General features: G+C 39.1%; 5 protein-coding genes across 14 annotated transcripts in view; 2 read left to right on the forward strand and 3 right to left on the reverse strand.

Moving 5' to 3' along the window:
* LOC113461040 (protein LIFEGUARD 4-like) overlaps positions 1–6770 on the forward strand; it is a 15359-nt gene extending 8589 nt beyond the window's left edge. For 2 of the 6 annotated variants that reach the window (XR_005507874.1, XR_005507876.1), the window contains exon 2: positions 6137–6770. Coding sequence is in view for 1 of the 6 variants with exons in the window: in XM_039117984.1 (XP_038973912.1) it covers positions 4071–4326; positions 6137–6147 (267 nt within the window). In the remaining 5 variants the exon portion in view is untranslated. Of the gene's footprint in view, positions 1–890; positions 1290–2707; positions 4327–6136 lie in introns of those variants that run through there. The other 4 variants (XR_005507875.1, XR_005507877.1, XM_039117984.1 and 1 more) reach the window with 3 other exon arrangements.
* An 18408-nt stretch (positions 6771–25178) lies between these two features.
* Positions 25179–28311, reverse strand: LOC103723659 (cytochrome b6-f complex iron-sulfur subunit, chloroplastic). Of its 2 annotated transcripts, none has more exons than XM_008814634.4 (5): positions 28117–28311; positions 27616–27857; positions 27186–27303; positions 26342–26524; positions 25179–25661 (listed from the first exon to the last, which is right to left on the reverse strand). In XM_008814634.4, exons 1-5 carry the CDS (start codon positions 28300–28302, stop codon positions 25560–25562), a joined length of 831 nt encoding a protein of 276 aa, XP_008812856.2. In that variant the 5' UTR covers positions 28303–28311; the 3' UTR covers positions 25179–25559. The 2 variants fall into 2 exon arrangements, with proteins under 2 accessions (XP_008812856.2, XP_008812857.2); XM_008814635.4 differs by having other exon boundaries at positions 25328–25661; positions 27616–27860; positions 28117–28230.
* Positions 26454–33028, reverse strand: LOC103723658 (pentatricopeptide repeat-containing protein At1g28690, mitochondrial). Of its 3 annotated transcripts, none has more exons than XM_039117985.1 (6): positions 30801–33028; positions 29808–29894; positions 28117–28348; positions 27616–27857; positions 27186–27303; positions 26454–26524 (listed from the first exon to the last, which is right to left on the reverse strand). In XM_039117985.1, the coding sequence occupies exon 1, from the start codon at positions 32930–32932 to the stop codon at positions 31340–31342; it is 1593 nt and encodes a 530-aa protein (XP_038973913.1). In that variant the 5' UTR covers positions 32933–33028; the 3' UTR covers positions 26454–26524; positions 27186–27303; positions 27616–27857; positions 28117–28348; positions 29808–29894; positions 30801–31339. The 3 variants fall into 3 exon arrangements, with proteins under 3 accessions (XP_038973913.1, XP_038973914.1, XP_026655993.2); XM_039117986.1 differs by having other exon boundaries at positions 27616–27860; XM_026800192.2 differs by lacking the exon at positions 29808–29894.
* An 8267-nt stretch (positions 33029–41295) lies between these two features.
* Positions 41296–43437, forward strand: LOC103723660 (cyclin-D6-1). Of its 2 annotated transcripts, none has more exons than XM_039117988.1 (6): positions 41296–41642; positions 41744–41830; positions 41916–42011; positions 42114–42315; positions 42419–42540; positions 42637–43437. In XM_039117988.1, the coding sequence occupies exons 1-6, from the start codon at positions 41463–41465 to the stop codon at positions 42853–42855; spliced, it is 906 nt and encodes a 301-aa protein (XP_038973916.1). In that variant the 5' UTR covers positions 41296–41462; the 3' UTR covers positions 42856–43437. The 2 variants fall into 2 exon arrangements, with proteins under 2 accessions (XP_038973916.1, XP_008812858.1); XM_008814636.4 differs by having other exon boundaries at positions 41298–41642; positions 42419–42549.
* Positions 43438–71634: 28197 nt separating this feature from the next.
* Positions 71635–72089, reverse strand: part of LOC120105471 — a 1129-nt gene continuing 674 nt past the window's right edge. The window contains exons 1-2 of the mRNA XM_039117969.1: positions 71759–72089; positions 71635–71676 (exon numbers count right to left, since the gene is read on the reverse strand). The exon at positions 71759–72089 is cut by the window's right edge and continues 674 nt beyond it. Coding sequence (XP_038973897.1) covers positions 71635–71676; positions 71759–72089 — 373 coding nt within the window. The remainder of the gene's footprint in view (positions 71677–71758) is intronic.

Raw genomic sequence — 72089 nt, forward strand, 5'->3', positions numbered from 1 at the left:
GTTCTACACACAAGCATGCCAATTTCTCCAAAGAAAAACCAACCCTGAACAGTATAAAGTGTACTGACTTGGTCAGCCAATCAATAATCACTCACATGGCATCATTACCTCGACGGATTTTAGGCAAGCCAGTACAAAATCTATGGTGATGTGCTCCCACTTCTATTGGGGAATGAGAGAGATTGTAGTGGTCTAGCGGGTCACTGATACTCAACCTTTCACCTACTGACACACTAAATACTGAGCAACATACTGAGCTATATCTTTTTTTTTCCACCAATTTTTTTTCTTAGATCCCAATACATCTTAGTGCCTCTCGGGTGCACTGTAGAGAGTTATGAGCCTCATTAAGAATCTCTTTCTTCAATTATAGATCTCTTTGGCGCGCACACTGTGTTATCGAACCTTAAAGAACCATCCTCATGTATCCGAAATTCCGACTGGGCACCTGACTCTACAGCTTCTCTGAACTTCTGTCACTTTGAGCCCTCTTTCAGAGATAATTTAATCCTCTCAATTAGAGTAGGTTGTAATATGAGAGTGGCAAGTTGAACCTTATGTGGAATTTTGTTTAGCAGTCTTGGACTGGGTCATGATCTTGGTTAGTCTAAAGTTGGAAAGATAATTACTATGAAACTTGGAATTGAGATAATAAGAAACGGATGATAAGACACATGAAACCAATGCTGAGTAAAAGGTTTTACTTGTTGGTATTTGTATGATATATCCCTTTTGCTTAGCCGGATATTTGATGTATGTATATGTGGATATTTGTTGGTTTAATTGAGTTATATTAATGTTTGAAAAGATGTTTCATAATTTATATTTTTATTTTGGTGTCGCTTATTGCTATTTTCAAACTATATTACTATATTGGTGTGAATGTGCAGAAATTCTTACTGGGCTGTAAAGCTCAGAACCCCTCTCTCTTTTTTTCAGAGCTGCAGGTTGCATAGTACTTGGCTATGGTTGAGATCACAGGTGGAAGGGATGAATAGATAGAGCATCTTTGTTACTGGTTGGATGAATGAAATTTGTAGTTTTGAACAAATTTTTTACTTGTTATAAAACAAGATCATTTTTGTTCACGGATATTGAGGTTGTAATAAGTTTTTCAGGCCTAGCATATTCTCTAAGGCTCTGCCCTAAGGAGCGTGCGGCCATATCACGTGGCCGACCTAGGTGGCGGGTTTGGGGCGTGACAATTTAAGCTTCAAACTTATTTCTTCAGTATCACTTGAATCTATATTTTACGTTGTTTAGCAATATAGAAATGATTTTTCCCCCAACAATGTGGTTGCAACTGGTTCTCTGAGAAGCAGTTTCTTATTTGGCGTTTGTGCACCAATTGAATTTTGTTCATCTTCTCTCTTCTAATGATTTATCTGTTGAATCCTTTGGCAATGTATAAATCTAGAGTTTCTGCATGTATGTACATGCTTGCTAGAAGGTTATGGTGGATGATATTTAGATATGATGGTATCTCTTTTGCATGAGATGGAAGTGCAGTACTTTGCACTATGATGATTTTGTGATGTGTCGTTTTTTTTAAATAACCTTATAAGTGTTAGTCTTGAAAACATATGTTTTCCTTTAGTTCTAATTTTTCTGGTAGGTTGGCTATTGTCATTCTGTGCCACAAGATGCATTTAATGGTGTTGAGAGATTTTTTTTAGTGTTTGATAGGGTAAAATGCTTGGGTTATACAAATTGCATTTATGTATGCATGCATATAAATTTGGTAATGTTTGGTCGTTTGCGACATTGAAGTCTTCGGATCCATAAGTTCTTTCACTTGTTAGTGGAGTACATGTATATGCAGGTTTCTTACAGTCATTGTTGTTGAGTTAATTAAATTTGTACTCTCATGGTGATTCCTTTATGATGCCAATCTCTCTCTCTCTCTCTGTTTTTTGCGGGATTTTCTCCAAGTAGCTTCTTATATATATGTTCCTGTGTATATTGTTGGAGTCCTTTGTATGGAATTGGTGTCTTTTGTTTCATGCTTTTTTTTTAATAGAATGTGATGCATGTCTCATTAGATATGACAAAGGTTGCAGTGGATTTCTATCTTCAAGATATAGTGGGGAAGAATCCCTGCTGGTTTGCTTTTAGAAACAAACGTGTCTTGTGAGAATTATTGGTGGTATGATTTTTTGCCAAATTTCTGGACAAGGATTTAAGCATTTGGTACGTTTTTTTCCCTACTCTTTCTTGATGGTTCATCTTAGAAGTTTGTTGTTTTTGAAACATTTTAGTTGCTGCATAGCTATTTTTGCTAATGATATTATACAATATTCATGTGAATTTGACTATTGTGTTCGGCATTTCAGGTTTTGTACGGTGTTGATGGTTCCAAATGTTGATGTTTTTTACTCCTTACCTAATTAAAATCACAGCGAAGAAATAACCTTTCAGCTGGGTACTTCCTTGAGAATATTAGTTGTCGATGGGAGTTATATAATGGTTCTCTTTTTTTTTAGTGTGCGTGTGTATATGTGGCTAAGGACTGTTTCTGGTTTGATTTCATAACTTTGTTATAGCCATGCTTCCTCTAAATTAAAATAGGTTCCTTGTGGTTAAATTGTTTGTTGCAGGATGACTTGAGATAAAGTGAAGCTAATGATCATGTGAGCATCTGCTCTTTTATTTCCTTTTAATACAAGTGATTTTTTTTTTTTGGGTGAAGGGGGGGGGGGGGGGGACTTTGAGATGGCTCTCGAGAAGCATCAGTATATTTGCTTTTGGTTTAGAAACAACCTACGAGACTTATTTGGTCATTTCTTATAGGGCTTTCTGAGATGTAGCTGAAACAAATCAGCAGAATTAATTTTCTTGTCTCATAAATCGATGTTTTTTTTGTTTCAGTTTGTTATCACAAGGCACGTTTAATAAGAATTGGATAGATGGAAGCTATAACATATTTCATTAGAATTGGCTAACATGCTGCTTGATCTTTCTTTTTCTTTCTAGGGTAACCTCTAAGATTGGTAGAGTTAAAAGTCTACGATTTTATATTTTTCTGGCTTATATTGATTTTTTTTTTTTTGCATGGTTTTTGGAATTCTTGCAGATACAGAATTCCAGAGTTGTTTCACTAAGTGGTTTTTTTGCAGAGACTTCAGTTGGATGCATATCTAGTCTCTTTCATATAATCTTTGAGATGGCTCTCGAGAAGCATCAGTATATTTGCTTTTGGTTTAGAAACAACCTACGAGACTTATTTGGTCATTTCTTATAGGGCTTTCTGAGATGTAGCTGAAACAAATCAGCAGAATTAATTTTCTTGTCTCATAAATCGATGTTTTTTTTGTTTCAGTTTGTTATCACAAGGCACGTTTAATAAGAATTGGATAGATGGAAGCTATAACATATTTCATTAGAATTGGCTAACATGCTGCTTGATCTTTCTTTTTCTTTCTAGGGTAACCTCTAAGATTGGTAGAGTTAAAAGTCTACGATTTTATATTTTTCTGGCTTATATTGATTTTTTTTTTTTGCATGGTTTTTGGAATTCTTGCAGATACAGAATTCCAGAGTTGTTTCACTAAGTGGTTTTTTTGCAGAGACTTCAGTTGGATGCATATCTAGTCTCTTTCATATAATCTTTTGTTACATTTCTTTTGATCTATCATTTGCATTGATCAGTGATATGGAAATACTTTTGTGCTCTTGGACTTACAATTCCAATTCCTGAGAGGTTATTTCTTGTTGATCTTTCACACTTAAATTTTCATCATCTTCTGGACCCTACTCAGTGCCGGCTCGAGCCTTAGGCGACTGAGGCGGTCGCCTAAGGCCCCCGGCTCGAAGAAGGCCCCGCTACGTCGTTGCCCAGTGCTCATCCCACCGCTGCACCACAGTTTTTACATCTGTAGGCAGTAGGCGGCGACGACGAGGCCTGGCTATTCCCTCCCTCTCCACAATAAAACCCAATGCCTAACCCTAAGCCTCCGCAACGAACGAACGAAGAGAGAAATCCTAGTTCCAATTGCAAACCCTAGCTCTTGCTGCGTTCTTCTCTGGTTCTCTTGGGTTGTGGAGAGTTCGGTGATCGTCGGAGGGGAGGGATGTGGAACCACCCGCCATATTGGAAGGACGGGGACGTGGAATCCGGTCCCCAGGCGTTGTACCCGACGATGCTGGAGAGCCCGGAGCTCCGGTGGGCGTTCATCCGGAAGATCTACGCCATCCTGACCTTCCAGATGCTGCTCACCGTCGCAGTCGCCGCCGCCGTCGTCTCTGTTCGCCCCATCTCCCACTTCTTTGTCTCCTCCGGCACCGGCCTCGGCTTCTACATCTTTCTTATCATTCTCCCATTCATCGGTACTCCCCTTCTTTTCCTTTTCTTCTTTCCTTAATTTCTTGAAGTTTGGAGAATTTTATGTTAGATTTTTCTTGAAACTTTCTGTTGTAAACCTGTAGGAGGATATCTAGCTTATCTTGGGTTGATGACTTCGAAGCTTTTTTTAGGGTACAAAAGTTTGATTAATAATTTTGTATCTAAAATAGCTCGACGGATTATTTTTAAATAAATTTTTTAAGTACTTTATACTTATTAAAATTTTTTTTATTATTATTATTATTATTTAAAAGGTCTATCTTAGTGAATTCGCCTTAGGCCCCCAAATACATTGGGCCGCCTCTGACCCTACTGATATACACTTATTACAATAAATGATTTTCTTCTGTGAAATTACATTTATTTTTTTTTTAATACACTTTATATTATTTATACATGTTTAAGTTGGACTTGGAGTTTTAAAATATGTGTTTAAATACAGGACATTTATATGTTCTGCTGTTTTTCCTATCATTTTGTTCATACCAGTGTAACAACTAAGTTGTTGAGAGGAGAGTAGTTTTTATTTGAATGTATTGTGTAGAGTTATAGTTCTGTTGTTTGCTCTGCCTACCTGATTAATTTATGTTATCTTTTAAGATAGTTGTCTTTGTATTTTCTAGCCAATGACCTAAAAAAAAATCTGCAGTTTGCATCTAACTGGAGTCTGTCTATGTGATTAACTTTGTTTAATGCAGTTTTTTTGATGTAGTTTCTATTGTTATATCACTAGATTAATGTATGAGAGGTGGTCTATTATTGGGCCCATTACTCCAATACATGTTGCGTAGCTTACTCCAAATATCTGCTATTATCTGTGTTCCAAATTTCCATTAGGTCTTATTAGATTTTGTATTCTGCATCAATATTTGTTTTTCACTATCTATATCTAAGTTCAGAAGGCAGATTTGGACCAATGCAGAGAATTTTTAAGTTTTGCCACTGTACGAATCTCTTGCTACCTATCATGATTTTCATTTGCTCCAACAGTTATTGCTGTTGCGTAGCTTATATTTTGTTGAAGTTTGTGGCTGATAAGTTTCGAAGAACTTGCGGCTTTGGTTTACTAATTTAATATATACATACAAACATATGTATATCTATAAATAATGTTTATTATGTCATTGAAGTTTCTTCTAATTTATCAATTTGTGATAAAATTATGTCATGATATTTTTGTCTCCTATGGGTATTTATCTGTTTTTTATTATTGAAAATGGCAACTATTACTACATTGGAAGGTTTAGTGCTTTTTAAATTTGGAAAGGAGGAAGATTTTAAAAAAATGTTAAAACATGGAAAACTACTAGAGATAATTTGAATATGTATAAGGGTATAACCTGTAGCCTATATTGTTTTACAAAATGGCAACTTTAAGTTCCACTTGTTAGATGTTTTGTCCAAAAGAATCCTCAGTTTTTGGTAAGGGATGATGATTTTAGGATTTATAATGCATGCAGCAGAAGCAGGAGAGTTAAGAAGGAAAATGAGTACATAAGAGAAATGATAGATATGGACAAAATCCTCTCTTTCATATTAATTGTAAGAGCTCTTGCATGATGAAACTTTATAAATATGAAACTATTTTAGAAAGGTTAGCTTTTGTAATTTTGAACTTTGAACTTTGTGATGCATGTTAACTGATCGAAAAAAGAAAATGATTGGTGGTTGAAATATTCTTATCTGATGATATGTTACTCAGATTGTGCTATGCATGTAAGTTATTTAACAAGTAATTTGATGGGCTGATCTAACTGAATTTATATCCATAACTCTGTTTTTCTTTCACTCCAGGACAAGTGTAATCATGATCTAATAGGCCTACCTCTGCTCTGTCATTGACTGGTTTAATTCAGGATTGGTCGCTGCCTCGCCCATCTCCTTATGCAGTCATTTCTTGGATCCTCTCTCTCTCTCTCTCAGACACACATATGAAAGCACATAGAGATGATGACGACCACCCCTTGTTGTATGATGAAATTATATTGCAATGCGAACTCCTGGGATTGGATCACAAATTTCACTTGTGTATAGAAAACACATTTTTTTGAGCTAAAGTTTTGATAATTCACACAAACTACATGCAAATTTGGAGGCTGGGAGATGGTTCGATCGACAAGCTCATCCAGTCTAACCATTCAAGGATGAGCAATGCAAGTGTTTTGAGCTGACCTTTGGGATTTGAAACCTTGAGGCTTTGCTAGAATAAAGTTCCCCAGAGGCTGGGTGAGGTGAGAGGGGCTTCTTCTTTGGCTTTAAATTTGCATTGCTTATTTTTTGGCTTTTAAATTTGCATGCTAGCGTGTTGGTTGGTGATTGAGGGTCTTCTTTGGCTTGGTATCTTGAACCCCTTGCTGACCAAGTAGGAAATCTCGTTAGCGTTTGGTGTTTGGCGCTGAGATCAAGTTAATGGTATGAATTGAAAATATGTAGATGTTGGTTACTAAGTATTGAAATGCAAGATCTAGTCTAGCTCAGTCCTGGAGCACGAGGTTCTTAACCTTGTTTTGCATACGAAGTGTACTGGTGTTGGACGCTAGTGTATTGGTTGTTGATGGAAGTTGATTTTGTAGGTAGGCCCCTCTCTTGCTGGTCCATTTGGGATGCATAGAGAGCAACATTCATTGTTGTTCGATGTGGAACAAACAAAATTAAAAGTGACATTGTAAATTTTTCAAGTAGTTGAATGGTTATGGTCAATGCCATGATAAGCAACTGCCATGCATGCTCTGGGCTGTTGAAGTGGCGTCTAGTGTCATGGATGGCTGGGGCATGCCAATTGATATGGATAAGTTTGAAGTATTTCCTATCATGTGACTGTTAGCTGTTATATTGCTTCTTTATGGATGTGTTTGAGAAATGTCACTATTGGATAGTCTATCCACAACATCAATCTGAGAAATGTCACTATGGATGTGTTTGAAGTACTTTTTTTCATTCCATGTGTGTGATCCGGAATTGATCTCAATCTGAATTTTTTTGGGTTGGGACAGGGTTATAATAAAAAAATATAAAATCCGGATCACACGTGGAGTTCTAAAATAAAAGAGTTAAATTTGGACCAAAGAAAATTCTAGCTTTATTATAAAACATGAATATCTCTTTATCTCGACCCTGCATGCTGGTCCCTTTAGTTGTCTATTTCGGATACAGAATTGATGATTCCAGACATTTCATTTTCTTCTTCTTTGGTGTGGGCCTATTACCTGAACTTTGCATCTTAATCTTCTTCGACATATATATTTGGCCTAATAAATTCTTGCTAAACCTATTTCTCTTTTTTCTTTCTCACTTTTTTGTCATGTAGACGATCTTATTCATAGTCAATCATAGCATTAATTTATAATCTAAAAGTCAGGGATCTCACTCAACTATCTATTTGCCCCAACATCTCCTATATCATACGAATAAAACCAGTTCAAAAAAGGGGGATGATGATACTATTTATTTGAAACAAATTAATTAATAATGAAAGCCACCATTATATGAGACTAAACTCTAATCAAGGCTTCAGACAATAAACCGTACAAGGTAGACCAATTTAACACAACCACCTCTCTTTCCCACTTCACCTTGGTTCAATGAATATATCAGATTCGAGCGGGGTAATAGGTCAGAAGATCTAAATTTGATCCATATAACAATCTAAGTCAGGTTGGATCGGATCGGTTAGAACTCAATAAACCCAAATCCGACCCAAAATATGGAACGAATCCAACTTTGGAATCCGACCCTACCACACAAGCTTTTAAATAAGATTCGGAATTATCAAAGCTTTAGCTCAAAAGGATGTATTTTCTATACACATGGAATTTGTTATCCAATCCAAAGAGTTCGCATTGCAATATAATTTCATTATACAATAAGGGGTGGTTATCATCATCTGTGTGTGTGAGAGAGAGAGGATCTAAGAAATGACTGCATAAGGAGATGGGAGAGGCAGTGACAGATCCTGAATTAAACCAATCAAGGATGGAACAGAGGATAGGCCTATTCGATCATATGTACACTTGTCCTGGAGTGAAAGAAAATAGAGTTATGGAAGTAAATTCAGATGGACCAACCCATTAAATTACTTGTTAAATAACTTACATGCATGGCACAATCTGAGTAACATATCATCAAATAAGAATATTCCAACCACCAATAATTTTTTTTCTCGATCAGTTAGCATGCATGACAAAGTTCAAAGTTCAAAATTACAAAAGCTAACCTTCCTGAAATAGTTTCAAATTTATAAAGTTTTATCATGCAAGAGCTCTTACAATTAATATGAAAGAGAGGAATTTGTCCATATCTATCATTTCTCTTATAAACTTATTTTCCTTCTTAACTCTCCTGCTTCTGATGCATGCATTATAAATCCTAAAATCATCATCCCTTACTAAAAACTGAGTGTTCTTTTGGACAAACCATCTAACAGGTGGAACTTAAAGTTGCCATTTTGTAAAACAATATAGGCTACAGGTTATATGCTTATATATATTCAAATTATCTCTAGTAGTTTTTCATTTTTTAACATTTTTTAAAAATCTTCCTCCTTTCCAAATTTAAAAAGACGGAGCACTAAACCTTCCTATGTAGTAATAGTTGCCATTTCCAATAATAAAAAACAGATAAATAGCCATAGGAGACAAAAATATCATGACATAATTTTATCACAAATTGATAAATTAGAAGAAACTTCAATGACATAATAAACATTATTTATATATATACAAAATATAAGCTATGCAACAGAAATAACTGTGGGAGCAAATGAAAATCATGATAGGTAGCAAGAGATTCGTACTGTGGCAAAACATAAAAATTCTCTGCATTTGTCCAAATCTGCCTTCGGAACTTAGATATAGATAGTGAAAAACAAATATTGATGCATAATACAGAATCTAAAAAGATCTAATGGAAACTTGGAACACAGATAATAGCAGATATTTGGAGGAAGCTACGCAATATGTATTGGAGTAATGGGCCCAATAATAGACCACTTCTCATACATTAATCTATTGATATAACAATAGAAACCCCATCAAAAAACTGCATTAAACAAAGTTAATCACATAGACTCCCGTTAGATGCAATTTGCAGATTTTTTTTTTAGGTCATTAGCTAGAAAATACAAAGACAACTATCTAAAAAGATTGCATAAACTAATCAGGCAGGCAGAGCAAACAACAGAAATATAACTCTACACAATACATTCAAATAAAAACTACTCCCCTCTCAACAACTTAGTTGTTACACTGGTATGAACAAAATGATAGGAAAAACAGCAGAACATATAAATGTCCTGTATTCAAACACATATTTTAAAACTCCAAGTCCAACTCAAACATGTATAAATAATATAAATTGTATTAAAAAAAATTAATGTTATTTCATAGAAGAAAATCATTTATTGTATATTAGTAGGGTCCAGAAGATGATAAAAATATGAGTTGAAAGATCAACAAGAAATAACATCTCAGGAAATTGAATTGCAAGTCCAAAAGCACAAAAATATTTTTATATCACTGATCAATGCGAAAGACAGATCAAAAAGAATCTAACGAGAGATTATTTGAAAGAGGCTAGATACTCATCCAACTGAAGTCTCTGCAAAAAATCCACTTAGTTAAGCAATTATAGAGTTCTGTATCTGCAAGAATTCAAAAAACCATGCAAAAAAAAATCAAAATAAGCCAAAAAATATAAAATTGTAGACTTTACACTAGAAAGAAAAGGAAAGATCAAGTAGCATGTTACCCAATTCTATTGAAATATATTATAGCTTCCATCTGTCCAATTCAAATTATACGTACCTTGTGATAACAAACTAAAACCAAAAAGGAAACATCGATTTATGAGACAAGAAAATTAATTCTGTTGATTTCTCTCAACTACATCTCAGAAAGCCCTATAAGAAATGACCAAACAAGTCCAATAGGTTGTTTTCTAAACCAAAAGCAACTATACTAATGCTTCTCAAGAGCCATCTCAAAGTTCCCTCCAAGAAAATATAAAATATCATTTGTATTAAAAGAAAATAAAAGAGTAGATGCTCACAAGATCATTAACTTCACTTGATCTCAAGTCATCCTGAAACAAACATTTTAGCCACAAGGAACCAATTAGAATTTAGAGGAAGCATGGCTATAACAAAGTTATGAAATTAAACCAGAAACAATGCTTAGCCACTGTCACGCCCCGAACCCGGGGCCCGGGGCGCAAGCAGACGCCGCGCACCTACAGGGCGGACCCCGCAGGCACGCAAGGCAGATAAATCAGATCAACTATTAATAACTAATTAAAAATAAATTCCAGTTTTCAGATCAAATGTCCATATATACATAAGTCAAAAGAGAAAGTCTATATCCACTAGCTAACTACATCATGATCACTCCGTCCCGTAATCCCCATAATCATATATCATCACCTGTAAAAAATGTAAATAGTAGGAGTGAGCTAACAGCTCAGTAGGCGACATCATGCAATAAAGTCATCATATAACATGTCATAATGCATATAAAAGCAGCTAAACACATAAATCCAAAAATCCACACAATAATCTGTAAACCCAATCCGAGACTCAAAATAACTCAACCGCATGACTACGGCCACATCACCCAGTGGCATGGTTACACCGAAGTGCCAATACAACTCTCCGAAGAGCCGCTCCACTGAGCCAACGCACCACTGTGCCGCACCCCCTGGTGCCAAACTCACGCTCCACCGAGCCGCTCCGAAGAGCAAAACGCACCCCTGTGCCGCCACTATTCTATCACCGGTGGTCGCGGTGTCGGAACTAGTTCCTCAGTACAAGTCGACAGGGCCAACGTATCATCCCATTGGCGGGGTCTAGACTATAGTCACGCGGATTTTGAAAATCAATAAATCAACTTTATATATCAAAATCATAATCATACTCCCCACAGTAAAGCGCATAACAGTTTATGAAATTAAATACTTAATTTTAATTCTAATACATAATGCCAATAGTAAATCATAACATCCATATATGCAAGATACATGTTAAAATTCTACTTTAAAGCAATAGGTCACCTACCTGGGATCGCTTAAAAATCCCTGCCACAGATTCACGAACCCCTGGTTAAACATAAATATTAATTATTTAATTAACTAAGAAACATAATTTAAACAATTTTTCAAACCCTTAAACTCCTAAGTTCATGGACCCAAGAATGGGCCCCTAAGATCAAACATAGACCCTAAAATCAGAACCCTTTAAACCCAAGTCAATTGTGGCCCAACACAGATTAGGCCCAATTGAACCAAACCAGATAACAGGTTCAGATCAGATTTCGGGCCCAACCCAAACCAGCCCACAGATCCAATCAGGCCCAACTCAGCCCACAAACAGGTCCCTAGCCCAACCCAAACCAGGTCTGACCAGACCAGATTAGATCAAATCTTGGCGAACCAGATTATACTCACATCAGGCTAACCCAAATTCCTGACTCAGGTTCAGACCCTAACCAAAACCTATTCACTCAAACTCGGATCAAACCCTATTTACGGCATAGATGAAACCGGTTCACAGTTTGAACCCGGTCCAAGTCCGGTTCACAATTTAGGCACGGAATTCGATGCAAGGAGAAACACCCAGGCGGAAGAAGAAGAAAGAGAAGAAGAAGAAGAAGAAGAAGAAGAAGGAAAGGAAGAAGGGGGGAAAAACTGGTGGTTCCGGTCGGCCCTCGGCGGCCGACCGTGGCCCTCGGCGGCGGCGCTCGGCCAGCCGCCGTCGGCTACCCCACCTTCACAGGCGGCGCCGGACGAGAAGAAGAAGAGAAGAAGGAGAGGAAGAAAGGGAGGAAGAAAGGGAGGAAAGAGAGAGGCCGGGGCTGGAAGGCCCGGCCCCCCGTTCATGCACCTCCGGCCGAACCTGTTTCGGCCGGATTGACCCCGGCCGGCCACCGTCGGCCGGCCGAATCCCACAAATTTTTCTCCAAAACAGGGGAAATGAAAACCGATTAACATGCCCACATTCCTTTCCCTTAAATCCATAAAAATAGAAATAAGGTTGTCTTTCTCACCTCTAGTCGTCGACGTGTGGTTCCCCGGCGGCGTTGGCGGCTCCGGCGGCGGCGGTGCTCCGGCAATCCTCTCACGAAGGGGGAAAAAGAGGGAATGAAGGGTTAGATTTTTAGAGGGATGGGAAGGGATAGGGTCCCTCTGAGGGTTTCCCAACCCTCTTTTTAACGAGAAGAGGGAGAGAGAGAATAGGGGGCGGGGCTTTCGCTGGCCGTTCGGCTGGCGTGGTCGTCGTGGGGATGACCACGATGAACCCACTGAAGTCGGCAAGGAGTGCCGACTTCAGTTCGTTGGGCCCTAGGACGGGCCCAATTCGGGTCTTCACACTCTAACCAACTAAAAAGAAATTTCGTCCTCGAAATTAAAACATACCTCAATCCAAGAACAAGGCAGGAAACTTCTCTCTCATCTCCTCCTCCAGCTCCCAAGTAGCTTCTCTCTTACTGTGATTGCTCCACTGCACCTTTACATAAAGAATCGTGCGCCTCCTCAAAACTTGGTCCTTCCTATTTACCACACGTAGTAAGTTCTTTTGATCTCCTTCAAAAGAATTCCAAACTCCCAACCTTGGATTAAACTGTCATAATTATATCCCAAAGAAATTAATTTCTCTTAATTCTACCCAGAGATCATAATTGGCTTAATAGAAATAGGAGAATCTTTAGTATCAAATCCTTAATATTCTATAATCATTTTTCTTTTCTTAACTTTGCCTGTAATTAAATGATCAACCTTTATCCTAGGAAAACCGCAAACCTGTTCAAATAGGTATATTAACAATGTCAGAGCTAGAGTCGAAGAACTATGTTAAATCATTCCAGGCCCAAGCTTAATCACAGAGCTATCAATACGTTAACGCTAAATTTGAGATGCCCCAAAATTGTTCTTAAAATTATCAAAAATAGGAGAGCCCACAACTACTTCCAGTAGACAAAGAATCAACAACATTCCCCTCTACTAGAAACTAACTCAAGTGTTCCATAATAATACCCTTCAGATCAAGGTATTATCATTATTATTATTTTTTTTTTTTTCTAATCGGTTTCAAAATAACTCAAACCACTACACTTCCGCTGCGCACCTGATTTAATTAATTTAATTCTCTAAAGTCACAAAATAATTTCTGACTAAAGTATCACTTTGCATTGAGACTAAGAAACTCCAAATTTCAAATTTCCAAGTAGAACTAGAGCAAAACCTCTAGATCTTTTTGTCCTCAATTTATATAGAGTATAGTTATCATAACTAACCCCCAATCCTTTAGTCAAGTTTAAGGTCACTACGTGATCTCCACAACCTTCTTAGAATCCAAAAATATCTAGGTTTAATTTAAAGGGGGTAATTCTTGTATTCCCTTAGCAATTTAATTAGAAAATCTACATTGATTTTCCTTCCAACAGAATTTACTTCAAATTCAATAGGTTAGATCTGTTGAGCCAATACCACTATGAGTAGGAATTAACTCTATCGATCTCCAGATCTTTCTTCACCAAGATTCTTAACATCCATCAACAATGCTATATATGATAATTCATGTAAGCATCTCATGACCGAAGTCTCTACTCAATATGACATCTATTAGTGGCTTCATCAACAATGACAAAAGATCCCTGCTCAAATCTTAAATCTAGGCTCGAGTTTTAGATTAACACATCCAATAATCTCCAACAATTATAAGAAAATTCAGGAGCCCAATCCAAACATGCGAATTCAAATAATTAGAATTCTCCACCAATTTGCTTACTAGCCCTAAAAATTTAACCCACCAATAGAAATACATCTATTTAAAATATCCAAACATGTCAATACCAAATATAATTTCATATACAGATTTAACCTCGAAGAACAATTTGCTTTAATATTATGAAAAATCGTTCTTAGCTCACTCCAATGCTATAATAGATCCATGCACAAACTCCACTCTAATAATTACCAACAAAACCAAAAGTACTATTACATCTGCACCCATATCATGTTTGAACTTTCAGATCACTTACACAACATCTAAACATGATATAACTAATATGCCAAGGCTAACCTTCCTATACATGCCTTAGGTCTACCCTCTCTTATCATGATCAAAGACAATTTATACTTTCCTTCCACACTCATCGAAAACCAAATCCGATGCATACATTTTATCACAATGCCCAGTGATCTCACACCTTAAGCACTGAATTTAATTATCATGTCCCAAATGATCATAACCTTAAGCTATGATATATTTCTGTCACGATCCCTAGTGATCTTAAACATATGCTCAGATTCCAACTGGTCACATTTTCCAATAAGCTTAAACCTCAAACTTTAATGCCACTAAGGCCACAGTCCCTAGTGGTCTTAAACCTTAGATTATAATATCATTCTTGTTACAATCTCAAGTGATTATAAACCAAATCTCTGATAGTTTTTCTATCATAATTCTCCACTGATACTCACCTGAACATAAACCCTAAGATACCTTAACCTTAAGCTCTGATACCAATAAATCTGTCACGCCCCGAACCCGAGGCCCGGGGCGCGAGCAGACGCCGCGCACCTACAGGGCGGACCCCGCAGGCACGCAAGGCAGATAAATCAGATCAACTATTAATAACTAATTAAAAATAAATTCCAGTTTTCAGATCAAATGTCCATATATACATAAGTCAAAAGAGAAAGTCTATATCCACTAGCTAACTACATCATGATCACTCCGTCCCGTAATCCCCATAATCATATATCATCACCTGTAAAAAATGTAAATAGTAGGAGTGAGCTAACAGCTCAGTAGGCGACATCATGCAATAAAGTCATCATATAACATGTCATAATGCATATAAAAGCAGCTAAACACATAAATCCAAAAATCCACACAATAATCTGTAAACCCAATCCGAGACTCAAAATAACTCAACCGCATGACTACGGCCACATCACCCAGTGGCATGGTTACACCGAAGTGCCAATACAACTCTCCGAAGAGCCGCTCCACTGAGCCAACGCACCACTGTGCCGCACCCCCTGGTGCCAAACTCACGCTCCACCGAGCCGCTCCGAAGAGCAAAACGCACCCCTGTGCCGCCACTATTCTATCACCGGTGGTCGCGGTGTCGGAACTAGTTCCTCAGTACAAGTCGACAGGGCCAACGTATCATCCCATTGGCGGGGTCTAGACTATAGTCACGCGGATTTTGAAAATCAATAAATCAACTTTATATATCAAAATCATAATCATACTCCCCACAGTAAAGCGCATAACAGTTTATGAAATTAAATACTTAATTTTAATTCTAATACATAATGCCAATAGTAAATCATAACATCCATATATGCAAGATACATGTTAAAATTCTACTTTAAAGTAATAGGTCACCTACCTGGGATCGCTTAAAAATCCCTGCCACAGATTCACGAACCCCAGGTTAAACATAAATATTAATTATTTAATTAACTAAGAAACATAATTTAAAAAATTTTTCAAACCCTTAAACTCCTAAGTTCATGGACCCAAGAATGGGCCCCTAAGATCAAACATAGACCCTAAAATCAGAACCCTTTAAACCCAAGTCAATTGTGGCCCAACACAGATTAGGCCCAATTGAACCAAACCAGATAACAGGTTCAGATCAGATTTCGGGCCCAACCCAAACCAGCCCACAGATCCAATCAGGCCCAACTCAGCCCACAAACAGGTCCCTAGCCCAACCCAAACTAGGTCTGACCAGACCAGATTAGATCAAATCTTGGCGAACCAGATTATACTCACATCAGGCTAACCCAAATTCCTGACTCAGGTTCAGACCCTAACCAAAACCTATTCACTCAAACTCGGATCAAACCCTATTTACGGCATAGATGAAACCGGTTCACAGTTTGAACCCGGTCCAAGTCCGGTTCACAATTTAGGCACGGAATTCGATGCAAGGAGAAACACCCAGGCGGAAGAAGAAGAAAGAGAAGAAGAAGAAGAAGAAGAAGAAGAAGGAAAGGAAGAAGGGGGGAAAAACTGGTGGTTCCGGTCGGCCCTCGGCGGCCGACCGTGGCCCTCGGCGGCGGCGCTCGGCCAGCCGCCGTCGGCTACCCCACCTTCACAGGCGGCGCCGGACGAGAAGAAGAAGAGAAGAAGGAGAGGAAGAAAGGGAGGAAGAAAGGAAGGAAAGAGAGAGGCCGGGGCTGGAAGGCCCGGCCCCCCGTTCATGCACCTCCGGCCGAACCTGTTTCGGCCGGATTGACCCCGGCCGGCCACCGTCGGCCGGCCGAATCCCACAAATTTTTCTCCAAAATAGGGGAAATGAAAACCGATTAACATGCCCACATTCCTTTCCCTTAAATCCATAAAAATAGAAATAAGGTTGTCTTTCTCACCTCCAGTCGTCGACGTGTGGTTCCCCGGCGGCGTTGGCGGCTCCGGCGGCGGCGGTGCTCCGGCAATCCTCTCACGAAGGGGGAAAAAGAGGGAATGAAGGGTTAGATTTTTAGAGGGATGGGAAGGGATAGGGTCCCTCTGAGGGTTTCCCAACCCTCTTTTTAACGAGAAGAGGGAGAGAGAGAATAGGGGGCGGGGCTTTCGCTGGCCGTTCGGCTGGCGTGGTCGTCGTGGAGATGACCATGATGAACCCACTGAAGTCGGCAAGGAGTGCCGACTTCAGTTCGTTGGGCCCTAGGACGGGCCCAATTCGGGTCTTCACAGCCACATACACACACAAAAAAAAAATAGAGAATCATAATATAACTCCCATCGACAACTAATATTTTGAAGAAAGTATCCAGCTGAATGGTTATTTCTTCGTTGTCATTTTAATTTGGTAAAGGAGTAAAAAACATCAACATTTGGAACCATCAACACCTTAGAAAACCTGAAATCCCGAACACAATAGTCAAATTCACATGAATATTGTATAATATCATTAGCAAAAATAGGTATGCAGCAACCAAAATGTTCCAAAAACAACAAACTTCTAAGATGAACCATCAAGAAAGAGTAGGAGAAAAAAAACGTACCAAATGCTTAAAACCTTGTCCAGAAATATGGGAAAAAATCATACCACCAATAATTCTCACAAGACACATTTGTTTCTAAAAGCAAACCAGCAGGAATTCTTCACCACTATATCTTGAAGATAGAAATCCACTGCAACCTTTGTCATATCTAATGAGACATGCATCACATTCTATCAAAAAAAAAAAGGCACGCAACAAAAGACACGAATACCTTACAAAGGACTCCAACAATATACAAAGGAACATATATGTAAGGAGCTACTTGGAGAAATTCTTGCAAAAAAGGGAGAGAGGGAGTGAGAGATAAGCATCATAAAGGAATCGCCATGTGAGTACAAATTTAATTAACTCAACAACAATGACCGTAAGAAACCTACATATACATGTACTCCACTAACAAGTGAAAGAACTTATGGATCGAAAGACATCACTATCACGAGCGACCAAACATTACCAAATTTATATGCATACATACATAATGTTGTTTGTATAACCCAAGCATTTTACCCTATCAAACACTAAAAAAAAATATCTCAACACCATCAAATGCATCTTGTAGCACAGAATGACAACAACCAACCTACCTAAAAAAATAGAACTAAAGGAAAACATGTATTTTCAAGATTAACACTCATAAGGTTATTTTTTTAGAAAAGAACATGACACATCACAAAATCATCATACCGTAAAGTACTGCACTTCCATGCATGCAAAAAAGATACCATCATATCTAAATATCATCCACCATAACCTTCTAGCAAGCAGGTACATACATGCAGAAATCCCAGATTCATACATTGCCAAAGGATTAAATAGATAAATCATTAGAAGAGAGAAGATGAACAAAGTTCAATTGGTGCACAAGCACCAAATAAGAAACCGCTTCTTAAAGAACCAGTTGCAACCACATTGTTAGGGAAAAAGTATTTCTATATTGCTAAACAACGTAAAATATAGATTCAAGTACTACTGAAGAAATAAGTTTGAAGCTTAAATTGTCATGCCCCAAACCCACCACCCGGGTCAGCCACATGATACGAGCGTACACTTCTTAGGGCAGGGCCCTAGAGAATATGCTAGGTCTGAAAAACTTATTACAACCTCAATATCCGTGAACAAAAATGAACTCGTTTCATAACAAGTAAAAAATTTGTTTAAGATTATAAATTTCATTCATCCAACCGGTAACAAGGATGCTCTATCTATTCATCCGTTTACCTGTGATCTCAACCATAGCCAAGTACTATGTAACTTGCAACTTTGAAAAAAGAGAAAAAGGAGTTCTGAGCTTTATAGCCTAGTAAGAATCTCTTCACATTCATACGAATATAATAATATAGTTTGAAAATAGTAATAAGTGACACTAAAATAAAAATATAAATTATGAAACTTCTTTTCAAACATTCATATAACTCAATTAAACCAACAAATATTCGCGCATGCATACATCAAATATCTGGCTTATCAAAGGGGATATATCACACAAATACCAACAAGTAAAATCTTTTATTCAGCATCGGTTTCATGTGTCTTATCATCCGTTTCTTATTATCTTAATTTCAAGTTTCATAGCAACTATCTTTCCAGCTTTGGACTAACCAAGATTATGACCTAGTCCAAAGATGCTAAACAAAATCTCATGTAAGGTTCAGCTTGTCACCCTCACATTACAACCTACTCTGATTGAGAGGATTGAATTGTCTCTGAAAGAGGGCTCAGAGTGACAGAAGATCATAGAAGCTGTAGAGTCGAGTGCCCAGTCGGTATTTCGGATACATGAGGATGGTTCTTTAAAGTTTGGTAGTAGAGTGTGTACCAAAGGATCTAGTTTTGAAGAAAAAGATTCTTCATGAGGCTCATAACTCTGTACAGTGCACCCAAGAGGCACTAAGATGTATTGGGATATAAGAAAAAAAATGGTGGAAAAAAGAGATATAGCTTAGTATGCTGCTCGTGTTTAGTGTGTTAGCAGATGAAAGGCTAAGCATCGGTCACCCGCTAGACCACTACAGTCTCTTTTCATTCGCCAATGGAAGTTGGAGCACATCATCATGGATTTTGTGACCAGTTTGTCTAAAACCCCTCGAGGTAAATGATGTCATGTGGGTTATTATTGATTGGTTGACCAAGTCAACACACTTTTTACCATTCGGGGTTGATTTCTTTTTGGAGAAATTGACAGGTTTGTTTATAATACAAATTGTGAGGCTATATGCGGTCCCAGTAACCATCGTGTTAGATAGAGACGATAGATTTGTGTCACAATTTTGGAAGGGCCTTCATAAAATTCTTGGTACCAAATTGAACTTTAGTACAGCTTTTCATCTGCAAATTGGACAGTTGGAGTGGATGATTTAAATCTTAGAAGATATGCTAAGGGCCTATGTCCTACAATAATAAGCAAGCATTGAAATGGCCTCTTTTGAGGCATTATATGGTAGGAAATGCTGCTCTCCTATTTGTTGGATGATGTAGGCGAGATAAAAGTTTTTGGTATAGAGTTAGTGCAGCAAACTGTAGATAAAGTACAAGTAATAAGAGAACAACTTCGCATAGCTCAGAGCTGACAAAAAAGTTATGAGGATAATAGAAAGAGAGAGAGCTGGAATTTTAAGTTGGTGAGCATGTTTTCTTCAAATTATCGTCCACTAAAGGTGTAATAAGATTTGGGGTTCGCAGTAAATTGAGACCTAGATATGTTGGCCATTTGAGGCCTTGGACAGGGTCGGAGGGGTGGCATATCGATTAGCATTACCATCAATTTTACCGAGGGTGTGTGGTGTATTCCATATATTGATGCTGAGAAAATATGTTCTGGACCCAAGTCATATAGTAGAGTAAGGGTCGGAGGAACCGGTACCGGGCACCTTACTGATTTTTTGGCAGAACAAGTTGGTACTGGCCATGTCAGGCCCATACCCAGGGAGAAAACCTGCTGAAGCCGGAGAAGGAGAAGAGAAAGAAAGAGCGAGCGGGGGAGGGAGGGAGAAGGTGCGGCCCCGGGGGAGGGGGGAGGTCGTGACCGCAGCGGGGTCCTCTATTTCTAAAGAGCCGTTTTTAAAGCCGGAACCGTCCGGTTCAGGACGGTTCCGCATTCTATGAGTAGAGTATAAGTTGTTGGGTCTTTATGAGGAAGTATCCAGTATGGATTGTGGACATGAAGGATTAGGTCTTACGACACTGAAACCATTTTTTATGTAAAAATACAATAAAGCAATCATTCGGAAAGAGAGGCCCTTTGAGAACTCAAGGAAGAGATAAAAGTCAAGCGCCTTCAACTTTTTGTAATCTCAGGAATGTAATAACCTAGCTCTTTAGGCTAGTGGGCTTGAAAAGGCTAGGGCTCTTGGGCTCCAAACGTGCCATGCACATGAGGGGGCGAGAAGGAAGACTCCGGCTGGAAGTTTTCTTCCTCCTCAATTGCACTAGAAACCCAATGTTTCATGGCAATTCAAAGACCGACAAGACCATGGGATTCATCTACAAAGAGCACTCATTCCCTCCTACAAACTCCACCAGAAATCGCAAGAATCACCTTCGATTCCTTAGCCTTTTCACTAGGTTTCTCCTTCAATTTTCGCTGAGAAGGGTCACTGAAACTTCGCCAGACTGAGGTAAGGGATCAAACTTCTTCTTCCTCTTAGAATCTTAGGTTGATGGTCGGGGTCGCCACTTGTTTTGGGCCAGAGAGGAGCCAAAAAAGCATGAAACATGGCCATCCCTGTTTCCTTCTCTTTTCCTTGGGTTGCCGACCATCGTCGGCAATGGCTCATGCTCGGGACTACTGTGGGCCACCGTCTATTGGCTCTTCTAGTTTCGGTTGGGAGGGAGGGGGAGAGATATGTCTCCCCAATTTGAAAAGGGAAGACCTTCTCTTCTTTTTCTTCTCTCTTTCCTCTTTCTACTTCTTTATCTTCTCTCTCTAATGGGTTGAAGAGATGTGGATGAGCGATCAGGGGACACGATGGTAGACCCCTTTGATGCGCGGTGGAATGCAACTCTCTTGTTCTGTGCACCGACAAATCGCTGTCGGATTCCTTATTTTTTTTTATGAATTAAAATATTTTACTTTCTTTTTTCAAAGAATATGCTAGAAATGAACTTAAATTAGGCCATGACGTTTTCCTTTCATGCATATTGAAATATGGCTTTTCTCATTCTATGTGTTGGCAAACCAGTGCAGCATTCCCACATATTTCTTTTCTTATTAATTAAAATATTTTATTTACTTGTCAAAGAAAGCACTAAAACTAAATTTAAATAATGCCAATTAGGACTTCTTCCGTTCAATAGTTTCCTTCTATGTACCATGCACGGGAAAATCATTGTTGCATTCCTAAAAGTTCTTTTCTTAATAATTAAACTTTTAATTTTCTTTGTTTTCAAAGAAGATGCCAGATATATATTTAGATACTACCAGTCATGATTCTTGGCATGAGCCATTTCTTTTTTGTGAATGACGAATGTTGTACTAGCACATGGTTATCAAATATCCTTAAATATCATTTTTATGTATACAGTTGATTTTGTTTGTAAAGAAGAATATGTTTAAAATAGGAAGAATATAAGGATACCAATTTTCTTATTTGTTTGAACGATAGGAAGAAAAGGAATTATAAAAAATAGAGTTATGCTCAAATAATATTTAATATTTTCGACTTCGTTTAGTAGCTCCAACATATTGACCCATGTGTCTATATAGAAAAAATAAATAATGTATAAAATACAATAAGTTATGTAATTAAAAAAGAGAAACGAGAAAATACAATGCATAGAGAAAATTTCAGATGGTTGAAGTAAACATATATCATCCCAAGTGAAATTTAAATGTTTGAAAAAGAAGTAAATATTATCTTTTTTTGTGCTACGTAGATTGACACAATTAGTTGTTTGAAAAAGAACTAAATATTATTATCTTTCCGATCAAAAAAGCTATATCTTCTTGTATGACCAGTCAGAAGTGAATAAGTACTTTATACCATACACCATATCTCTACCATGTGTGGTAAGAATCTTGTTGACCCCATGATCTCCCTCCGCTCTTAGCATCTCGATGCTGTGTGCAGTGCTTCAGGTTTCTTTTTTTTTTCTCCCTGTTCTTTAGTTGAGCCAGCCAATTTGTTCCACAAAAGGAGAAAGAACAAGCTGATGATGTTTTGTAATGCAACTCTTCAAATTTTATAATACAATTCTTGTATTAAATGATCATGAGAACTTTTTTTTATTTTTTTGAGTGAAAGATTTGGCAGTAGTGTAATCACTTTGTTGAACATATGGACAAGAGTATTGACGATGGCGATGCCCAATTTGAGGGAACAGCAGCAGTGTAGAAGAAGATAACTCCAGTGGAGTTTGTTCCCTCCCTATCAGTATTAATTCCTTTACGCACTCTTCTAGAGGAGCAATTTTGTTGAGGTGTTTTGGTCCGCCAGTTCTGCAGTATAGAAAAGCGTTCTCCATAACTACAGTATGCAAGCGAAGATATCTGACACTTCCCCCAATGCCGTCTCCGCGTAGCCCCCAGTCCCCGGCGCCGGCCCTTGTGTGATTGCTCCGGCCAATCTCATTGCCAGCGCCGGGACCTCCTCCACGTAATTCTTTGCCTTTTCCCTTTCATATAAAAAGCAAACAACAAACAAAACAAAAAGCATCATGGCACAATGGCAAACATTTCTTTTCCAAAAATTGAACAATAACTCAATAAATTAAAAGATATGGAAGAGTTATAAAATTGGGAGGCTGTGATTTTACCAAAATTAGAACATTTGATCCTGTTAGAACTCTATGTTTGGGCCTGCTTGAGCACAGAGTAGTATTATAATGGGTGACTCTCTGAGAAGTCCTCGTGCTGCATGTCTTCTTATTTCTATTGGATCTTTCTCTGAAAAGAAAAAAGAAATCTCAGTTATTTGCTTTTGAAAAAATTAAGCTCCCAAAATATCATATTAGTTTGAATTATATAAGGAAAAAATTTCATAGATGTCGGTCACATGCGTGCACAAGAATCAAGTGAAATAATATATATTCATGATGTTTTTGTGGGAAAAAACAAACATCTATTTTAGTACTAACATCTTTTAAGATTATTTTTTTATCCACAAGAAACTTCAAAGTTCATCACAATGCTCTGATGTATTTTAATTGGGGGCTTTATCGAAAATAACTATTTTCTTATCCTCCTGGCGAGATTTGGCATAATTTTCAGACAATCGTGACTGCGTATGTAAAGAAAATGACGCACACAATAACATCCCAAGCAATTTTTCAGCTTCCTCTTACGATGAACTACTATGCATCAGAAGAAGCATAAAAAAATAAATTTATGATAGATATTCTTGTCAAAGAGAGCACAACCATACATAGAAAATAGTTATGAAGAAATATTTGAAAAGAATAGGCAAGATGAAGACATTCAAAATATAATAGAATATGAGAAAATTATAAAATTAAAAAATAAAGTAATAAATCTAATCAGTGAGATGCAAGACCTAAAAGTTTGATGAACCATCCTTTTATCTCTAGATTGATGGAGCTGCTTTCATTCTCTTCTTTTTCATTTTTACCTTTCCATGTTCTCTTGAAAACACATTTCGTATTTATAAAAAGTTGGCAGAATAAAGCAAGTCATTGGTCTTTACACGCGTCAATTGCCTCTAATGTATATTCATTATTCTTTACATGCATCAATTTTGTTTCATGCATACTCTATTCTTTGCACGTATCAAAATTTTTTTGTACATATACGCAATCTTTTACATGCGTCGATTTTCTTTAATACATATCAACTATTCTTTACATGCGTCAATTTCCTTTCATGCATATCCACTACTCTTTACACCTATTGATTTCCCTTCAAGCAAGTCCCCTACACTTCGCACGTGTCAATTTCCTTTCATGCATATCCACTTCTTATTATACGTGTCAATTTCCTTTCATGCATATGCCTTGCTCTTTACTTGAATCGGTTTCCTTTTCATGCATACGCATTGCTCTTTACATGCATTGATTTCCTTTCATACATATCCACTACTCTTTACATGCATCGATTTCTTTTCATACATATCCAATACTCCTTACATGCATCGATTTATTTTCATGGATACAAAAATGTTTCCTTAAGATATGTGCCAAGAGATTGTTGTAAGGTTATCTCCATGAAATTTCTTTTTCCTAGATTTAAAGAATTTTAGTCATGATAAAAAAATGTAAATAAAGAGAAGGAAACAACTAGAATGAAAGAGAATCACAATCAAGTAACTAGCACGCTCGATTACTTTCTATCTTATTCGAATATAACAAAAATTCAGAAAAACTAATTGCCCATTGGGGTGTTTTGTCCATAATAGAAATGGAGGGAGGAATAAATAAGGCCATATTCAAGTCAGCTGCATCTTGATATTGTTCATAGTACACTTGAGCTTCCTGCAGAGTATGCAGGGTTCATGGCATATGGCGCACACATTTGATTCATCATCTGAATGTGCATAGTAAACTCATCAAGCTGTAGCAGAAACTCTTTCTTTCCACCATGTAGTGACATAAACCACACTCCTAATTGAAGAGTTTATACCCACAAATATATCATGCCAGCTTATAATAACTATTCCCCATCCCCCTTTTCTTTTTTCTAAAAAATGTTTTCCAAAAATCAGAGTCTTAACTCTGCTTGCAACTGTACCAAGTAAACAGCTTCAATGACATGAACCGATGTCATTCAAATACATAAATCACATAAAGTGTGATTATCCCTTCAAGGAAAATGAACATGGATTTTAATGATATCTCAGAATGACTTTACATTCAAATGAAAGTAAAAATAAGGAAGACTTTAATTGTTTTAAAAAGTACACTTGGAATTCTCTCGAAAAGAAAAAGGCAAACACTAGTTTCCAAGCGGAAAGTGCCATTATATTTACAGCACTGCAATCCTGACCACTTGTAAGCTAAAACAAGAAAGTATTGAGAGACACATTAAATAGAATAAACCAATGATATAGGATAATCATGACCTATCTCAATTTGAGGTCTCATATTACTCAAGATGTTCAGATATTTCTTCCTTAGTACAAGGCTATATAACTTGGTGAGAAAAATACGAGTGAGTTTTTTAGAAGACAAGCTGATACAACAATCTGTCTCTTTTTCTGAAAGTAGATACAACAAACTGCTCTCCAAATGAAAATGTAGAGGTTTTGTAGAGAGTTTAAGCCCACCATGGATCTTCCCCTGTTCTGAAATCAGTTTCAACCCATGGTACAAATAAAACTTTTCCGTCATCAATGTCCACATGAACCAAAGCCAGGGACTGTTTCAAGCAAAATCAAACTCAGTACATGGCAAAATAGATTATCAAATGCATCTTAATAAAGGAAAGGCGAAAGACTAGAGATGAAAAAATGACGGCAATGTAGCAAACAAGCTCAATTTTCAGAATTTTAATGGTTCTCGAGCTCAATTTTAATGGCTTTCAGAAGCATATCCTATGTCAAAAGAGTTAGGAAGCTATCAATTATAAGATTGAGATGACCAAAAATGATTGACTACTTATTTTTCAGAACATAAGTACGGGCTTCTTACCAATAAAAGGTTGAAACTGAATCATAATTGAAACTATATCTTATCAAGGCAAAATTATAGACCTCACTTTTCAATAGAAGTTTAGAGGTTAAAATTTGTAAGTTCCATATAATTTAGTACACATGTTGTGAGGAAATCCATTGGGTTGTAACTTATAAAATATATTTTACAGAAATTTGATACTTTCAAATGCACATTCTCAAAAAAGATTTGTGAATGCAGATTTGATCAGTCAAATATTGTTATTCCTTGAAATACTGAGTCTTTGTTAAGGTACCTTTGATTGTTTATTATCAAATGAATTATGCACTAAGTTGCATGATATAAACTACGTGATGACCTGAAAAACTGAGAAATCATAAACAAATAACAGGATTGTCGATAAACTGAAGAAACAGATGGCCTTACCAATGGTGCAGGCCCTCTTACAACTTTGCCTTGGTTGTTGTACTGGGATCCATGGCAAGGGCAAATAAACTTGTTCTCAGCTGCATTCCATGGAACAACACAACCAAGGTGGGTGCAGACAGCATTTAGGCCATAGGTTGCAAGAGTTTTGTCATTCTCCACGACAAGATAAGTAGGATCACCCTGCAGAATTGAAGATGAGTCAACTGGTATATTTGAAACTCTCATTGAAAGTGAATATCTTGGCAGGGTCAAAGTTTCTTTACCTTCAGACTGTAGAGGTATCCAACAATTTAACATAAAAAATTTTCAATATATTTTACGGAGTAAATGATATGCGAAAGACCAACTATGAAATTCGTGTGAATGCTACAATCCTCATCAGCTAAGGAAGACAATGCGGGAAATTAAGGAAGAATACTAGATTCTGAAATCTAATCTATAACGGTGGTTATGAAAAGGACTACGGTGACATGGGGTTGTGGTCATGAAATTAAATCTCTATAGCTAATTCTAGAAAAGAAAAAAAGATCGAATCATTCCAGCAAGCATAGTCTGTACAGGGAGATGTCTTTCTACTTATTTGTTCTTCAATATCTCAAGCGATATCAACTTTCCTAACTGATTCAAATCAAAAGCAGGTCAACACTTTCTGTGTTAAATGAAAAGCAGGATAGAAGTTTGCGGTATTTCTGGGTAAAGTGCAAGAGATGATATATTAGAAGTATATAAACAACACTTAGCACCATAATGATGAAATATAAAACCAACATTCATTTCATGAATGGCTTATAGCATCAGAAAATCCTTCTCACATGAAATTGATGGGAAAAAAAAACCCTACCTTTAACCCTTGGGTAAGTGTTCTATCACCAGGACCATGAATTTTAAGCCATTCAGCTGCAATAACATCATTTCCAAGAGCATCTTTTGCAACGACTCCCCCACCTTCTCCTCCCGAACTGTAGAAAATGTCATAATCCATAAGTGTATTCAAATTATGTAATTACAATCAGTGAGCCAAGAACAAAAGCACAAAAATGTAGAAAATGAAGATTTAGCGGCCAATACAATGGCCATTCCATTCAAATTTGATATATAAATACAAATAACTATAGTTGGAAATGTAACTCATGATAAATTTGAACTTCTGGTGGCACAGTAAAAGGAGAAACATTTAGCAGGACATATAAATGCAAATTGAGGAAGAGCCAGATATATTTTATGCCATTATAATTGCAGATAATAAGTGGAGCAGAACATGAGGCTCTCACCCAGGGGGAACAAAGAAGGAGCCATAGGGGACCAACATCGCCACAGTGGGCAGCGACAAGGTTCCCAGCAAAAGAAGGTTCATCAGCTGCCTCTTGCCCATGTCTGGCACTCTGTCTGCAGAAATGCTCGTCGCCTGGCAAGTGATCCTCCCAATCCTCCCCCTCCCCAAGCACAGCCCTTTCTCAGGCTTGCATAGAAGAGCTTGGGATGGTGAAAAGGCCCCATTTTTCCCAGAGCAAAGCTGCTACAAAGGAAAACGAAGAAGAATATATAACTGTTCGAGCATATAATGTCGTAAAGTGGATCTTTGATACTGTCTTCGTCTCCATAAAGAACTGGACGATGGTTCAAAGATTCAATTTTTCGAAGAACAGAACAGCTAAACTGAAAGAAGGACAGAAGAAGTTTTAGAAATAAATGGGCATGGTGAAGCAGAGCATAGAATTCCGTCCAAGAACTGGGTTAGGTTTTCTTATTCTTTGGAGGGATCGGGTTGTTACCTGAGAAGGGGCGGCAGCAGCTGAGAGAGTGGTGCAAGCCATGGGAATGGATGGAGCTTCCTCTCCGCAAGTTTGGAGATGAGCTTCTTTAGATTTCTTTTTATCTATGGGAGAAATGAGAGATGAGTGAGATGATAGGATCGCGTGTTGATCGATAGGAAACGGTTGGTCTTGCCGTGGCCACATGTTTGGGATTGTGTCCAAATCCCCACCCCTCACATAAAGAATGGTCCTGTGTGAGTCTCATATTTATATCAAATTTGTCTAGATACCAATAAATTTAAATCTTTTTCATGCCAAAAAAAAAAAAAAAACCATGGGACATGGATTGGGAAAGCCAAAAAGATAGCTTAGAAATTCAACAGAATCAACATCTATCACCTGCGACATATATCATTAGTAAACTATAATTTGCATGCATTACTTAAACAGCCATGAATAATCCAGGAGGATGTCATAGATTTTGTGCATAGTTGAATAATTATTGATTAATTAGTTATTGTTAGAATCATGCAAAGTCTTCAGCTAAGGAAGAAAATAAAGAACAGTAAGATATTTGAGCATTGTCATTATGTATTGAGGTGGCTGGTATGGAATGTATATAAAAATCACATGTCATACCTGTGGGCTCAGTCACTGTTTTGAGTGGACTGCAGTTCATACTGAACATTGAGAAACAGCTTGAAACAATGGAAAATCTTATGGGAAGGGAAGGAGAGCAAGACTATAAGAGTGATACTAAGGCCCATTTGGAGGAGCTTTTTGAGAGTCCAAAAGTACTTTCTGGCCTTCCAAAAGCACTTTTAGATGAAAAAGAGTATTTGGTAAAAAATTCAGAAAGCTGTTTTAAATTTTTCAGAAAGCTGAAAACAACTTTTTGAGAGAAGCTCCATTTTAGAGCTTTCCGAAAAAGCTGTTTTGAGCTTTGTCGGAAAGTTACTTTTTTTACCCAGATACTCCTAAGACATGGTAAAACACATAATTTGGTAGTGCTTTCGGCCGAAATGAATTAGTTCTTATTGAATAAATTTGTAAAGCACCATGATTTACTCCAGCAAATGAATAATTAATTCACTATTTCCTTGAAGGGGCTATATGATGAAAATTACAAAAAATCAATGCTAAATTTAGTTTTGTTATAACATAACTTACCTTCTTCTGTAATTTATCCCAGAATTCCAAGTACATGCTAATGACCTTGAGAGAGAATTTTCATTAATATGGGATAAATAGACACATATTAGACAACAAACAAATAAAACCAAATGTACATCACTAATCATAGCCATAATCATAACCTTCTTCGTTCCCTATGATTTGCATTGGATTCTCTCTTTCAAAGCTTCCGGCACAAATTTTAATCCTCTTTTAGCCATGTATTCAATCTCGATAAGATAAGGATTTTGATCCTGATAGCAATTTGTTTAAGAACCCCTTAACTGGAACAAATCTTGCAATTCACTATACATTTCCACAATTTGCAAAATCGAGATTGTATCCATCTTAAAGCGTACAAATTAATGCAAAACCATGATGGCATAAAACATAAGCCAAAAAAAAAAAAACACTTATTTATTAAGCATCACATTACAATTTGACAATAGACTAAAATCATCGGATAAATTGAATGATACAACAGCAGTTCACATCTTCATCATTATCATAGATGTATAGGCAACAGCAGTTCATACATTGATCAAGTGTCTTTCGTTGCCTTGCAATGTTGTATGAACTGAACTACTTTCGGCAATTTATCATCTCTTCCTCTGTGGTCTCACCTACAGAAAAAAACATATCATAAGCCCTTCAGGTTCACACTACCCAGCAGCTTATTCCAAAGCTACAGATTTCTAGACCATGATTTCAAAATCCAGAAGTGAAACTACAGTCAAAGCTATCTAAAATTTTCTAGAGCCTATCTTAATAAATTGAACAAGATATATTCCCAAAATAAAAAATAAACTCATTAAGAAATGCAAAGTACAGTATAGGAAGCTACATCAGGTGAACTCCACAATTCAGTAACTATAATTTTCCTTAACCTCGCAGATTCTAATATCTGCATATAATGAATCAGGGTACTGTTCTAGCAAGCCTCTGCCTTCTTGTTTAGGAGTGCATTCCCCTCAATAATGGGCACTCCTTTCTTAGTTGTGATTAAAAAAACTGATAGAATGTAACAAATTGCCTCAAATACACTTATTTTCTACATTTAGTGGTAACTTAAAGGTTAGTGCATTTTTTATTTTCATCAGTTTTAGTCTAGAAGATGGAGAATAAATCAAGCACAGTAACAGCAGCTTAACTCAAATGGCCACCCAATATTGTTCAATCTACAAATACCATTAACCAAGGAAGAAGAGGAATGAGAAATACAAAAAGATCAGGCACCAACCAAGAGTATTAGTTTTCAGATGTCCAGAAGGCAACATGAAACACCAAGATCCTTTTATGTAACAATAAATTGATGAAGTCACTAACAAGAAAAGAAGAGGAATAATGCATACCATGATCATTTCTTTTTACCATGCGTCATCAATCAAGATTTTATGCTAACACTTGGGAAAAGAAATATGAAGAGGTGAGATGGGGAAAAACTGAATAGCTAGGTGTGGCTTAGAGATTTTTATGAGGTAATTGATTTGAGTACTCTTAATCTTCATGGTACTGAAGGTCAAACATACCTTGTGATGACTTGATACTTTGACCGTCAGATGATGAGGAGTTCTGGAGATAATATCATCTCATAATTCCAACTACTCAGCTCAGGAGGAATGCAGGATATAGGCAAGTACAAGAGCAGCTACTTCAGCAATGGATCATCTCAGAGCCTTTGAGAAGATTTTATAACTTTTTGCAGAGACATAAGCTATTTTAAGGAAGACCTTGAATACTAACCACAAAATATGTGGTTGAAGGCCTGGAACCCTTTCCTGTCATCCATTGCCACAATAGTTCACTGTGTTCGGTGCTTGATTGTTCACATTTCTCACGATTATTGTGGTATAGAATTTTTACACAATGAATTGAAACCATTCCAGATGAAAGAACTACCAGCTGACGAAAAGTCGAGTTTTTTAACAGGCCAAAGTCATATAATCATTGTCCCAATGTAGTATTACAAAATCAACTCTCTTGTATCCACACTGAGAATCATTCTACTTTGCTTACAGATTCTCTCAACAGATTATTTGAAGCCAAATTCTTTTCCTCCAATACAAAATCATATTAGTTCACCAACATGGAAGCCACACAGACCTTTGTCTGTTCCAACCCAACTACGACCAGTATCTTTAGAGACCCCCCTCTCTTTCATCAACTCCCTCACTTGGCACACACCCTCCCATTTCCCAGCAGCTGCAAACGTGTTGGAGAGAGCAACATAAGCTCCTGGTCTCCAATCTTTGCTCAACTCAAACACCTCTTTTGCTGCAATATCTGCCATGTCCAAATTGCCATGAAGCCTAGATGCTCCAAGCAATGCTGCCCACACATCAGAACTTGGCCTCTCAGGAATCCTTTTAATAAAGTTGTATGCTTCACGCAGATTCCCACTGCGCCCCAATAGATCTACCATGCAAGCATAGTGCTCCATCCTTGGCTTAAGTGAATAGTCCCTCTCCATGCTCTCAAAAATATCTTGGCCACTTGATACTAACCCTGCATGCCCACAAGCCGATAGAGCACTCAAGAATGTAGCATAATTGGGTTTAACACTGTAAGTTCTCCTCATATCATAGAAAAGTTCAAGAGCTTTGCATGGAATACCATTCTTCCCATATCCATCAATCATTGAAGTCCAAGAGAATACATTCTTCTCAGGCATGTGATCAAAGGCATCCCTTGCATCCTCAACTCTACCACATTTAGAGTACATGTCTATGAGTGCACTCCCAGACTTTACATGGGAAAAAAGACCAATCTTGATGACTTGGCAATGCACCTGCCGTCCAAACTCCAATGCTGACAACAGAGAGCAAGCTCCAATTATGCTCACAAGAGTGGAAATCGTTGGCTGAAAACTCAATTGTTGCATTGTCTTATAAACTTCAAGCGAATTTTCAGCAGTATCCAATGTTTTGCTGTACCCCTCAATCATAGCATTGAACACCACAGTATCCTTCTCCCTCAAGCTGTCAAAAATCTCTTCTGCTTTTCTGAAAGAACCTTCATCCATATACCCAACGATCAATGCAGTGGAACACACAAGCTTCCTTTCCGACAATGCATCAAAAACGCCCCTAGCATAACCGACCTTCCCATTCTTCACATATGAATCGATCAGAGCCGCAATGAGGACATCATCCGACTGGCATATCAATTTGATAATCTGAGCATGAACCTGCCTCGCAAGATTTAGCAAAACCAAGGTCGCGGAGAGTTTCAGAACCATCGACAAGATGAAACCATCTGGCTTTTCACCAGAGAAGGCAAGCTTTCTAACAAGCTCAAGTGATTCCTTGGCAAGGCCTTTTTTGAAGTAACCAGTGATGATGAAGTTATAGGCCGAGAGAGTTGGCCCGGGCATTCCATCGAACATATTGCGTGCGTTGGCCAACGAACCACATTTCAGGTGGAGGATGAGGAGCTTGATGGATACATTGGTGTTGGGTCGGAGCCCGGCTTTGAGGATTTGAGCATGGATGGTTTGGCCATGGGAGGGGGAGCTGGAATTGATGTAGTGCTGAAGAATTGAAGCAAGGAAGGTGGAGTTTTGGAGGGAAATGGGGTGGTGGATGTGTTTTTGCGGGAAGAGGGAGGAGTTGCTTCCAATTAGGGAGGAAAGCGGCCTTACCAACAGCCGTCCATTTTTCATCGTGTGGTGGTGCCAGTTTTTTTGACCGTCAGCTGAATCAAGTATGGGAGAGAGTGGAAATTGTCAAGCGAAGGTGATTGAGAAAAGAATTCGGTATTTGAAAAAAGAGGAAATATATAATATAATTAAGATTTTAGATACGCTTGTTTCTAAAGCGCACCGAGTCGTGGACTCACCGACCCGTGGACCCCTCACGTTGCGATTCCCGGATACGAGTGAGTGGGTGTGAGTGGGTGCCGCTCTAGATGGGTGAATTAAACAGTGCCACAATTGGATAGCTAAAGATTTTTAATTTTTCGGAATACACCATAGAGACTTCCATAATCTAGAAACTTGCAGCTAAAATATCCTGTTTCATGAGATAAATTTTAGGGTTTTTTATATGATTATATCTACCTTTCTTTCAAGTTGGGAAAAATGCCCACATAAAATTTAGAATCTTATGGTTTATATAGTTCCGGCATTGGATTATTAAACTAAGGATTAATTTGGTGGAGATTTGTCAATGCTTTTTGAAAAACAGAATTGGATAATATTGTAAAAATTCTTTAGTTTATGAGGAAAGCATATTTATGAGCAGCAATCCAACTTAGTTGGGACCAATTAACTTGACTGGATATAATAACTACGATTTTGTAATAAGCCATATATAGTCTATACTTTATTTTTGAAACGAGGTTACTATCTTGGTCATGATCAGCCCACTGTTTCCTCCTCTTCTTTCTCTTCTTGTTTTCCTCAGGGTGCTTCTATTCTCCATACCTATTTCATATCCTCAATGAAACGAGTGCTAGCTAGATCATCACCATCATTCTTCACAAAAATCTTAGCCCATCAATTTACATCTATTTGCATCAGCTCATCAATTCATGCCTCTCTGCCTCAGTTCTTGTGCTTGAAAGAGGTTTGACCTGAACAAAAAGAACATTTACTTAGCCTTAATTAGAAAATGTTCGATATAATATAGTTTTCAAAGAAAGAAAAGTTGAACTGAGTCCGAACAATTCATTAAGAATTTTCGATGCTTTCTTACAATGTGGGACCAACTAGGTCCATTACAATCGATGATGCTACAGGGTGACTTATGTCGCAAGCATCATCGATTTAGTAGTATCATGCATGTTACTATGTAGGTGATGGACCACAGATCTTTCCTCTCTTTTTTTCACTGTGGACACTGGGATCAGCAGCCTGCAGGCACAGCTTCAGCCTCTCTCGTTTGGCAACATCTAGGTACAAGCCCTAGCCAAGATCCACCAGCATGTCATTTACTTTTTTTTACGTATCACTGAGCTCTTTTATCAGCTCAAAGGATGGGCAGGCAGTAACTATTTGCATGGAAACGTACGGATTAAATAGTCATTGTTCAGGCCATTTCCCATTCAATTAGAACCACAAAAGAAACGGATTACTGGGGAGACTTGAAGACACAACGAGCGCCATTGACGGTCGCTACGTAATGCTTCAACTTATCAACTACGAAAGCAGTGACCCACAAACACCTCCTTGGAAAGCTGGTTAGCCATTCCATCACTCAACAGTCTCTCTCTCTCTCTCTCTCTCTCTCTCTCTCGTCTTTCTGGGGTCCATATGATGGTCGAGAACCACACATAGGTGTAGTATAATAATTATGGTCACTGCATGGGGGAAAGGCATGAGAGCATGCACTAGCATGCAGTCGTGGCAAGACGACAGAACATCTCAACTAAGCAGCTCCTGCTAAGTTTAATAATGGCACCACAACCGTATCATTTCCAGCGTGCAGACCCCTGCCTTTTGACTGCCAAATCTTGCCCTGCCAAAGCCCCAGCTAAAGCCCCCTCGAGAGGGATTTAGTGGTAACCACACACACAAAACCACGCAGGGACACGATGACAAAGCAAAGAAAAGCAAAAGCTCCTCCCCTTCCCCTCCAAATGTGTGGAGATGGAATGTTCTCCCTTGCCCTTTACCTTCAGGGCACATTAGCTTTAGCCTTTCTCTTGCTTCTATGCAGCAGAGAATCCATAAAAGAGACGTTCCAGAGGAACGACTTGAGGTGGAAGAGCATATAAAGAGATGTTTGGCTCTACTTTGTTGCATGTGTCTCGTTCCTTAAAGAAGCACTAAAGAAACTATGGTGCTAAAGCAAATGCTCCCCCATGTTAGTCCTTGGCAAAATTAGCTGGCAATTCCACATCAAGCAAAGAAGCCAATTGATGTACACAAGAACAGGGAGATGCAATTTTGTTTATTAGCCAAGCAAAACAATACTGGTTATATCAAGGCATTCTTATATGCATGGATGTGCATAACAACCAATGTGAGAGATTCCAGCAGGATGGAAAGCATAAGCTGCATTAGAAGCTTTTACATTATTTGGACGACAACATGCATGGTTGTATTTGTTGTTCCAACCATTACAAAATATTTTGTTATAACATGCGATCAGCCCAATGTAAATTGTCAGATAGCTAGATGATGTCTATCAAAACTTGGAAGAAGACATGTTTTTAAGTTGAACAGCATAATTAGTGCATGCGAAAATAAAATGGCGGCAGTGATGAACAAGCAAATGATTGGTGGGACTTTTTATGGTTTGCTCGCATTTATCTTTGCATTTGCTTGAGATGATAGAAAGATGAGGACAACTTGGGGCTGATTAAGGGACAAAAGCAAAGGAGGGAGCTTTTAGAAGGTTCCTTGCGGTCTTCTGTGCCTGCCCTTGCCACAACTGCAATGGTGAGAGAATTGCTCATGGGACACCCCGATGAGTCACCATTCCAGACAACCATCATCATGATCTCTTTAGCACTATACATGTAAATTACTTCGTACAGGTTTAGCATATACAAAAGTATGCAAGACATCAGTAAGTAAATAGGCTTCAATGTATTCGACCACCGAGAGTTTTCAGAGAGTCCCACCAGGCACCACATATTTGCGAAGTACTTGCTTATATTTAATTGAATATATAAAGTTGTAAATTCTAGCCATCTAAACTAACCAAATGTGCATCCTGTCTCAAGATGAAGAATTGCTACGCTAAGCATTCAGGCATCATCCCTCTCCTAATGTCTGCATCAAGCCTCGTTGAGTTATAACTCTCGGCGATCACCAAGAACAAGTGTGGTATGTTCAAGCTGATACAGATAAGGAGCCATGCCTGCAGCTCTAGGACTAGGCATCGTGTTCCTTGTTTTGGACCCTTTTCTTGCATTTATTAGAAGAAAACGGTGGGATTTTCCCACTATAGAAAAGGAAGGAACAAAGAAGGGATATAGCTAACTAGTTGGAAGAACTAATGAATTAGGATATGCTATGAATTGTTTAAGTTTGAAAAACTTTATTTATAAAAATTATTACAATTAAATGGCAGGGAATGCTGCCGTGATCGCATGACAAGCTTATCACATGTTCATGCTAAATTCTTCCACAAGGAGTCATAGAGGTATATATGAAGCGCGAGCTTCACTTCAACTACAATGCTTTTGAAGTGAGATGGCAGAGGTCAAGTCCCCTTTCATCCAAGACCTCTTTTGTGGCTAAGAAAGGACCTAACATTAACTTCTACGTAGAGCAAGATGTGGCATCCATTTATCCCCCACAATCACCTTGGCCTCTCCCTTCGTGCACCCTTTCAATACTAGAGAGAGAATGTCTCATTTCCCAAGCTTTTTCATGTTAACTCTCTGTCATTTATTTGATATCCCTTCTCTTTTTTCATGCTCCGACGGCAAAAAAAAACCAACGTATATGTGTTTGGTTAGAAGCATATAGATAGCTTTCCAGAAATTACAAGAGTATGGGGTATTTGCCCCATGGTTTTATCCTCTGATGTACCACCAAGAGCCAAGGGCCTGTTAATGGACCCAGCCACTTTTCCCTGTGCCAAGGCTCAAAGGACACGACCAAGTAGCTGGCAACTGGCACAAGAGATGAAAACCTTTCCATCTCCATTCATTAGAGGGTTGTGTCCTTGCCTCCTTGCTCTTGTGTAAATTGATACTTGATTTCACACCACTTTCTTCAGTGCAAGCAAGGTTTCCATTATCATGCATGTAAAACTGTAAGGTGAAAACAAGAGAATATCTGTGTACCAAGAAAAAAAAATCAAGACAATATCCTACAATTCTTTAGTTAAAGGCAACAATTACGAAGCATGTTTCATTACTTTCTCTAGAGTTCAATCTGATAGCGTAATAAGATAAAGAAAGAAGGAAAACAAACATAATAAGATTAAAAATCAATATATCTTGGTATTCCAAATGAAGCATCTAATTTTCATAGTAATACGGATTCAATATATATTGCCTGGACACATTTACACCATATTATATTATTTAGATTTTTTTTTTTTTTGCTTGCTCACCACTCTCTTCAATAGTTAAGTATTCAGAAGGACCATTCTTGATGCATCTGCCTCATCAATTTAAGGTTAATTAACTTCATGACATGTTAATCAGTGAGTCCAAATATAGTGAAAAGAAATATGAAATTTTGAGGAAATAACTGATCTATATATCCTCCCTACCTGAACCAAGAAATTGAAGGAAGTGGACATCATCTTCCAAATGTTTATGTTAATGAGCTGGCATATTTAAAAACATTAGGACATTTTTGTTTGTTGCCGACTTAAAAGGCTGAGTAATCACAGTTGCATGGTGATGGATCTACATCAACTCTAGCTACAAGCCTAGTCAAATTAAATGCCATTAATTGATGTATTTTTACATCAACTCCAGCTACAAGCCAAGTGAAAATTAAATGCCACTAATTATTGTTAACTACCACAATGTGACCTAATACTATTCTTTGCCTTCCATTGCATCGTTGCATGTTGTTGAAGTTGTACTTATAAATGGAGTTGCTTGCACATATAAAATTAGTTTATCTTCTTAGTCAGATTATCAAAAAATTTAGATTTTTTTTACAAAATATCAAGAAATTTATAAAAGGATAATTTTTATAAAAATCCTAAAATTGTAGAAGGAAATCCATATATAAGAAAACCTCATATTCTCTCAAGTGGAATCATTAGATCTATAGAATGCCAACTTGTACAACTAGCAATAGAATGAATCTAAAGCGTTTTCTACATCGCAAATGAATGAATGCCTCGAGTTCGGTAGCACACAACATGCATAGGGGTGGGGGCATGTGACACGGGAACATCGTCATGAGAAAAAACAGTACGTACTCCGGCGGCCATCTAGTTATATAATTACACGAGGACTTAGTGTTAGGAGACTAAGGCTCGGTAAACATAAACTATTAGGGTGCATGGTTTGATAGACATGTAGTCTAGGCTATAGAACTTAGGGAAATGAAATGCTATATATAACTTGTTTATGTAGTTTACAAAATTAAGAAGTAAACTCAAGAAAAGTAATGATAGTAGGAAACTAACATTACCAAATGGCTCCATATGAAAGGATCTCTATGCTAGTTGTTATATATTTCTGTAGGCCCCATTGCTGCATTCATTTCTCCACTGAATAATTATAAGAAACATGCAATTCTATAATTTTTTATCCAAAAATGAGAGATACATTGAGCAATGCACGACTGCTAATGACACGTCATTGGATCCGATGACCTGCCTAAGAGATTTTATCTTTCTGATATAATGAGAGTAACCTTAATATTTCTTCATCTATGTTTTTGCCACTACAACCTCTTGCAAGAACAACTAGCGGGGCCATTAATTGCAACGATAAATTATATTCTACAGCAAATGTACCATATCAGCAGTGCACTACAGAAATGATTCGAAACGGTGTGAGGGGTACAGTTTATGCAGCATACCACTGCTGAATAATAAAAATAATTATATAAAAAAACTTCTAATTAGCGTGATGTACTACTAATATAGCACATCTAGTGTAGAGTATAATTTCTTCCTTGCAACCTTGTTCCATGTAGCTGGGAGCATGGCTTCATGGATCCGCCCATCTTAAGCTAAGGATCAAATGGTAAATTTTAAAAAAATAGTTTTTTTTTATGAAAATGATAATTTATATAGCTCTAACATGAGTACATCCTATCAAATCAGAAGAAAGCAACAAATATAAACGGGGCGTTTTATTTTTTTGGTAAATTCCGATGAAACCTTCTGTTGACTGCTGCAACGGAACACAAACTCCACGCAAAAGTCAAAAAAAACGGAGTTTATTAAATTGTCCCCGGTTTCTCGCCTGCGTCGTTATTTCTCCCGCAAACCCAAGTTTACCTCTCTAGGCTTGGGTCATTGCCGGTGAGTATAAGAAAACTTTGACTCACATTCAACCTATAGAATTGTGTCAAATGCTGGTTTAGCCCAAATAATAATAATAATAACTGGGTTCATCAAGTGCAAGTGCTCAGCCTCTCCCAACTGGATCTGAGTGATTGGATTGGCAGTGAGATCAAAATATTCAGATACACAATAATCTAAAGGGATTAACTTAATGAGTCCATTATCCTAGGTTTCATAGCAAATTCATATTACAAAAAGATTTCTCTAATTAAAATTGAATCTATTTTATTGCCTACTAGCATAAAGCATGCGCAATGCATATGAGATGCAAGATCAAAAGAGTCGAATAAAAAAAGTAGTTACTCAAATAAATGGGGGGGGCACAAGATGAAATTTCAAGGCAAACCTGATGCGGTTTCATCAAAAACTAAACAGACTCCTATAATATTTAATGTTATATGAACATATTATGAAAAGTAGTCACATTCCCAAGTATTTAATAGGAGATCATATGATCATCTTTCTCTCTTTAGAATCTTTTTACAGAAATGTGTAATGTGTTATTGGTAGTGGAATAAATAGAATGCATAATTGGCATGCTTCCTTTCAATCTCACAAAGGAAGTGCAAAAACACATCATTCATAAAAGCAACATATTTAATTACCAGAAAAACAAAACCAACATAGTTTGCATGGGTGCATTAATGTGTAAAACCATTTGATAGGGATGACTAAAGCTATTTCAAATTGAATAATCTAATATTAGTACATTGCAATGCCTCATGTTTCAATCCCCCTTAATACTTTTCTATGAATTTACGGTAATCAACACTAAATCTTGAAAAATAAGAATACTAATTCAGTCCCATCAAATCATATATTCGGGATGATTATAAGTGAATTAATTTTTAAAGTCTCATTGCAAGCCACTCTCTGTCGTCCACGCACCCCACGAATATGTCAACATAAAATTCTTTATTTATGGAGCATAAGAAACATTCATGCATAGTTATCTATGTACTAAGGAGGACAACTAATAACACCTTGGAACGGAAAACTATTCTTAAATATGGATGCATCTAGAAGAGTTATAAAATATTTAGTATCCATACACTGATGGGGTTAAAGTACAGTTCAAAATAAATCTAATTCTTGTCATATGCTATACTAACATCTTAACCACAATTGCTAAAACAATATAACTTGTCATGATACATACATATATACAAAACCTATTTGTACTCATGCTAGCAATAGTCTTGATGCATCTTTACCCCAAGCTAAAGGAATGAACGAAAACTGATGATTTTCTGATCTTGCATTTTAACACAACATGAGAAAACTACATGTAATGGTATTTATAATATTTTATAATTATCATTAATTGATGAAACAAGTGATCACTAAACTTGCATTTTATTATTTGAGCATGAAAATTACAAATAATGTTATATCAATGAGTACCAACCTCATGCTTCTGTGTCTCTTGCGTCCTAGTTAGATCATTTTTATGTGACAATCAACCTTTTATGTTAAGTTATATCATCTACATGCACAATCATAATACCTTGTAGATAAATCAATACACTGTAAATATTTCTCAACTAAAACATGAATAATTGATTGATACTTTGCTACACTCACAAATCACTTAATAATTCTCAATCAACCTCACTACTTAGTAGTTAGTACAATGACACTGAATCATCAGTGAGAACAAATGAAATACTCATAATCAGAATAGGAAGTAATCATATCATCAATGAATCCATACCAAACCGACGAGAAGCAAAACCAGCAAACGAGATTTCTCTTCTCTTGAGAAGACGAAGAGAGACGATGAGAAAACCTCCAACATACCTCCATTATGGCTTGGACATTGAAATCTCGCTCCGCTCTGATCCTGCGGCCCGCTCTCGCCCCATGCGACAGCGACATCTGTTGCTCTTTCCCGACAATATCTGAATGCCCCCCTCGCTCTCTCCTCAAATCACTTTTCCTCTGTTTCCTCTGAACTCTAACTCACAACAAAAAAAAAACACACACTAAAATTTAAATTTTGATGTCATATTAATTAACGTTATATTTCTCTCTCCCCAAGGAAAGAGCCTGTAGATGTACCCAAAAAAAAAAAAAAGGATAAGAGAGAGAGAGATAGGAGAAGGAGGAGAGAGGAAGGCAATGCTGCAATTGTGAGGAGTGAAGTAGAAGTCTTCTCTCCTTCCAATAGCTTCTCTCTTTGTATAAAACAAGCTCCTGCCTTTGCCCTCTCCCCCCCTCCCTCCAATAGCTTCTCTCATAGCTTTAGGATTAATGGCTTCTTCTCTCCTCTTCGACCTTGAGAACCCGCTCACGAGCGCCGACGAGGAACAGCACCCCTTCTCCGACTCGATCGCGGCGCTCTTCGCCGCGGAGTCCGATCACATGAGCCCCATCGCCGGTGGCCACCTCGATCTCTCCGCCCGCCGCGACGCCGTCTCTCTCATTCTCCAGGTAATCCATGAGTAACAATCGAAGAAAGATCAAATCTTTTCATGAAAAGAAGGGAAAAGTTTCCATCTTTCTCTGTTAGTGAACGATGTCTCTATGGGCAGGCGCAGTTTAGCTGCAATCTGGATCCATCTGTAGCCTACCTCGCCATCAACTACGTCGATCGCTTTCTCTCCAAGCGACAAATCCCGGTAAATTATCCAAAAGAAAATAGGAAAAAAAAAACATCAATGCTTGAGATCCGATCTGATGTAAATCTGCGATCCTTGCTTACAGAGCGACAAGCCCTGGGTCGTACGGCTCCTTTCCATCTCCTGCCTCTCCATCGCCTCCAAGATGAAGAAGACTGACTTGTTCCTCACCGATTTCCAGGTACTAACCAAAGAGTCCGTTCGATTTTGATATCATTACGTCTGTATAGCGATCTTATCTTGATTTGAATCGGTCGTTCTTGATTTCTTTCACTATGTACAGCGAGAGGAGGGATTCATATTCGACGCCAAGACGATTCGGCGGATGGAGCTTCTAGTTCTTGGGGCGCTGGATTGGCGGATGCGATCCATCACGCCCTTCTCGTTCCTCCCCTTCTTCCTCTCCTTCTTCTCCCCTGCCCAGCCCCCTCTCCTCCACGCCCTCAAAGCCCGCGCCTCTCGAATCCTCTTCAAAGCCCAGAATGGTACATTCCGAGCCATCAGATGAGCCATAAAAATTTGATTTTTTTCCCTCCGTTTCCGCTCTTTATTGGATGATTCTTGAATTTTTTGATTAAAAAATTTTAGAGATCAAGATGCTAGAGTTCAAGCCATCGGTGATCGCCGCGGCGGCGCTCCTCTCCGCCGCCCACGAGCTCTTCCCCATCCAATTCGCCTCCTTCCGCTCCGCCATGTCCTCCTGTGAATTTGTAAATAAAGTAAAAAATAAAATAAAAACACATTTTCACCTATTGTCGCATTGTTGGGCTATTTATTGATTAATTTTGGCTTGGATTTAATTAAAGGAGAAGTTGGGGGAGTGCTGCAATGCGGTTGGGGACGTGGCGATGGACGGCTGCGATTCGACGTTCGAGATGGTCTCGAGCTCCAACACCCCGGTGACTGTGCTCGGCCGGCACTGCTCCAGCTCCGAGAGCGAGAGGACCGTCGGATCCTCATCCGACGACCACGATCTCAAGAAGCGCCGGATCTCCGAGCTCCGAGGTGCCCTCCGCCTCTCCTAGGCCTGGGGCCTGAGCCCGGACGGAAAAAGAAAGCAAGAGTAAAAAAAAAAAAAGATAAAAAAAGGAAAAATAGTTTGCTCCGTTTTTTCTAATTTCTTTTCTTCTATTTCCGAGCTTTGGTTGTGGTAATAGAAAAAGAAATTGTTTATAATTCCTTTTCTGGCCTATGATATATTTTATAATTTTGAATAAATCTGAGAAGACATAAATATTTATTAGAGGTAGTTGTTTTATTTAAGATTCTGAGAAGTTTTGGTCAACGTTAGTACGGAGATGGATACGTGTCGGGGTGAAAGGAAGCTGCAACCGCCATATGTTCGACGGTAGTCTGACGGTTTCTCGTGCGGCCGGATGGTTGGATGACACGTGCCAGGGGACGTAGACTCTCTCAAGACTACGTATTTGGATCCCATGCATGCATGCGGTTGGCATCGTATTCGTATGGAGACGTCTGGAAATAATATTATAAGGTTGGGGAGGAGTACATTTTTGAGTTGATTGTATCCCAGTGGTTCGAAATTTTAATGTCTGGAACGACTTGAATGATTTGGTGATTTTAACACATATGATGATAGTTTTTTATACACCATATCATGCTTCAGATTGGAACAGAAATTGATAATTTCAATGCTCTCTTCTTGAATACCGACTGAGTTTTACTTTGGCATGGAACTAATCTAATTGTTAACATAGAATAATTGCTCTATAAGCTTGACTATAAAGAAATGAGTACCTGAGCCAGTGAGTTTATTGGAACCAGATTGGGCCAGCTTGCATCCGTAACGACAGGATAAATACTTATTGTAGAATTATGCTCACGTTGCCTTTATAATAACAATAATTTTTTATGCCGAGCATATTCTACACAACTTTGTAATACTAATGTTATGCAAATGCGCAGTCTTAGCTCAATAGTTTGGCATTTTTTTTTACTTAGGAAGAGGTTCAATGTATGAACTTTGGTGGTAGCATCTTTATCATATTTCTCAAATAAGAAAAAAAATGTTTTTTATGCGCACACAATGCATAATTTAACTCATTAGATGTTTGATAGGAGTTGAAAGGTTTTCAAAGTCGTATAGTCAGACTACCTTGTATTAACCCAAGTTTACAGTCCATATGCCAACAGGTTTACCAATAGTATGTCTCCGTCAATACATATAATTGTACATTTGTATGTTGTATTTCCATCCTCCTTTTTGCTGACTTTGCAATGAGATCTACTGCAAACCACATTAAGCTTTGTCTCCGCTACATAGGTTACATGAAATCTCATTTGCTAGCAAATCATGCTGAATTCAAAAATAGACTCAATTCTCCTGCTTGGATCCATCCATCCAGCTTCTTTCCATAATCCATGCACCAAACCACGTTCAAGCCGAACATGAAGTCAAGTGCCAACTGCCAAGCACAAGTCTACAAGAATCTAAAGAGTGACGTACTGTGTCTCCTTGACAAGTTCTTCTGGCAAGGACAACCGATGAGACATTAAAATCCTGGTAATACATAATTACACATCCGAACATTTGCCGTCAAATCCTGCACCCAGCTCTCCCGTCGCCATGACCGAAAACTTATGTAATTTTCTTTTTCTAAAGCCCCTTTTATTTTAACCGAAGGAGTAGTACTGCATCTCCCAGTGATGTCTGAGGTGAGGCCGTGAGCTTTCATAAGGAAGGGATTAATTAGAGAGTGTTTTGACTTGGAATCCAGGAGCACTTGGATTAGATGAGATGCAGTATCTTCTTGGACGATTCGTCTCAGCTAGGGACCAGCTTCCATGATAATATTTTCCCGCAGTCAAAAGCACAAGCGATACTGTTCACTGTTCGCACAGACAGAAATGTCACAGAGTCATATACAATCTGGTCCTCGCTATAGTCGATGGGTAAAAAATAATTTATTCAAGTAAAAAGAGAGAAAATTTTAAGATGAAAAATAAAAGACAGTAATTAGATGCCAACTATTTGACTAAATTTTATGTTGTTATCATGGTAATTTAAGCAATTGTATTGAGAAAGATGGATTATAATGTTAAAAGATGGCCATTAATTGAACCTTAGTTTTACATGGACCCATAATTTTTTTAGCGAATAGATGGGTTCAAAATTATAAAATGCTCTTTATTTCATATTACATATTTGTCTATTTTTAAGAACGGTATATATTTTTCAAAATATTGTGTTGATATATTATTGTTTGAGATTGGATCTAAAGCTTTCAAGAGAAAAGGATGCCGACAAACCCAACCATCATGTTGTTGGTCAAAATGATAAAAAGCTGCTGGAATGACTCCAATGTGATGGTTGGAGCCCTTTCCTCGAGTACGTGTTGGGATAGTGTTGGAAAAATAGCAGCATTTCCTTCTACTATCGGTTGCTAATATATATATATTTTAAATAATATTTAATAATATCAAACAAAAATTTGTATGAAGATCCCAAACTAATTGCAAGCATCAAAAGTGCTTATCAAAGTAAATCCTTATTCAAGTGTCCTTTCTTCTATCTAGTAAAGTAAGTAGGAGGTCAAAAGAACATATCTACAGATCCTCCGGATACAGAAGGTCGGCATATGTTGCTAAGTAAGGCGGGTGTTTACGGGTGTTTTACGGTGGTGATTAAAAAGCTTTTGCTATCAACCTACCCTCTATCTCGATTGTATACTCATTGAGTTGCGCCTCCGGTCGAACGTTCACTAAGATCAAAGTTTAAATAAATGATATATTGGATGACTAAATAGCCTTTTCTTTATACTCAGTCATGAGTAAAATATTTTTCAGATTACTAAATATAATTATTTATCATATGTTGATTTAGTGATGGCAAAAAGGAGGAAGAGAACCTACGAACAAGATCTATTTATTTGATGGCGAACTCATTTGCAAGTTTAGAAGATTCACCTAATTAGCAGCACACCGTCAAAAGCTCGTTTGCCTGATTTAATCATGACTGCTGAAAAAATAGTTCACCGAGAGAAAGCATTAATGCTCTAGGGCTATCTCTTTTGTAAGATTATTAGTTTGTTCTCAGATATTTTAGGAAAAATATTGGTTTTAATTATTATTCGCAATTTCAAAAAACTTATGTTAGACATGGCTTTCTTTTTTCTTCGATGAGTTGCTAAAAATACTCCGGTTGGATCTTATACCTTATCGAGCATCTTATCCCTTTTTTTTTATTTGTTTTGTTCTGTAGCAGCAAATGTTAGTAATAATATGGGTTTGATCGAAGCTGATTCAATCATCGGTAAGACCAAAGTCATTAATAGTGTTATGTTGGGGGAAAAAATAGACCATCCCACAAATACAATTAAAACACCCAAATCCGACAGCAAGCCTAATTCCAGAAGGCCAAGCTCATATAGGCCGAACCCAGAAGACCGAGCTCATGCAGGCCGAGCTCAAAAGATCGAGCTCATGCAGGCCGAGCTCATGCAGACCGAGCCTAGAAGACCGAGCTCATGCAGGCCGAGCTCAAAAGACCGAGCTTGTCATCCACATGCTGCGGCCATGCCCTGCCGCAGTCTTACTGTACCATGCTTTGCTTGCCGGCCACGCCACGACACATCAACTAGGAATTATACCCTGCTACGACTGTCAACAATTAATGCACATGGTCTCCACAGATCTCCGACTTATTCAAAATCTCAGGCCATCCACGGCAACTCATCGACTCACTCAACTACGTCCAGTCACCCACAACAACTCATTGGCTCCAGTCCCGTCCTCCACAGCAACGCATTAATTCAGATGACCACACTCAATCATGATGGTAACTCATTTAATTCGTCCGGTCACATCACAGGTAACCCTGTATCCCTCCTATAAAAGGAAAACTTCTTCCTCTTTAAAGGGAGATTCTTCTTCTTGATTCAAACTTTTAGACTCCGATATATAACTCATCTCCTTCTCCAAATTAAGCCCCCCTCTGACTTAAGCATCGGAGGGCCGGCACCGAGAGGGCTGGCGCCGGAAGCCCCGGCCACCGGCTTTTTGCAGGTCCCTCGGAGGACGCAGTCTGCCGACATACCATCTGCACCGGAGCTCCACCTTCTCAGCCAGTGGTCACCCCCGGGTTCAATTTTCAGCAACAGTGTTGTTGTGAAAAAATTAAGACATTAGCTCTGCCACCAAGTAATTGAATTTTTAATTGCTCTATAGAGGGTGACGAAGGTACGACTTGACCCAAGATTTTTAATCATGACATGGATACGGAGTTGCTAACTATAATGAATATGCTAACTATGTATTTGACATTGAAAATAGACGGATCTGATATCATTCTTCAATTCGAATTAGCAAAAATAATGTCTCCTTACATAATATGAATTTTAAATATTTATGATCTGATACAATATTCTGTAATGGAGTAAAAAAACCAGTATCGGCATAAGAAATTCAGCATTCTGAATTAAGAGAGCTTAATTAATTGTTGGAATATTAGAGAGATAGAGAGAAGCCATATATGATTAGAATGGAAAATGATCATGTAACTCAAAAAAGTGACTAAAGCTGGCATGGTGTATTGCTTGCTCCATTTGAATTGACATCGTAAACTGTGCCATCAAATGAAGCAACTCGATTGCTGTTAAGGTACCTGAGTGACATCTTTGAGTGGTGTTTCTGAGTTACCATAGCGCTATTGTTGGAGAATTTGGATTGCGGTAGGGCCGCTGAAACCCCAGCGGCTGATCCTCCTGCATTTCCGCGCACGTTCCTCATCACGGTACGTTTTGCCCGAACCCACGTTTATTTGATCTCCCTCTATTTTCGGTAAATATGTTCAGCTACTCCCACCATTGCCATCCCAACATCCACCTAATTTAATCAATCAATCAATCAATCAATCTCTTAGGCACATGCACGTACTTGCAAGCAGACACATTAGTACATAACAATAATTATAATAACAACAAATACAATTATAATTATAATAATTGTAATTGCAATAGTACATTATAATACATTCATAAGTAGAGAGAAGGATAATAATAATAATAGGCATGAAATTGGTAAGCAGTTTGCCAACCGAAGAAATTTGTGGTGGAGAGATGAGGAAATAGGTAAAGTCTAAAAATTTGTATGGATATATATTTAGTCCTATATTAATTATGCATTAGATATATTTTAAATACTTATACGGGATCAAAAAATCTAAATAGTATTTTTTAACTAGCTTTTTTTTATGTGAGAACTTGAATAGTTACAAATAGTATCAGAGCAGATTCGGTCCATAATTTATATAGGTTGATTATAGTATTTGTGATTAGATTTTGCGACACATATGTGAGGATCTATACAAATGTGTGTCTAGTTCTATATCAACTATATATTAGATGGATCTTGAATATTTATACAGATCTAATTAAAAAATATAAATAATATTTTCTAATTAGATTTTTTGAAAAGATCCTGTATTGTTATACCTATGCTAAAACCAGAATGTAGCTATATTTTGCTGCATGGTACGTAAGATGGCTAGTGTATGCTTGTGACTCATTGTGCAGGACTACACGGTCAATTGCACATCAGTACTGCACTGGAATGTGGACCCATATCATTTTCTACAAGGTGATGTAACAAAGATTTACCGCGACGGGGAAAACGTCTCTTAACTACTGCTAGTTGGCGAGCTGCAAACCATTAACTCTGTGAGGATAAAAACTCTTTGACGTACATAGGCTTAACATAAATTAGCCTTTGCTTGCTTAGCACTGTACTTTCCGTTTTGGAAGATCATTTGAAATAAGTTGTCAGTCGTTTTTAATTTGTTGCTCGTCTTATGTGTATATCAATGCATCTTTAATACCAAGGTTTTTTCCAAGACGACAGAGTTTTTCAATATTTTCCTATTTTAGAAATTTCTAACATTTGTCATGGAAGAAAATTTTTTTTGAGTGCATCTCCCGTTTAATGACTATAACCCATTATACAAAATGTACGTATGGATAAACAAATATATATATAACAACCCATAGTCAAAAAATAAATAGGCAACATGTTCAAAAAAAACAGGAGAAAATAATACCTTCAGTAAAGCTAAATGAAAGCTATGGGCATAAAAATCTTATCATGCAAAGCAGTCATAGCCAGCCTGTATTGCTTGATTGGGATATGCAATCCAGATTCATGGCTTAATCGATCAGCAAAGCACACAAACACACCATTATTTGATTATCCTCTTGGATATTCTGATACATGCCTAAACCCCATGAAAAATTAGTAACCATCGTAGAAAATAATTCGATTATCTTAATTTGATGGAGCAGTCAGCATGTAGCCAGAAAGCATATATGCAAGGAGAATTGATGCCCTTGTGCTCCTTTATATCTTCATATTCTCTCTCTTTCTTCCCAGTTATAAAATTTATGAACACAAGAGACCTTTGGCTACATTCCAATGACTTTGGGAACTCAAACTTCTCAAAAGACTTTGGTGGGGGAACTTAAACCTAACCAAACCCCTCACTCTCTAGTTACTTGTTTTACTAGCCCTGTGTGTGAAAGAAAGAGAGAGAGCTTCGCTGGCCTCCCTCTTGTCTCTGTGCTGCTATCCTCATGTGAACCAAAAGGCCACTAGTTACCAAATAAACTTGTCCTTAATTTCCATGGTTTCTTTTTATCGCCAAGACGTTATATGCGTTCCACACCATGACTGTTGGGCGACAGCCCGTACCTGAGGTACTTGGCAGGCCAGTCCTGAAATGTACCAAAATCTAGGCTCCATATGCGATGAGCAATAAATTCAGTGGTATAGAACCAAAGTCCAACTATTTATCCACACTGGAGGTTTGAGTATATGATTTATCCACACAGAAAAACAGAAAAAAGAAGAAAAAAGAGAACAAAACTATACCATTGTCTCTATGCACGTCCTCTGTCGATGTCCTTATGCTATATACAATAATTCTGATCCAGATTTTTCAATGTCCAATCCTGCAACCTAACCATGGCTCATAGGTGATGATGTCTTTAGTTGGCTGTACAACACCTGCACACTTCTCATAATTAATCCTTAAAAGACTAGAGAAGAAAGGCCATTTCTCAGGCAAAGTGTTCTCAAAATAATTCTCAGGCAACAGCATAATAGACCCAGCTAGCATTACAAGCCTCCACACGATGTGTGCAATGGCAAACATCTCGGTAGGATTCAAATTCAAGACCTCTACCGAGCAGAAAAGTTTGGCTAAGCCCTGATCGATCACCTTTCTTTTGGTTTTAGCAGACTGACTTAAGGGCGTAAAATGCAAGCAATGGCATAGTTACGTAATAGGTAGATGTGATTGTTGGGGTTATTGCTTACAAGCACGACCAATTACATACCGACATCATGCTTCTATCGAGGAGTCAGTATCGTACCTTCCCTGCCTGCTTGATTTAAACCCCACATGGTAGAGAAACCCGTCGATTTTAAGATACACAAGGCTGCAAGTGATGCAATGAAGCAAAGAATTTAAAGCATCCATCCCATACTGGTCCCTGTAATTTCTTGGTTCCATTGGCCAGCATCCTTATATACAAATAGTTGGTGGGGTAGTTCGAGCATTGCAAGATCTGTGACGGTTTCTGTGGATCTCGAGCAATGGGAGAGCAGTTGGGTAAGTTGATGGAAAAAAGACAGGGTCATTTGGCATTAGCACTTGTTCCTACACTCAATTAAAAGATGTGTGGGGCTGTCGAGGACTAAAGGCTTTTGGGCAACCTCGCACACTGCGTAGGATTTACTCCGCACGGTGAAAGATCTTTATCAGCTGTCCCCTCACGAGGAGAAGGAACCATGTGAAACCAGAGTCACTTTGACAAATACTAGTGTGTGAAAATAAGTTGACATCCCTCTCAGGGTAAGCAGATGTTTCAATTGTCAGGTCATGCTTGTAATATCTTATATGACGTATAAAAATTGAGACTGCTGCTTTTATATACATGCCATGCTAATAAGCCAAGCATATATGAATCACAAAGAAGTCCAAGTTACAGAGCTATTGTGCGTAGCTTCTCTTTGGATTCTTCTCCACCTTCAAGGCATCCATCTGAGCATGTTTTTTTCTTAGGCTCACCTCCCCTGCATACTTGTTGCATATTTTAATGCTAGCATAAGAACTCATGCGAGTGTGTGTTTAGTTTCATATCGATTATTCGTCGGAGAGATTTTGGATATTCATATAGAACTAAAAAATTCAAATAATATCTTTCGACTAGATTTTTTGGATAAGATTCTGGCTTGCGACCACTAGTTCGGCTAATTTTGACTAACTGTCTTGATTATTTCGGTAAAACTCTTACTAGGAGGAACGAGTGAAACTATTGCTCCTTGCATTTCTACATAGTTAAGATAATTACTAGTACGCTAGACCTTGATACAGAGCACACCTATATGCTTGCCATTTGTTCATAAATACAGTGAAGATTGCATCTGATTGCTTCTTCAAATCCTTATATTGCTTTAACAAAGTTGCAATGATTGCAAGAATGTGCACTTACCATACCAAAATACAGATGATGCATATAATTCCTGCCACATCCATAATATATATATATATATATATATATATATATATATATATATATATATATATATATATATATATATATATATATGCATGCAATATATATGTACCTACACAACATGTGGTTAGGTGATTTATGTGGAGCTATAGCATGAATATTATGTGTATATTTAGCATGTAAGGATGGGAAACATACTTCACACCTTGATGGTGCGATGTGAGACATGGCACCTACAAAGGACATGCCCCTTCCAATTTCAAGAGCTGGGTGCCTCAGAGATATAATTGCGTAGGTGAGGACAAAGCCATGCATGAGGCATCATGCCAAGGCAGCACGGGCTATGAGCACCTCTGGCTGAGGATTTAATCTTTACCAAGTGCTCCATGCTTAGGTAGCAAGCTAACCAATCTAGCAGTTCATGGACTTTAGGCTTTGGGGGCTCCTCCGACATCCGTACAAGCAAATGCCCGTCAATGGAGAGAAATATTATGGGCAAATTTCTACCGTCTAACTTGTGTTTTTCTAGCTGATGGTTAATTTTATTCTGAGAATTTTATTCTTTGTTTTATTCTCTCTTGGCAGCAGCTTAGAGAATTACATAAAACTGACCCTCAAATAAGATGGCACTATATTTGACACGCATAAGATCCAGCAGGGTGCCTCTTAGGGAGAATTTAGGCGGTTCGATGAAATATAATATTGAGTAAATTATAAATTTTTTATTTATTACACTTGTATCCAATAGTTTATAAAATCTACACTTATATTTAGTAAAATTAATAGCATTAGTGAAACCGTTTACCTCATATGAAAAGTCAAACTTATCCTTTGATGAGGAGAAGAACGTGTATATTTTTTTTATATCCTTGGATGGCTGTTATTTCGCTTAAGGTTATTTTGGTCATTTTTAAAATTTTTCTAACATAGCATTTCATTTAAAATTAATAGTTTGACTAACATTCTATAAAGTTATAGGTTAAAGTGTTGGATAAAAATAAACCTCAAGAGATAGACGTAAGTTTTTTAAATCCTTAGATGTAAGTGTAATTTGCTCATAATCTTAGAGTGTTTTTTTGTAATTAATCTATAAAATTTAATTTATAGATTACTGGATGGGAAATACACTTTAATTCATTTAATGAGTAAATGATGCCAAGACACATTGTCGACTTATTTCTTATCAGATTAAATTTTTGGGATCAACTGATTCGTCAATATGGTATTAGATAATATCTTGAATGACAAAAAAGAGATGCTTTGCTGATTTATTTTTAAATATCCTTCTATTCCACCAAATACCCAAGGCAAGCAAAGATCATTCAGCTTTGTCCAAAAGAGTTGAATAGAAAGAGGATAGCTTCAATGAACCAGATTTAAGTTTGCAGAAGTCCCAAATTTCTCCAGTGAAAGGGCAACCAAGCATCAAAATGTCGAACAGTTTCAGGGAAGTCATTACACAGCACACAAGAAGAGCAATGTCTGGGTTGTTGCAGTGAGAATTTTATGGAAGGAGATCAACCAAGAGATTATTAACTTGACTTTTGAGTGGAGCAAGAATTCACAACCATAGAGGAAGATACACCACTTTAAGAAGCAAACAACGTGACAATTGAGGATAGCCCAGAACTGTTCCATCCTCAAAATACCTTGTCAAGATTGATTGAAGGCTGAAACATCTTCAAGGAGCTCAAGAAGATTAGTCAGTCCTCCAAGTAGATTGAGACTCATATTTTTATACATAACTAATGCCTAATTTTGCTGTAATTGACTTATATTAGTATACATCTTAGCCTATGATTTCCAGAGACGGTTACTTTCCAATTGTGATGAACCTGTCATGTGATGAACATAGCATGGAGGGTCATGAATTTAACATAGCTTAGTGCCAGGTTAAAGATGAGATGCTAAAATCTGATGTAGCACAAAATGTGGCCGTTTGGCCAACTCTTTTGGTCACCGGAACCGGTAAAACTTGTGCTCACCGTTATGTCTAGAACTCACAAGATAGCTGCGCTAATGGTTCTAGATCCCAAACTCCAAGTAGAGGGGGGCAGTAACCAATAGTGATTGAATGGCTTAAGGAGAGTATAAGCATTTGCTTCTTTTCGAATAAAAATAAGTCAGACTTCACCAACTTTATTAAGAAAATTAAAAAATTATATATATATATATATATAGTGACATTCTTTCAACTTTGAACATGTTCGAGAGATATCCTCTCAACTTTAAAAAGTTTTAAACTAATTTTTTAAGTAAACTGGTCTCACAGGTCATCTCCTAAGGTAACAAATTAAGTCTTTTCGTAAGATTTTGAATAGTTGTTCTGAATTCAAGTTGATTATATTTCACTTCTTTCTCAATAAAAGACGATCAAATAATTTTCAATTATGGTTCTTATGGATCGGATCATTCATCTAGGATAAAAAAAGAAACTTCAGATATTTACTATCTTTCTCTTTGAATGAGATCTTAATTCCAGCAATGATTTTATTAAATATCTTATAATTAAAATTTCTCTTTTTTTCCGATCCGGTTCCTCCACCACTGCAACTCAGGTCACAGAGTAATATCACATGACCATCATTTATGGCCGAAATATATTTTATATCAGTTGTATTATTTTTTTTATTTTTTTGCTTTCTTTCTTCGGTTCTTGTTTTGATTTATTATTTTGGTTCCCAGTTCGACATTTTGTTCAACAAATCAAACAGCAAAAGAAAATATTTACTCCCAGAGGCCTAAATTCACGATGGTTTCATTAACAACAGCCTTGGCGCTGAAGTTATCAAATACCCCTGTAATGTGCTCCTGCACAAGATCAGGAACAGAATCCAAACAAGTGAGAGAAATCCAAAAAAAGAAGAACTTCTTTTAAGAGAACGTGGAGGAGGAATCAAAGCCAAGAAAATATTTCTTCTTCTAAAAAGAGGAAAGGAAAAAAAAAAAGAACAGAGAGAGAAGATTGCAGGCGGGAATCTGTTTCTGGTGTTGCAGATAAGCATACGGGTCTTCTTGACGGCGCCGGCGCCAACGGTCACATATTTGATGAATCGGGAAGCGCTAGAGGACATCTTTGCTTAAAACCTAAGAGGGAAGGGACAAAGAGAAGGACAGCGAGGGGGCAGGAAGAGAAAGAGGAAGGGGAGAAGAAAGTGAAAAGGAATGAGATAAAGAGCGAGAGGAGTATACTTCAACCAACGAGTCCGAATCCTTCAGGCTCGTTTGGTTCGCGGGAAACATTTTTCTTCCTAGGAATATGATTCCTGAGAAACAAATTCCTAGAAAGAGGATGCCTAGAAAAGTACTTTTGGCATGTTTGGTTGACCATGGAAAAGTGACAAATTTCCAAGATGCTTATGTTTGGTTGGCCATCCACTTTCCTAGGAAAGTTATATATAATTCCTATTATGCCCTTAATAAAAATTAGATTTTTAATGCCTCTTTAATGCTTCTTTAATGCTGAAGGGACCTTTTGGGAAAAAGTAAAAATGGAGTGATTCCCGCCTCATGGGAAAGTAACTTTCTCATGTTTCTTATGGGAAAGACTTTTTCATGAAATGTGGGAATCACATTCCCATGGCAATACAACTTTCCCTTCTCTCTCCTTTGAAAACTCCAACCAAACAAGAGGCATCTCATTACTTTTCCGTTGACCATACTTTTCCCCCTTCTTTTCCCGCGAACCAAACGAGCCCTCAGTCTCTTTGATTTTTTCCCCTATCTCGTCATAAATACCCAATCGCTTATATATATATATATATATATATATATATATATATATATATATATTTTGATGCAACGGCCATTCACGTTAATCTGGCATGAGTATAACTAACTGAATCAAGATACAATACGTGGCATAAAGATGAGGATACAATATCAGTCCATCCATGTCCATGAGATCTTTCTGGAGTGATGGGCAGCAAAAGAAGCAACCCAATCAGTCACCTTGTTTGCCTCCTAGTACACATGACCAGCCTGAAAGAAATCACAGTCTCCCATCATCCATTGTATATCGCTAAGGAGAGGATGGCCGTCGATCAATCGCTCAGCGTCCGAATCCAATTGATCACCGTAGCGGAGTCTCCTTCCAGGATATCTCACCAGTTCCTAGGATACTTCTCGCATAGGTGATACCCTCTCATACCGCCCCGAGCTTCGCTCCTATGACTGTCATACCACAAATGCGCCGCTCTCCCGCAGCAATCAGTCTGGAATTGTGATCTCGGATCACAAATCTCGTCCCTCCTCTGTCTTCTCTGATAGCACACTATCATCGAAGTTCACCTTGAGGTGACCAGGGATTGGAGGTTCCCAAGTGATAAAAGTGACATTGGGTCTGTGACAGCGATGTAGGAGTCCCAGGTGTCCCTAGTCCCCGTGGTAAAATCACCCTAGTAGTGTAGATGATCTCAACCACATGACAAAACAGCTCGCCGAGGGGGGGTCCTTTCCTCGAAAATGCGGATATTCCTGTCTAACCAAATGTGGTAAGCCAAGTAGGCACAGATGACGCCCCACACCATCCCTAGTCTCCTCATGGATACCTTCAAATGATATAATAAATCCTCCGCCGATCCTCATCCTTGTAGCAAAGATAGTGTCGCACTCCTCTATACCTGTATCGCCCGAGGACAACAAAAAAGAGCATGATTGATGGTCACCTCCTCGTTAGGGCAGTCCTCACACATCGAAGTAGTCCTGATGCCCCGCCTAGCCAATACGCTGCGGGTTGGAAGGCATTCCTAAGCCACCTTCTAGATTAATAGGCCATTTGAAGATGGACAAATTTAGGTAATTTAAGCATTGCTATTTTCTCATTAACAAATCCAATCTTTGTGTACTTTTTTGTGCTTCGAATCAATTAACAAATTAAAGAAATCAAAAAATGTGATTTTGAAGACAAATTAATGGAAGAAATCGAAAGAGAGGAGAAAGGACGGAATGGAGAAAGGGATTGGAGCAGTCGATGATGAGGACATGGGTGTGGCCACCAACAAAGCGAAGCCTGCGATTGGGGTAACATGAAAGGATCTTGGAGCTTGCTGCCATAACTGCAAAGAAACTTGATGGTTGGAGTGCCGAAGGTATAGGGAGAGGGCATTTCCATCATTTGAATTGGCAGGCTAACATGCTCGGGTGGATATGGATAGAGAGCTGACGACCATTTTGAAATGATTTGAAAATTTGAAACATGGATTTGAAATATTGAGAGATGCTTTTGAGAAAAATCTAAAGTTCAGAAAAGTGTCACTATAATTTTTTCTGAAAAAAACAAAGATGGGGCTTAGAATAACGAAAAAGAAAAATTATAATGATACCCTACAACTTTGGACATCTCCCAAAGGCACTCTATCAACTTTAAAAATTCTAAATTGACCCTTCGAGTTTGCAAATCATTCCAAAGTCGTCCTCTCGCTCTCCAACCAGCCGACACTATTATTCTGCTATTTCAAATGACCAAAATACCTTCATCCTTTTCCGGCATCTATGAATGACTTTTACTATGCAGATGAATAAACGAGTTTGGAGTGCTTTGAGATCTACGCAGTGGGTAATCTTTGACTATAGACCATATATAAAGGGTGCTTTGAAATCTGTGTAGGCGGATCAATGGAGTTCGGAATGTTTTGAGATCTATATGGTGGATAATTCTTAACTATGGGCCACATACTAAGGGTGTTTTGAGATCTGTGCATACAAATGAAAGAAAGGATTTGGAGTGCTTTGAGATCTATGCAGTGGATAGCATTTAACTATGAGCCATATACTAAGTATGCTTTGAGATCTATGCACGCAGATGAATGAAGGTGTTTGAAGTGCCTTGAGATCTATGCGATAGATGATTCTTAACTATGAGCCATATACTAAGGGTACTTCGAGATATGTAAGTGCTTTTGAGATTTGTGCGGTAGGTGATCCTTAGCTATCGATCATATACTAAGGGTTCTTTGAGATCTATGCAAATGAATGAATAAAAGGATTTGAAGTGTTTTGAGACATATGCAGTGGATAATCCTCAACTATGGGCCATATACTAAGAATGCTTTGAGATTTGCTTTTCATAAAAGATCATTTGAGACTCTATCCCATTCAACACATATTAAGAGTATTCTTATCATGTGACGGTCATATTCTACCACTTTGTTAATAGAGATGAACGGAAGGGTCATCTTGGAATGATTTAGAAACTCGAAGGATTGGTTTGAATATTTTTTTTTAAATTGAGAGGGTGTTTCTGGAATATGTCCAAAGTTGAGAGAGTGTTACTATATTTTAGAAGAGTAAAAGAAAAGAGGATTAACAAAAAGTTAGAAAAGAATATGTAGTTTAGAAAAAAAATGAAAGGTTTGTTTGACTGCACCTCCAGCCATAGAGCGGGCTAGCGCACATATAATAAAAAAGGACTTCCATTTAACTTAATGTGCCCATCTTCTGTTCTATTGCTTCCATTTGCCTGCAACTTTGAATTTTCACAAGTATCTGAAGCATTATTCATGATCAACAGGTATCTGAAGCATTATTCATGGATACAGGCTGGTATGGTTAAAGTGCTCCTAATGCTCCAATCAAGACTGAATAGTGAGGACTATTTGTTCAACTTATCTTAAACATCTGAGAGTGGCAAAAACAGAGAAGCAATGACTTGCACCATATGGACACGCACAATGAAAATCTAAAGAGAGGCCCTAGTAAGGAAGGGCAATGACATATCTATTTGGTTGCATAGAACGGAAAATTCCCATTTTATGCAAGTTTTTGATGCCATCTTGCAGTAAATTTGTTGTTATCCTATCATTGGGCTGGAACGGTTCTGTCTCCGTGGAGATAACCAAACAACTTGGTTTGATTAGATCATCCATGGGCTCATTTGGTTCGCGAAAAAAAAGAAGAAAAATATGGTCAATGGAAAAGTAAAGAGATGCCTTTTATTTGGTTGAAGTTTTCAAAAAAGAGAGGCGGAAAAGTCTTTCTCATAAGAAACATGGGAAAGTTATTTTTCTGTGATCCGAGAATCGAAATATTTTTATTTTTTCCCAAAAAGACCCTTCAGCTATCACCGACCTAATTTTTGTTAAGGATATAATAGAAATTACACAATTTTCCTAAGAAAGTGGATGGTCAACCAAACATAAGCACTCTATAAATCTGTCACTTTTCCATGGTTAACCAAACATGCCAAATTTAGGTATTCTCTTTTCAGAAATCTGCTTCCTAAAAATTATATTTCTATGAGGAAAAATATTTTTTGTGAACCAAACGAGCCTATTATATTTTAAGGAAATGCACTATAGTAAACTGTAACATGTGCTTTACACCCCCCGCCCGCCCCCAGAAGAAGAAAACTGTAACATGAGTAATTATGCTTTTTTTACTCTGAACTATTTTGTCAAACTTACTTTTCCTAGTGGTTACTTTATCTGCCATTTTGAAAACAAACAGAACATTGCAACTCATTACCATGTAGATTTAATTACGGGGACCCTTGCTGTATAACTTGCTGCTTAACCTATTCTACTGGTCCATGTTTGTGGGATTGCTTTAGAATGGAATCTTTAAAGCGTAAATCTTGCAGTGGCTGGCACAAATATTTATCATCTTGCTTGCAAATATGGTATGTTAAATTTTGATTCAGTTAGTTCATATTCATCTATGCTACCAGCTGTTTTGAGAATGGTAATAGATTGATATTCTGATTGATAGATATTCAATGCCAAGCCATATGACTTACCATCTGATAAAGTGCGTAAGCGTAAGCTCTGAATAATGATTTGGTTGCATGATGCTGCATTTTGTTCGGCAAGGGTGCATCTCACCCTTCTTATCGATGGTTGCTCTTTGGTCCATGAGCTTAGACTGCAATTCAGAGACCTGTCTTCCAAGTGGCCGTATTGGTTTTGTGTCAAGTCCCTCTTTTTCCTAAACTTACTTTGACCTAGAATTCAGAACTGGTTTCTGAAGCTTGATATCAGGCAGCCGATCATAAAATCTGCTCAATCTTTCCATGGAGCCTTCTCAATGTATAGATGTGCTCTATAGCTGACTCCATATTCGATGGGAAAAAGGCTTGGATGATGAATTCAGGTAATAGTGCGGATGCAAAAATTGTACAAGTTGCTTGCATCTTTAACTTGCTGTCCTGTGGAATTATAATATCTCATGATCCGAGAATATTTCTAATCTCATATGGAGTAGCCCAATGACAGCCAATAAATTGCATGTAGTAAATCCTAGGTTATAGCTGCATATTTATGCCTATTATTCTGTTGTATGGCTGCCAACAGCGACTTGGACTGGTTAGATCAAGTTTAAGAGCTAGCTTTAAGCCAGCCCAACACACAAGATAACCCTAGGCTAGCTCGGTCCATCCCATTTGATGAATCCAACCATTCAGACCAAATCCAATCCTATACTCACAGTTCCAATCCAAAACATCCAGAGTCAGAATAGCCAGCTTGCCTAAACCTTCAAGTTGAAACCAGTCCAATAGGAAACCTGGTTGACATTCTTGAATGTAAGCCTGATGGCCCTGATCCAGTTCTAGCATATACTGCCCAAATTATTATACCCAGTTCGTTGGTTCTCTTTGTTTGAGTAGAGTTGGGCAACGGGCCGTGCCGGGCCGGCCCGGCCCAGGCCCCCCGGGCCCAAAGACTAAACGGGCCGTGCCTGGCACGGCCCGTTCAGCACGGAACTGCAGCCCGGCCCGGCCCCAGGCCCCTCTATTGGTGGGCCGGGCCGGGCACGGCACGACACGGGCCGTGCCAGGCACGGCCCGTAACGGGCGCAAACGGGCGGCCCGCAACGGCTCCGAACGGGCCGTGCCGGCACGGCCCGTAACGGCTCCAGACGGGCCGTGCCTGGCACGGCCCGTCTGGAGAGGGGGAGGAAAATAGCCGTTTCCAACGGCTATTTTCGGGAAAAAGACGCTTTTACCCCTCCCAACAGTCCAATAACGGCTGAATTGAGGGGTATTTTGGGAAAAAAAAATTTGGGCTTCTATAAATAGCCCATTCCTCCCTCATTCTCACCACACCAAACCTCTCATTCTCTCCTTCTCTACTGCTATTATTTCTCTCTTCTAAAGTGCTCTTCTAGCAATTTAATTTTTAGTTTGTTCAAGTGCTACACAAGAGGAGGTTCCTGTTGAGAAGAGAAGGTCGCTTCTGTTGAGAGTACAAGAGGAAGCTCGGAATCTCGGCTCTGCCTCTGCCCTCCGACCCTCTACTCAATTCCTCCTTGCGGTTAGTTTTTATTTTTTGAATTAATCATAGATATGTCATCTTTTGAGGAAAGTCAGTTTGGCATTCCTGTTTCTGAGGGAGAAGAAACTAATCCCCAACCCCCTGTTCCTAGTTCCTCTAGAACTGGTGAACCGAGTGAAGGTCAAACCTCTTCTCGTAAGAGGACTAGTACTGTATGGAATGAATTTGATAGAGTTATGGTTGAGGGAGTCTGGAAAGCTAGATGTAAAAAATGTGCCAAACTTTATAGTTGTAGTAGTAGTGGGGGAACAGGGCATTTAAAAAGACATCAAGAGAGTCATAGGATGCATGATTCTCATGCTCAAACTCAAAGTAGCCTTAATATACAAGGGGGATTACTTGTAGGTAATTTTGCATATAATCATGAAAATCAAAGAAAAGCACTTGTAAAATGGATAGTTAAGGATGAATTACCTTTTAGTTTATGTGAATCTTTTAATTTTGAAGAATATGTTCAATTAAACCTACAACCTGCTTACAAAAGAACTAGTAGGCGTACATTTAGAAGAGTAGCTATGACCAATTTTTTAGCAATGAAACAAAATTTAATTGAAACACTTTCTACTTTAAATGTAAAAATTTCATTAACTTCTGATATTTGGTCAGCATCTGTAGGTAGTAATTGTTTTATTGCCATTACTGCTCATTATATTGATAATGATTGGCAATTAAATAAACGTATTCTTGCTTTTCGTGCTTTTGATTTTCCACATTCTGGGCAACAAATTTCAAATATAATTTATCAAACTGCATGTTCATATAATATTAATGAAAAAATTATGTCTATTACTTTTGATAATGCATCTAATAATAATTCTGCTGTTGTATTATTAAAAGACTCATTGCATCCCATATTAGATGGAAATTTACTGCATATTAGATGTGCATGTCATATCTTAAATCTTTCTGTTCAAGCTGGCATGGGCATGATTCAAGATGTGATTTCAAAAATTAGAAATGCAGTTTCTTTTATTCATGCTTCTAGATCAAGACTTCAAGAATTTAAGGAATTATGCATAAATCATGGTAAACGTTTTAAAAAATTTAAACTTGATGTAATTACTCGTTGGAACTCCACATATAGCATGATACATGATGCATACCCATATAAAAATTTATTAAGTGCATATATTAATGATCGTGGATTAGGATTTACATTGACTGAAACTGATTGGAATAAAGGAAAAATTTTGGAAGATTTTTTGCTTAGTTTTTATAATGCTACCAATGTTCTTTCTGGTATTTATTACCCTACTTCATGTTCATTTTTACAACAAGCATATATAATTAGTCAAAAATTTGCAGAACATAGATATGATGATGTTTTAATGCCTATTATTGAATTAATGGAATCTAAATGGAATGAGTATTGGGACAGGATATGTCCTATGCATAACTTAGCTGCTGTATTTGATCCTAGAGTTAAATTAAATGGCGTGCTAATTTTACTTGATGCATACTCTGAAAATATGAATCAAGATGCTGAATCTGCTAAAGATGAGGTAAGACAACTTCTTTATGATATTTATGCTATATATGATGAAAAAATTCGTGGATCTAGAACACAAATACAAACCTCTATTCCTCCTTCTAGTAGTTCTCGTTCGTCATCTATTTTTTCATTCATTGCACAGAGAAGACACACACATGCTTCAAGTTCCTCTTCATCTTCTTCATCTTTAAGTAGTGAACTAGAATTTTATTTACGAAATGATCTTCATTCTGCATATGATGAAAATCAAATAGAGAATCTAGATGTATTATCTTGGTGGAAGAGTGTTAGAAATCAATATCCTGTTATGTCTGCAATTGCACGCGATATTTTAGCTGTGCCGATGTCCACGGTAGCATCGGAATCCGCTTTTAGTGCAGGTCGGCGTGTTCTTGACGAAAAGAGAAGTAGGATGACGGGCGAAACGGTGGAGATGCTTCTCTGCTTCAAGGATTGGCTGGATGCTGAGGCAAGACTTCAAGATAAAGGTGGACATAATACAACATCCTCTGATGATGATGATACAAACACTACTGAAGACTGAAGACTGAAGACTGAAGAGTGAATACTGATTCACTGAATCACTGATGATTAGTAAGATTTCTTAATTTTTTATAATTGTACATTTTTATTGTATTCTGGAGGTCAGACCAAGGTCCAAACCTCGGCCCTTTCTTAGTTTCTTATTGTATTCTAGAGGTCAGACCAAGGTCCAAACCTCCCTTCATGTACCATTTTGATTTAAATTAATAAACTGGTAGGGGTCTATGCCAAACCCCCCACCATTAAGGTGGCTTTATATTCATAAATCAAGATTTCTTAGTGTTCAATATTTATTAATTTATTAAAAAAATTTATGAAGCATTAATTTTTATCGGGCCGAGCCGGGCCCAGGCCCGGACCGTGCCAGGCTCGCGTGCCAGCCCGGCCCAGGCCCTTATGGGCCGTGCCGTGCTGGCCCGCGGGCCGTGCCGTGCTTGGCCCGCGGGCCTAGACCGGGCCGTGCCGGCCCAGGCCCGAAGCGGGCCGTGCCTGGCACGGCCCGCTGGCCAGGACCCTCTAGCCCAGCACGGCCCTATCAAAGGGGCCGTGCCAGGCACGGCCCGGCACTGTAGCTGGCGGGCCGTGCCAGGCACGGCCCGCTTCGTGCCGTGCCGTGCCGGGCCGTGGGCGGCCCGGCCCAGTGCCCATCTCTATGTTTGAGTTTGGACTTGTTTCGAGTAGAATGAGAGAAGATCAATCTATTGATACTACTTAGTGTCAGAATTTATTTTGACTTATGGAAAAGTTGTCCTTTACATGATCTGCATTGATTGAGGTTATGAGGTAAATAATCCAGAAGCATTTTGAGAGAGGAGCGAAAGAGGGATAGACTTGTGTTTAAGAGGGAGGGACTTATGTGTTTAAGACTTGCTCAGTAAACCAGACATGTAGAATCCCTATTTCTCTCATCTTTTCATATGATATTGAACTGTACTATCGAACACGTTTGATTCTGCCATTTGCAGGTCATTTATGATTTAATAAATTAGGTAATTGTGGACTAAATTTGATCCAAAGCCCCAACCACTCCTCCTTGTTTTATTCCTTCATTTTCTTTTTCCTTTAAAATCCTTTCTTCTTCTGTTTAATTTCACATCAATGTATATATAATGGCATCAAAGTCAAATTTCTTAACCATGTTTTCAACAAATCATTTATATATTCTATATCTTCCCAGTCTACTTTATTCAAGCTCTTGTTATTAAATGCCTTACTCTCATCAAACCCTATTCCCTGATTCCCATCCTCTTCATTTTCGTCTTTCTTTCTGCTTTTCTTTTCATTTTGCATCACAATTTTCTCATACTGAATCTATCTTCTGCCAACTTTCAGCCTGAGAAAGTTATCCTCTTTGTCCATTTCTACTATAAAACCATATTCAGCATTGTTATCCTCTTTATCTTGAATATGGTTTTAACCATATTCAGTCCAATCTTCTGCGCTTTGGTCTCTATTCCAAGTGATCAATTGCTTATGGTTATTAATTAAGATTGGTTATCTGCTGATATGGTTGGCCTCGTGGCTGCTAAATTATACATTGTTAAGTGCGCAACCCTAATATAAGAATTTAAGTAGACTTGACATGGGCATTGCACATTAGAAGAAACATGATGTGGTTTCAATCTGATTCAAGATTGACAATGAACTTTCACTTTTTAATTGGTGCATGTCTCTAGCTCCTCTTTTTAAAGAGCGGGGGAGCTGCACTGAGATGGACACATTTTGCTTAAGTGCTCTCAAGAGTCCGAGACCAGTTCGGGGCCGGTTTTTTTATGATAGAGATTATTCATTTCAGGTGCCTTCTTTGTCAGTTTAGTGTTAACAAACTATAATTTTACAGCTAACCTGTTTCTCTATAACTCCTTGATGCTTGTCGCTGTTCATCGGTTGAAATGTGCAAGTGTTTCTAGAAGTCATTCCTTTACTTTGGCATCTTTATTAATTGTTGATTTTGGTACTTTGTATTTGATTTAATGTAACTTTTCCAGGCAAGATTTCTTTTCTGAGGTACAAGAGGTTTCTGAGGAAGGGTGAGAAGCAAGATATTTTCTGCACTTTCCAGCAGTCAATGTTTCCAAGTATACTGTTGTGGGGTCAGCTGGTGCTTGTCCATTTAGGGTATGTCCAATATTTGTTGGGAAGTTTGTATGTGCCCTAAAATCAGATCAATAATCTGTACCTAGAAATTTCTTGAGGGCAATCATGTTTCCTACTTTTTGTTGTATGGAAGCTTGATATCAAATGGTGTATGATATGGAATGGTGGCATCCTTGAATGAATCCTGGAAGATTCAGGTTTTGTTCAATCCTAAGAGGGAAGGAATTAGTTCTATCAGCTACCATTATGGCGCTAACACTGAAGTGATGCCTGCCTAAAAGTTTGTAATAGCACTGCTAATATCATCCATTTTTGCTGTCAATAAGCTTCCTCTTTCATTTCTAATGCATGGTGGAGAATTTTTGTTCCGATTGGGCTGAGTCAGTGTTGCTGCTGATGTAAGGGAGAAGCAAGATTCTACTAGTGTATTTCTCTATCTATCCATCCATCAGCTACCATTATGGCACTAACACTGAAGTGACTCCTGCCCCAAAGCTTGCAATAGTGCTGCTAATATCATCCATCTTTGCTGTAAATTAGCTTCCTCTTTCAATTCTGATACATGGTGGAGAGTTTTTTATTTTTATTATCAGGCTGAGTTCAGTGTTGCTGCTGATGTGATTGGAGAATTAACAGCCTATTCTGTGCTGGTGGCTATCTTCCTTGAAAAATCCTGTTTTTTAATGGTTTCTAAGATGAAACTATTCCTGTTTTCTGCCTTTAAAGAGGCAAAAACAAAAGTTTTTTCTCTAAGAGTTATGGTTCCAGAGTGGCGTGATTGCAAATGGCCATGCAATGGCAACCACTAGTATGTTTATTTAAGTCAACCTAGGCATTGCAGCTGGCTTTTATTTTCTATTTTGATGAAGGTTTTAGATTCAGTTAATAATCCTTAGCGTAGTTAAAATGTCACGCCCCGGACCCGGATCCGTGACACGGCCGTGCTATTGCCGACTATCGCCCACAGTAGCACGCAGCCTCATACAGGGGTAGCAGGTAGCCAAAAGGATTCATCCTTATATATATATTAAAAGTTTTGCAGTACAACCTTCAACTGGTTGAAACCAAAAATACAGAACTTCTATACTATTCAAATGTACAAAAGTATATAAGCTTCTTCCAAAAATACGAAGCTCTGTAACAAAATAAAAACATATCTGATGGCGATCACTGATGAGGATCTGAAAGAAAACGAAATATAAACAGATGTGAGCTACACGGCTCAGTAAGTAATCCTGCATAATCCTATCGGATCAACCAGTATGCTAAACATGTAAATCAGGATTTGAGAAGCTGACATGCATGTTTATCTAATGATCATCATGGCATAACATGTAAGCAATTTAAACAAAGCAGTAGTGCAAATCACAAAAATTTTCATAATATATGCATATGAAACCGTGCCCCCGGCATGCCGTGGTCCTTTTTCTCTCGGATGCTACTGCGAAGTCAGACTCGACCACTGGCGGGGCCAGCTCAGTTACTATTCAGCCACTGGCGGGGCAGGCTCAGTTACTATTCAGCCACTGGCGGGGCAAGCTCAGTTACTATTCAGCCACTGGCGGGGCAGGCCCAATTCCAACTCAGCCACTGGCGGGGCAGGCTCAGTTACTATTCAGCCACTGGCGGGGCAGCTCAGTTACTATTCAGCCACTGGCGGGGCAGCTCAGTTACTATTCAGCCACTGGCAGCTCAGTCATTCTCAGTAGCATCTTTGAGCCCATTATAGTGCCTCTTGGCTAGATAGTATTTCATTATACTAACTTGCATGCATGATTAAAATATCAGCATCCTCATGTTGCATACATAGCCATAGCTTCTGGGATCATGCAAGTTACTTATGCATTGTAACATATCATGCATGAAACATATATACTTAAAATAAATGCTTAGGAAAACATTAATAACATGACATGATCCATAACAGGATTAGGACAGGTTACTTACTTCAATTCGCTTTCCAAATTTCTCAAGTCCAGATGACAAATCCTTAATCACCTAAAACAACACCATAGGGATCACATTATTCCCCATTTATTTATTATAAAATTTCTTAGTTCATCATACTATGAACTTACTTGCTTGGATCCCATCCAAGGATCTAGCCCAAGTCCAATTTACCCAATTTAGAGCCTTTGGGGCTCGATTTTTAAACTTAGCCTAGTCTAATTGGGCTTGGGTTAGCCAAATTTGGCTAACCCATATCATTTTTTTTTTTTTTCCTTTTTCTTTCCTTTCCTTTTTCCTTCTTTTCTTCTCCTTTCTTTCTCTTTTCTTTTTCTTCTTTTCTTCTCCTTCCCGAAGCTTCTCTTTTCTTTTTCTTCTTTTCTTCTCCTTTCCGAAGCTTCTCCCGACTCCTTTCTTCCTTCCGCCGCGAAGAGAGGAGGGTGAGCTCGGGAGGGGTTGAGCCCCGGACGGCCGGCTCCCGCGACCGGCTCCCGCGGCCGTCACCCGCGGCCGAAGCCCGCGACGCCCTCGGCCGCGCTCGCGGCCGACGCTCGACGATCGCATCCCCGGCCGGCCTGCGGCCGAGGCTCGTGCCGGCGGCGCTCGCAGCCGAAGCCGGTGGCCGCCGCACGTGACAATAACTGGTGAGTCCCTGTTCCCTCTCTCTTTTTTTTTTTTATTTCCTCTTCTCCTCTTTTTTTTTGTGTGTGTGTGGGAGCCGCGCCGCCACCTCTTCGCCGGTGGAGAGGCGGGGGCTCGGCGGAGGCTGGCGGCCTCGGGGCCGCGCCGGTCGCCGGTACGGCCAGACCCGGCGACCCCTTGGCTGCCCCTCTGCCCGAGGGCGGCCTTGGCCGGGGTCGGTCATCCGCAGGCCGAGTCCGGTTGGGCTCGGCCCGGGTGGCGTTGGGCTCGGGTTCGGGCCGTTCTCAGGCCGGCCCGCGGCCTGTAGGTCCGGCCTGCAGTCCTCCTCCTGTCTCTCTCTCCCGTGCCGGTCTCCTCCTCACTGTGCCGGTCTCCTCCCCTCTGTTTCACTGATGAAACAGAGGGGAGAATACCCCACAGAGGGGTACCTCCACCCTGTCTTTGCCCAGAGACCTATTTACAGAGCCTTACCTTTTGTGGTCGGTTGAAGCTGTGGGGGATCACCTCGGTTCACAGTCCCTCCTTCCTCTCCTGGGCTGCAGGGTCCCTTCCGCCTCCAGCTCCAAGGCTTGGCTCTCTGGCGCAGTAGATCCAGAGGGTTAGAGGTTTAGGGAGGGTACATTCAATTCGGGGTTAGCAAATCTTAGGGGTTTTAAATACAGGGCTTATGACTTGACCCCAAAGGAGAGGTGGCGTTCTCTCCTTCCTCACTTCTCCGGGAGCCACCAGCTGCCCCTCCTCCTCAGGCCAGCTCACAGCTCCGTTGCCCGAGGGGGAGGAGGTGGCGGGCTCCTATTTTGCATGCCGGTGGGGGTTTCTCCGTTAGCCATCTGGTGGTCTTGTCTTTTCAGCCCTCAGGCGGGAGATCATGGCCATCTTGGGCCAGCTAACCCCTCCCTGGCCCAATACTATTCAACTGGGCCCTACAGTATTGGGCCCGGTCTGTATTGGGCCCGGACATTACATCCTCCCCCCCTTAAATAAATTTCGTCCTCGAAATTAAGCATACCTTGGTTCTCGAAGAGCTGAGGGTAGCATTGTCGCATCTCCTCCTCCAATTCCCAGGTAGCTTCCCTTTCAGTGTGGTTGGTCCACTGGACTTTAACATAGGGAATGGTGTGCCTTCGGAGGATTTGCTCTTTTCTGTCTATGATGCGCAGGGGAGCCTCCTCATAGGTTAAATCTTCATTTAATTGCAGAGGCTCATGTGGCACCACATGGCTGGGATCCGGAACATACCTCCGTAACAAGGAGACGTGGAAGACGTTGTGTACGCCTGATAGCTCCGGGGGTAGGGCCAATTTGTAGGCAACCTTGCCTATCCTGGTAAGAATCTCGAATGGGCCGATGTAGCGAGGACTTAGCTTGCCGTGTCTTCCGAATCGGGTAATGCCCTTCGATGGAGAAATTTTCAGGAAGACAAAGTTCCCCTCCAAAAATTCCAAAGCCCTTCTTCCTCTGTCAGCCCATCTTTTCTGTCTATCCTGAGCAGCCTGAAGCCTTTGCTTAATCAGTAGTACCTTGTCCCTGGTGTGCTGGACCAATTCGGGGCCTAGCATTTTTCGCTCCCCGACTTCATCCCAGTGTAAGGGGGATCGGCATTTTCTCCCATAGAGGGCTTCGTATGGGGCCATCTGGATACTGGAATGGTAACTATTGTTATAAGCAAATTCCACCAGTGGTATATGACTGTCCCAATTTCCACCTAGGTCCACAGTGCAAGCCCTCAACATGTCTTCCAGAGTTTGGATTGTCCGCTCTGACTGGCCGTCGGTCTGGGGGTGGTATGCTGTACTGAGCCTCAGTCCGGTACCCATGGCCTTCTGAAAGCTTCCCCAGAATCTGGACACGAATCGGGGGTCACGATCAGAAATGATACTCACTGGTACTCCGTGCAGGCGTACAATCTCGTCGATGTATAATTGGGCCAGCTTGTCTAGAGGAGTACCAATTCTGAATGGTAGAAAGTGGGCCGATTTTGTGAGACGGTCAACTATCACCCATACCGCATCATTCTTCCTTATTGTTCTAGGAAGTCCTGTAACAAAATCCATCGTGATGTGCTCCCACTTCCATTCAGGAATTTCTATTGGTTCCAGCAACCCTGCCGGCCTCTGGTGCTCTGCTTTTACCAGCTGACAGGTCAAACATCGGGCCACAAACTCAGCTATCTCTCTCTTCATCCCCTTCCACCAGTAATGTTCCCGAAGGTCCCGGTACATCTTAGTACTGCCTGGGTGAATAGAGAAACGGGATTGGTGGGCCTCTTCCATGATTTCCCTTCTTAGGTCAACATTTGCCGGTACACACAGTCGGCGGCCAAACCTTAGGGTGCCATCGGGGTGCATTTGGAGCTCGGGTCGCAACCCTTTCTCCACTTCCTCCTTGAGCTGGCAGATGTGCTCATCAGACTGCTGGGCAACCTTTATTCTGTCGATCAAGGTTGGTTGTATACTCAGGGCGGCCAGCAAACTTCTTGTAGTTCGGGTAACCACCTCAACCTGCAGTTTCTCGAGATCCTTCTGAATCTGTGGTTGAGTGGTGAGTAATGCGGCGGAGCTCATTACTGACTTTCTGCTTAGGGCATCAGCCACCACATTGGCCTTTTCTGGGTGGTACTTAATACTCAGGTCATAATCCTTCAGGAGTTCTAACCACCTTCTTTGCCTCATATTCAATTCCTTCTGGGTGAATATATACTTTAGGCTCTTGTGGTCAGTGTACACTTCACAGTGTTCGCCATACAAATAATGTCTCCAAAGTTTCAAGGCGAACACTACTGCGGCCAACTCCAGGTCATGTGTCGGGTAGTTCTGTTCATAGGGTTTCAGCTGTCTCGAGGCATAGGCTACCACCTTGCCATCTTGCATCAGCACACAGCCCAGCCCGTTCTTGGAAGCATCACTGTAAATGGTAAATTCTCCAGTTAAGGACGGCAATGTTAAAATTGGGGCAGAAACTAACCTTTGTTTAAGCTCCTGGAAGCTCCTCTCACACTTGCCGTCCCAGATAAACTTGGCCCGTTTCTTAGTCAACTGGGTCAAGGGGGTAGCTATTTTGGAGAACCCTTCCACAAATCGCCGGTAATACCCGGCTAATCCCAAAAAGCTTCTTATTTCCTTGGCATTGGTAGGACGAGGCCAATCCACCACCGCTTCTATCTTCTTGGGGTCCACTGACACTCCTTCCTTGGAGATTATATGGCCGAGAAACGCCACACTGTCCAGCCAGAACTCACATTTGTTCAGCTTGGCGTACAACCTTTTCTCTCGAAGGATTTGTAGCACCACCCTCAAATGTCTTCATGTTCCTTCCGGCTCTTTGAGTATATCAAAATGTCATCGATGAAAACTATCACGAACTGATCCAAATATTGTTTAAAGACTCTGTTCATTAAGTCCATAAATGCAGCCGGGGCATTGGTCAGTCCAAAAGGCATAACTAGAAATTCATAATGCCCATACCTGGTTCGAAATGCAGTTTTTGGCACATCCTCAGATTTGATCTTCAGCTGATGGTAGCCTGATCTCAAATCTATCTTGGAGAAGACTTGGGCGCCTTGCAGCTGATCAAACAGGTCATCGATCCGGGGTAGGGGATATTTATTCTTTATGGTTATTTTGTTCAATTCCCGGTAATCGATGCATAGCCGCATACTCCCGTCTTTCTTTTTCACAAACAGGACAGGAGCTCCCCATGGCGACGCACTGGGCTGGATGAACTTTTTATCCAGGAGTTCTTGTAGTTGTACCTTCAATTTCCTTAACTCAGCAGGGGCCATCCGATAGGGAGCCTTGGAGACTGGCCCCTCTCCTGGTGCGAGGTCGATAGTGAATTCGATCTCTCGATCTGGGGGTAATCCTGGTAGTTCCTCCGGGAAGACATCCGGATATTCTCTGACTACTGGAATATCTTCCAGTTTGGTCTCTTTCTGGGTATCCACTACACAGGCCAGATAGGCCATACACCCTTTTCTCAAAGCCTTTCCAGCTTTCAAGGCAGAAATAAAGTGTAGTGTAGGAGCATCTTGAAGGGGTATATCGCCCTGAAAGAAAAATTCTTGCTCCCCAGGTATCCGAAATACCACCCTCTTGTGGTAACAATCAATGTGGGCGTGATACTGTGACATCCAGTCCATGCCCAAGATAATATCAAAGTCTTGCATGTCAAGCTGTAAAAGATTTGTCTCTAATTCTTTTTCCCCTATCTGAATTATGCAATCTCTATATCTAATGTCAACAATTACGGTTTTCTGAAGGGGTGTAGCAACATGCCATGGTTCCACTAATTTCTCAGATGTGCTATGTAGTTGTCTGGAAAAGCTAACTGACACGAAAGAATGCATAGAACCAGAATCAAATAGAATGAAGGCAAGAACCGAGTTGACCAGAAGTGTACCTGTCACCACCTGATCGCTAGCACTGGCATCCTGTCGAGTCAGTGCGAAAACTCGAGGGTTACCCCTCGATCTCTGGTCCTCTGGTGCAGTTTGTCTAGGCTCGTCCTTCCTTCGGCTAGGGCAGTTGCGGGCGATGTGTCCTGTCTGCCCGCAAGAATAACAAGCTCCAGTCTTCTTCATGCAGGTACCCTTGTGGTTTCCGCCACAGGTGGGGCAGCCTCTGCTCTGTCTCTTCTTGGGCACAGATCCCTTGCTGCCTCCAGACCCACTACTCTGAGCTCCCGACAATCGGGTCCTCTTCATGTCTTCTCTCTCCCTCCCGGACCGTATTAGGTCAGCC

This window comes from Phoenix dactylifera, unplaced genomic scaffold (genome assembly GCF_009389715.1).
Source record: "Phoenix dactylifera cultivar Barhee BC4 unplaced genomic scaffold, palm_55x_up_171113_PBpolish2nd_filt_p 000294F, whole genome shotgun sequence".
Classification (NCBI taxonomy): domain Eukaryota; kingdom Viridiplantae; phylum Streptophyta; class Magnoliopsida; order Arecales; family Arecaceae; genus Phoenix; species Phoenix dactylifera.

Excerpts from the sequence above, each read along its gene's own strand:
- LOC103723659 (XM_008814634.4), bottom strand. The coding sequence starts at position 28,302 with ATGTGGCCACGGCAAGACCAACCGTTTCCTATCGATCAACACGCGATC. Across the intron at positions 27,304-27,615 it reads TCCTTCTTTGTTCCCCCTGG|TTCGGGAGGAGAAGGTGGGG; the intron begins GTGAGAGCCTCA and ends CATTTTCTACAG. Across the intron at positions 25,662-26,341 it reads TAAGAGGGCCTGCACCATTG|TCCCTGGCTTTGGTTCATGT; the intron begins GTAAGGCCATCT and ends TGCTTGAAACAG.
- LOC103723658 (XM_026800192.2), bottom strand. The coding sequence starts at position 32,932 with ATGAAAAATGGACGGCTGTTGGTAAGGCCGCTTTCCTCCCTAATTGGA.
- LOC103723660 (XM_008814636.4), top strand. The coding sequence starts at position 41,463 with ATGGCTTCTTCTCTCCTCTTCGACCTTGAGAACCCGCTCACGAGCGCC. Across the intron at positions 41,831-41,915 it reads TCTCCAAGCGACAAATCCCG|AGCGACAAGCCCTGGGTCGT; the intron begins GTAAATTATCCA and ends CCTTGCTTACAG. Across the intron at positions 42,316-42,418 it reads CCTCTTCAAAGCCCAGAATG|AGATCAAGATGCTAGAGTTC; the intron begins GTACATTCCGAG and ends AAAAAATTTTAG.